The sequence below is a fragment of the Nuphar pumila genome, chromosome 10 (assembly GCF_984573655.1).
Source record: "Nuphar pumila chromosome 10, dmNupPumi1.hap1.1, whole genome shotgun sequence".
In the NCBI taxonomy this organism is placed as follows: Eukaryota; Viridiplantae; Streptophyta; class Magnoliopsida; order Nymphaeales; family Nymphaeaceae; genus Nuphar; species Nuphar pumila.
The window spans coordinates 1,929,376-2,001,464 of NC_143258.1; the positions used below are offsets into that span (position 1 = coordinate 1,929,376).

At 39.6% G+C, this 72,089-nt stretch overlaps 2 protein-coding genes and 1 pseudogene across 2 annotated transcripts; 2 read left to right on the forward strand and 1 right to left on the reverse strand.

Moving 5' to 3' along the window:
* Positions 1 to 11,993: 11,993 nt before the first annotated feature.
* On the reverse strand, positions 11,994 to 16,911 carry LOC149823211 (phosphatidylinositol:ceramide inositolphosphotransferase-like). Its single transcript, XM_090018716.1, has 12 exons — positions 16,396 to 16,911; positions 16,076 to 16,165; positions 15,238 to 15,324; positions 15,090 to 15,158; positions 14,317 to 14,397; positions 13,755 to 13,826; positions 13,388 to 13,448; positions 13,187 to 13,289; positions 12,820 to 12,915; positions 12,645 to 12,694; positions 12,432 to 12,559; positions 11,994 to 12,290 (listed from the first exon to the last, which is right to left on the reverse strand). Exons 1-12 carry the CDS (start codon positions 16,426 to 16,428, stop codon positions 12,210 to 12,212), a joined length of 951 nt encoding a protein of 316 aa, XP_089874842.1. The 5' UTR covers positions 16,429 to 16,911; the 3' UTR covers positions 11,994 to 12,209.
* Positions 16,912 to 42,746: 25,835 nt separating this feature from the next.
* Positions 42,747 to 47,201, forward strand: LOC149823212 (uncharacterized). Its single transcript, XM_090019987.1, has 3 exons — positions 42,747 to 43,019; positions 44,111 to 44,458; positions 46,547 to 47,201. The coding sequence occupies exons 1-3, from the start codon at positions 42,747 to 42,749 to the stop codon at positions 47,156 to 47,158; spliced, it is 1,233 nt and encodes a 410-aa protein (XP_089876113.1). The 3' UTR covers positions 47,159 to 47,201.
* Positions 47,202 to 55,254: 8,053 nt separating this feature from the next.
* Positions 55,255 to 55,806, forward strand: LOC149823213 (7-deoxyloganetic acid glucosyltransferase pseudogene; annotated as a pseudogene).
* Positions 55,807 to 72,089: the final 16,283 nt, after the last annotated feature.

Genomic DNA, 72,089 nt, shown 5'->3' on the forward strand with positions numbered 1-72,089 from the left:
ATCATTTCAGATTTTCTTCAAGTGTAATTTAGGCTTTGGGACGGATCTTTTGTTGGTTTCTTTGAAATGGAGGCGATACACAAACATTTGCAACTTATTGCTTCGGATTAAGGATGCAAACGGGTCAGATCTAGGATGGAGGTTTTGTATTTTGGCTGTTCTTGATCTGACTCTCCATATTTTTAACTGTTCCGGATCCAATCTGTTTGCACCCCTACTTGGGAGTTGGGATCACCTTTGCCGAGCTAAGATAGAAGGTGAGGTTGTATTGCAATGCCTTAGCGATGTAATTAAAGCTTAGTTTACCTGGGGTTGGAAACATGTATCAAGCCCACTCATGGCAGATCAGCAACAGAACCAAGTTCAGATTTTGGACAGACCATTGGCTTCCTAAGCCCATAGTGCAAGACCTTGATGCAATGCATTATTTGGCTGCCTCTAACTCATTACACAGTCATAGGGGATGTACACAGTTCTGATTCGAGTAGAATGTGGCCAATACCATATTCAACTAATCAGATGTTGGCTAACCAGATTTGAATTCAAATTCAGATTGGACCAGATCCACTCTTTTACATGTAAACAAATTCAGTGCGTGTGGCAATTTTCTGTATTATGTATTTTACACAAAAAAAATCACTGTACGCCTAGCAATTTTCTGTGTTTTACACAGACAATCAATACGTGCATTAGCAATTTTCTGTCACCTAAACGCACCTTCTTAATGCACCAGCATTCTGATCAGGGAAAAAAATCATAACCAAACAAATCATGTTTTGGAGAAATCATTGACAAACTAGATACCAGTTTCTAATCAAGGGTATGATTAGAGTTCAGACAATTCTACAAATTAGTCAGGGTACATGCATGAGTACGAGTGAAGCTCAACAACTTGATGCATGTAAGTAATTTTAGCACTGTTAAGGACCTATTTCTAAATAGCATGTCGAGAACTGGGCAACAACTTTAGTACAAAGAATAGTGAGGTGTAGATGCAATAACCATCTGGCACCAATATTGTGAGCGAGTTAGAACAGTTTGGTGACATCTCCATGGTGCATTGTAGTGTATGATGCCAACATTCTTCAAAAAGCACGCTATAAAGAGCAAATGAATGATTACTGATCATATTATCAGTACATTCTCTTTATCTGATGAAAACCCTCGCTTCCTTTTACCTGCAATTTGTTTTCAAACAACAGGTTAGTAAACAAAACTAAATTGCCTGAACATGCATGAGGATAAAAATGAACAGGGTTAAATGCATAAGTAATTAGTTTGAATTACCAGGACTGTTGGTTTTAATACATGTAGCTGTTGGCTTGAAAGATTTCCCATCATCATCACCTGCTTATCAGGTTCCACAGAAGGAAATAAAAACCAACATCAAAATTTTATGTGGCAAACATCAAGAAGACAAGAAAAGCACTGCATTTCAAGTTACTTGTCAGACTTCAACTTACGTTTGCAATTCATGTCTTTCTCAGAGAGGACCCCAACTCCGTTCGACAGTGGAAGATCTAAGAAGGCTTCATCAATTTCCAAACTCACATTTCTTTCATCACAGATGCTGCATATTACCCAGATGGAGAAAACAAAGAACCTTTAGGGAAAGATGGAACCAATAAGGATAGAAATAGAATGAATGTGAGACAAGAAAATGGAACCTTGAGACAAGATTTGTGGCTGGGTCCAATATTGATTGATCAGAGAGAGCTGGCACTGGAGAATCAATCTCAAAATCTAAATCAATTAGATATGATAGTGACACATCAGTGTCAAGAATATCAAAATTTAGAATATCATCTATATTGAAGTTTCCCCTTGTTTCATCCCCAGTAGCAGGAACAGAAGCTTCAGCTGTGCATCTGACAGAGTTCATAAGCATGCCAGAATCATCAAAATCCAATCTACCCCTTATGTGTTCTTTTTTCCCCGACTTTTTTGCACCAAATTTTAAAGGTGAGAAAGAAGATTGCTGGTGGTCTTGGTACATGCTATAACCTGAAGAATATGATATATTTTTGTTTGCACCGGATGAACGCACAGGATCATTTGATGGAGTTACTTCCAATGATGGATCAGTTGATTGAATCAAGGATGATGTCTCCAATGGAGAGGATGATGTCTCTATCAGAGAGCTAGATGAATCAGTTTGTAAGGAACACTGCTGGCGTGGAGTTTTTGGAGAGGGGGATTCTCTTTCCGGACTAGAAGACTGGCCAAACACACTGTTTGAAACAGGTATCTCCTGAATTGATGAACTATATACAGTGTGATCATGGGGAGTTGGCTGCATCCTAGAATACCCTGTAAAATGTTGAACTGTTGCAGGAGTATTGTCATGGCTGATTTCTTTTGCCAGTGGTTGAACTCCTGCGAGAAAGGCAACAGCTTTAAGAATAAATAGATTGCAGAAATGGTGCCAAAAAGCCTGACAAATAGAACTGCATACAGGGAGCATTTTCACCACTTGAAAGGCAAACTGGACCCCTTCCAAATTAAAAAATAAAGCACTTTTCAACTCCCCAGAACCAATTAAGATTCATGTAACCAAAACTGTGCATTTACCTGTTCCGTTAGGAGGATACGCAGCTGTTGATTGGATGAATGATTTCTTCATCGATGAGGGTGGTTGAGGGACAGATCCGGGGGTCTCCCTCTTATTATTAGACGGAACCGTAGGAACTAGACACTCAATATTGTTTGTTGATGTCGTATTAAGCAGCATACATGTCGAATTCAAGAGCACGGAATTGGCTACAAAACAAACAAGAGAACAGTAAGATAAAAGTACAGCAAAAGCGGAACACCACATTCCCTCTCTTTCATGTAAACTATCAGAAAAGAAGCAAAACAGACTATTTCGTCAATACCAAGCTCCTTCCTGACTAATACATGGGCGTTTTATCTTGGTTACTTCAAATCAATAAAACAAGAAAAAGCAATTTAGTAGCAGAAAATAACCTTCCTTTTGGCCTCTGAATATAGGCGTCCTCATATAGATCAATGCAGCCAATTTTACTGGAAAATTACTCTTCTGAATAAAAATAAGCCGTTTATCATCTTCTATCTCAAAAACTACTGTCAACTATACATGGATTAGAAGCTACATGCTACCGCCAATTTCTTTTCAGACAAATTGGTCCCAAGAAAATTTATCTATCTCTAATTGTTCCTCTGGTTCTAGCTAAAACACTGTGTTCAAATGCAACAAATCATAGATCCGGCTATTGAATCTGGCATAGTTCACACCAAGAATGGAGGTAAACAGATGCTGAATCTCAGATCCTTAAAAACGTGATCTGAGAAACATGTGTCAGTTGTAATTCGCGTATCTCGGGGAAGAATAGTTTGTTGGTTGGGCAAGAGATGCATGTAACTTTAATCTTTGAATCTTAGATTCAACTTGGAAAACAGAGCAATCAAACGCACTCTACAAATTCCACAGAAACGTCTCTTTCGTTCCTTCGGTGTTAGTTTTCTCAGTAATTCTGTAACGGAGTCCCGCGCACAACCACTAACATCTAACTCAAAATTACAAAATCTGAGAATAGAAGTCTGCAAGAATACCTTTGGGCACTGAGCGTACAAGCTCCGGCCGAGGAGAAATCGACGCATTTTCCAACGATTGGTACGCTTTCATCACCTCCTGCATGCCCATCAACAGCTTCTCCACCCTACATTTCTCTTGATCCAGGAATACCCTTTGCTCCTTCAAGCTTATATACTCGTTCAGTATATCCCCCAAGCTCAGCAAACTCTTGGGTGTCTATTTAGAACAGAGAAAAACCTCAAATTCTCGAGGAAAAATGAACACCAACATCACAAAATCCTCAAAAAATCTTGATAAACCGGACAGAAAAACGAACACCAACATCATGAAATCCTCAAAATCTCGAGAAAATGGATGGAAAAATGAACACCAACATCGCGAAATCCTCAAAATCTCGAGAAAATGGATGGAAAAATCAACATCAACCTCGTAAAATCGAAAACCCAGAAAATATTTCGAATGATTGGTACCTCTCGAATCTTTGATCTGGAGAGAAGAGCGGCAGCTTCGGACCTGAAGACGGAGAGGGTCTGGGCGTAGTTATTGTCGATGAGGTACCTATCGACGATGAAGGCCACCTGGATTGGAGTCACATGCCCATTCCCCAACTTCTCTGGCTTCTTGGCCTTTGAGATCTTGCCCATCTTGGTGGAAAAGGTGGCCAATAAGTTACAGAGAGAGAGAGAGAGAGAGAGAGAGAGAGAGAGAGAGAGAGAGAGAGAGATTTAATGGGCACAGGAAGACGACGGAGGGCGGGAATTTTTTGAGTTTTCAGAGAGAGAGAGAGAGAGAGAGAGAGGGAGAATTTGAGCGGTGAAAAGGATTCGTTTTCGAGAGGGTAAATCGTTTTTCTCTGGTTCAGATTTTTTGGTGGGATTTGGCGGGTCGAGTCGCGCCATTTCTCACGTTCGCGGGAAAGCGATGGGGATACTCCGTTTGAAAGAAAACTGACTTTCATGCGTCGGGTTTGAGTTCCACATCTGGTATTCTAAGCCGTTCATCGAGAAATACCAAGATGGAAGAATGGCATGCGAGTTGCTGCATGGCGGCCATGTAGCCATGCTGCATATTATATGTATTTTATATATTACATAATAGTTTATATCTTATATAGATTTCCCGTGCATCTTTCTCTCTTTATATTCATATTCTACTCATTCTTTTCTTTAAAGATTACACTAAAAATATATTACACATAAAATATATACATATTTTATCTATACAATCTCACTCGAGCTTAGGCATGCTGAATGACCCAAGTTCGAGCTTGACTCGTTTAAGTTGAACGAGCTGCTCGTGGCTCAGCTTACCAGTTACTACAAACCGATCACAAATGAGTTCGTGACAAGCTTGTTTTACTTCATATCTGAACATGTGCTTAATGCCATGTGGAAAACATGCATTAGGGATGACATTCAAACTCCCCTCATGAAAGCCAGTAGGCCTACGGTTTCTGTAGTCAAGGGCAAGGAACTTAGAACTTACAGCATGGCCTAGCACTAGGGCTGGGAAAGATGATGAGGTGCTCGTAGCTGAAGTTTGGCTTGTAAAGAGCTCATTCGAACTCGTGAATTAGGCTCGACAAGTTCGAGCATAAACAACCAATTTTCTTCTCTCCTTGCCAATTTTCTTCTCTCCTTGGCATGTATAGGCTCGTTTATTAACACTACAAGAAAAACGGTAATTAGCAATAGAAATTTGTGACAGATTTTTTTCGTCTCTAATTTACGACGGATTAACAAGAGAAAACCATATGTCGCTAAAATGCGAAATATTTATGAAATTAGCAACAAAAAAACATTTGCCGACGGCTAAGTCGTCTCTAAATAGCGTTGAGCTTAGCGACGGAAAAATTCCACCACATAGCGACAGATGGATTTTTTTTCTGTCGCAAATCTGTCGCTATTTAGCGACTGATTTGCGATGAAATAAATCCCTCGCGAATCAGTCACTATTTTTCGATAAAAAATGGCCCTAACTAGGGCGGGAAATTCTCCCTCCCCTCTCTTTCTCTCTCCGATTACCCCCAAATCGGCTTCGACTGCCCATTGACGACCACCCTCTGATTTCCCCGGAACTTCCACGCCAGCCTCTTCACCACCAGCATCGACTTGCCATCCACCCTCACTACCAGCTTGGATTCCTTCCCTTCCCCGCCGCTGCACTCGATCCCGATCTCGTGCTCGCGGCCAGTTCGACCGAAGTGGGCGGTGGTGGCTTAATTGCAACGGCCAAAGACGTGCTCCCGCCGCAAGACGAGCGCGGCCAGGGAGGCGTCTCCTCTGGGGAGCTCGGCTCCCTTGGCGTGGCAGAGCACCTCGTCGGGGAGGTCACCGAGAAGAAGTGCCACCCTGCCGGCGGCGACCACGTAGAGGTAGAAGTTCTTGGTGGGCTCGGGGCCGTGGTCGAAGTGGGCTCGAGCGAAGCTCCAGAAGAGCTTGGTGTGGCCCAGGGATCTGAAGCCGCGCTTGGGGCGGAAGAGGTAGAGAGGGGAAGGCAGGGAGATGTCGATGGTGCAGGCAGAGCCGTCGAGGTGGACGATGAGCGAGTGGCCATGGAGGGTCCTGGACCAGGTGAGGGAGAGGAGGGCAGGGTGGCCAGCCACTTCCTCCAGGTGGTAGATGTAGGTGATGAGGTTCTGAGACATGTTGCTGCTGCTCCCCTTACTAGATGTGGGCTGAGCAGAGTTTGTTGGTTGTGGGGTGAAACACGATGGAGAGAAGGATTGGACCATCTCTTTCTTTTTTTTTATCTTGCTCTTGTAGGTCACCCGGTGAGCTGGTATCCACTGTCCATGACTCTGCAGTTCTCTGTCAAGTGGGACAACAAGAGGAAAGGGCTACTACACACCTTTGCTTAATGTCTTGAGGTGTGTTGTTAATTTAAATGTTCTCTTTTGAATTTGTTTACAAATTTTGTTATGCTACAAACAGTGGCCAGTCATGCACCTCTGTTTCGTTATCTAAAATTGCTATCTTAATCCTATATATTTTGGATATTCCTTGATTTTTTTATCTAAACCTGTCATTAGGAGCATACATGTGTGTGTGTTGGTTAAGCTTGAGTGTACAATATTCTGTAGTAGAAACTCGCAGGTGCAAGCTTTATCTTGAACCAAAAAAATTTTAAAGTTCATTAACTATTATGAGACTTCTGATATATTTGCTTATAATTTGTGGATTCAATGTTTAATGGCATAAGTTTTTTTGTTGATTGCAGCAAGATATACTCCACATGACAGTCTAAAAGATTACCTACGCACTATGATATAATAGGATCGTCATTGATTTAGTACTGAATCATCTTTTGTCACTGATATGTTTCATGTGTTGCAAACATAGATGAGTGCAATGTAACAAAAAACAAGCCTTGTGCTCCTAATGCTCATTGCCAGAATACGGTCCCCTGATTTAAATGTTCTTGCCCTTTTGGAAGCACGGGAGATGGTACAAGTAACGGATCTGGTTGCAGGAAGACTGTTCCAGTAATAGAAGGTGTTGTAGGTAAGTTGAATCATCCCTAATAACGAAACATATTGTCCTCATGCTTTCCAGGTCTAGGGTCCAACTTGTTTTCTCGTGTTGTTGATTTTGCAGTTACGACTGTGAGTCTGCTATTTCTGTTTACATGTGGCATATGGGCTTATTGGTTTGTGAAGAAAAGGAGACTCATGGAGTATTTCAAGCAAAATAGAGGTCTTTTGCTATATCAACAAATGTCTGCTCCACATGGTCCCACACATTCACGAATTTTCTCAGCAAGCAAGGTACTCGGCAGAGGTGGATATGGTACAATATATAAAGGAGTTATGCAAGACGGCACTGTGGTTGACATTAAAAAGAAACTTTAAGATGTACTTTTTTTTAAAATAGAAGAGTAGTCTCTGGTGACCGTAACATATGATTCCTTGATATTTGAAAGAAAAATGCAAATTAGTGGTTTCATAAATCTCACGATATTTGTCATCATGCTATCAAAGAGAGATTGCTAGTTTACAATAACTTCCATTCTATTAATTTTGGTCTCATGTTCCCATTATAAATGTGTACACTTTCCATGTTTTAGTTTTGAAGATTTTAAGTGGATCTTTGTGAATGAATGGACACCTACAAATCCAGAAATTCTTTCATTTTGATTTGTTTTTTGTTCTTTACTTTTTTACAGTTTGGTTAGAAGAGGAACATTTTCTTGCTTTCTGGAAGTGCTAATGGGGCTAATTGTTGTGTGGGCAGTATTTCTTAAAGACATGTGGGTAATTGCTTAGATCTTTTCTCAAACATGTTGAATTTTGAGTTTGTTTTTCACATTTAGATATTGTCATAGTACTTGAATGCATGATTTAAAAGAAAACAATATGATTGACAAGTTGCACCTGTTTCAGTCCAACTTTGCTGCTCACTGTTAGGATATTTGCCATAATCAAGTATTGAAAATTTACTTGAAAATTGTAGACACTCTTGTTTTTAGTGTGTCTAGAATGGGTACTTTTTAAAATTCAGTGGTAATCTTTGTTAGTCAAAACCTTTTTGTCAAAGCAAATACAGATGTAAAAGTGAAATAGGAAATGAGAACAAAGGTAATGTCTTAAGACCCTTGAAAGAATTGTATAACCAAAAATGTATTTCAAAAAAAAAAAATTAAATTAGCGACAGATTCGCGACGGATATAATTCGTCGCTAAGCCGTCACCAATTTCAATCAGGCGATGGTTTGCGACGGACTTTAATCCGTCGCTAACTTGTCGATCAAAAGTTAGCAACGGATTATATCCATATATATTTTGTCGCTACGCCGTCGTTAATTAGCGACAGATTGATGACAGACAATGTCCGTCGCAATTTAGGGACTAGGATTATGCGGCGGACGCTATCCGTCGCTAAACACGTTAGTGACAGAGTTAGCGATGGATAACATCTGTCTCTAACTAGCGTTTTTCTTGTAGTGTAATAATAAAATATATTTTATACTATATAATAAAGATGGTTGAAGTGTTTGGCCTATAAACAACAAATTCACAGTTCAAATCTTATTGCTTACAAGTTTGAAACAATTATTTATTTTGTGAATTAGCTAGTTTGAGCTTGGCTTATTAGGGTTAGGGTCAAAATTTTATTTTTTTAACTTTTAATATATATATATATATATATATATATATATTAAATGGGCTTGCTTGTGCTTGGCTCATTTATTTCGGCCTTTTCATGAGCTCAAGCTCAGCTCGGCTCAACACAAGAAACAAGCCAAGCTTGAACGCCCTCTCTTTGGTTCATTTGGCTCGTTTATCAGCCCTACCTAGCACAGTCTAACCTTTCCTATCCTAGCAAGTCAATTTGACAAGTTCTATAGTTGGCCCTCATCTTCTAGTTTTTCTTTGGGTCCAAGAGGGTTCAAATCAATCTGAGCTCAATCTAAGTTAGAACCCTTTCATGACTTAGAAACTTCAAGGACTCAATGAAGTCAATAAGGGCATCCAACCTTAAAACTCAACTTTTTCGTATGAAGCATTTTGAGAAAAGGAACGAACATAGAGCATGTCTGCTTTGGCCTTAAATGGGAATTATTCTCTAAAGGAAGGTACAAACTGTCTAAACCACTTTTAAAAGTTATATTTAAAGGGATTTTTTGGCAAATCCAACCATACAATGTGATCCTCACGATAAAAAAAAACTAAGAACAGACTCTTATTGTAAACTTTTTTTATGCTTATTTTGGATTTTATGATTTAAAAAACTTTAAAATTTTCAAACCATTGATTTTTAGTACATTATAAAATCCTATGTATGCATCAAAAAAATTGCTGCAAGAGCCTGTTCTTAGGTTTTGACCATGGAGATCACACTCTTACAATCATGTTTGCCAAAAAATACTTTTAAAATCGATTTTTGAAAGTAGTTTAGACAGTTTGTACCTTTGGTTGGACGGTTTCCCTTCTTCTTCTTCTCTCTCTCTCTCTCTCTCTCTCTCTCTCTCTCTCTCTATATATATATATATATATATATATATATATATATCCACATATATATATATATATCCACACACACACATACATATATATATATATATATATATATATATATATATATATATATATATATATATATATATATATATATATGTGGATAAGTAGTAGTTGCCTACCACTTTTTTAGCCTACTACCAGAAATAGATGCTTTCGTGTTGTTTTTTGCAAATTTGACCCGACAGATGTGTTCAACATGGTTGAATTGCTGAGAATTGACACTTGGATCATGTTTTTTCAATAAAAATTAACATGATTTTTAAGCATTGAATATTTATGCAAAATGCAGACTATCGAATTTTAAATCTTACAAAGACCTACCTGCATGTCTAAATAAGACGATCCAAGAGTCCAATCCTATAAAGCAAGCATGTAGATCATATCTATATAGTCAGATTTAAAACAAAAAATAGAAAAACTCTTCAAAACCCCGGTAGGCAGCTACCACCTGCTCATATAGTTGCCCATCACTTTTCTAGCCTATCGCCAGCCTAACAGGATTTTGAAAGGATTTTTCATGCTTTTCGTAAATCATACCATATAGATGTTCTACATGCTTGATTTTATAGTAATCAACTCTTGGATTGTCCAATTCTTACATGCAATTAGGTTCTCATAAGGTTTAAAAAGCAATGGTCTAAGATTTTTATAAATATTCAATACTTAAAAACTATATTCTTTTTATTGATAAAAACATGATCCAAGTGTAGTTTTCTAGCAAATCGTCCATGCCAAACACATCTGCACGGTCAGATTGAGGTGGGCTGGCAGTAAACTAAAAAATGGTTTTCATTAGGTTATGTTTTATTCTTGTTTTTTTTTTATCTCACAAAAAAAAAGCAATATATTTATTCTGAGCGATATATTGAAAATATTGTGCTTTTCGTTTATGCCTCAACTATTGAATTTATCATGTTTTTTTTTTTTGCGAAAAATTCCAAATGTTGCCAAGATTTGTTACCATGACTGAGACTTTGAAATTTGGCATAATTTTACTCACTTCTCATGTAATTCCAAATTACAGTGTTTACCCCAGAGGGAAGTCCCCCCCCCCCAGCCGGAGAAAACTTTCCCAAGGCAGCAAATGCACCGTTAGTGAAGGTAAACGAGCTGAACGAACCGAGCTTCAAGTGTTGAAGCTTGGCTCATTCTTGTGGTGAGCCAAGCTGAGTTCGAGTTACTAATGAACCCTAGTTAAACAAGCTCAGTTTCAGCTAGCTTATTTATAGAAAAATACATTGTTTTAGAACTGGGAAAATATGACTTCTAAAAAACGTACATGTAAACCATGTGTAAAGTATATGTAAAATATATTTCTTACCACTGAACGAGCTTCTATGAGTCAAGCCAAGCCAAATACCTATTTTTTCATATTCAGCTTGCCAAGCCTATTTTAGGAGTTTGAACGAGCTCTTATGCTTCTTTGGTGTCCGCCGCTGCTCTGTGTGGCTCACAGAACAGTAATCGATGGACAAGAACGGACGAAAAAAGAAAAAAAAGAAAAAACAAATTAGTGGGGATTGGACAGGGCAGGATAGTGCCTTCTGTCCTGTCCACGGAAGTGACCGAAACCAGGATTCAAATTCAAACGCTCCCTCAGGAACTCTTTGGTTTTGGGTACTAAAGTAGTCAAAGCCATGTGATCCGAATAAGCCCCATTCGTACCGCATCATGAGTAGGGATGGCAGTGGACCGGGGGAAAGAGGGGCCCCGCCTCACCCCGTTTGGACCCGGGATGAAGGGTATGAAACGGGGATGGAGGCAGGGGTGGAGGATAAAATCCATCCCCGCCGCGGAGGCGGGGTGGGGGTGGACATGCACTTTTCCCCGCCCCGTCCCCGCCACGATCCCCACCACAACCCCGCCCCGACCACTTTTCCCCGCAATATCCCCGCCCCGCCTCATCCCCGTTTGGACCGGGGATGAAGGGTATGAAACGGGGATGGAGGCGGGGGTGGAGGATAAAATTTTGAGGAGGGGCGGGGGTGGAAACCTTGTCCCCCGCCCCGCCCCGCCCCACTGCCATCCCTAATCATGAGGCGGTCCAAAAGCTAGGTAGCCAACTCTACACGTTGAATGTAAAGTCGCTTTTCACACTTGGCCTTGTGAAACGCTACAGCATCTCCTGAATATAGCTGCACTTGTCACGCCACATCCATCGCCATGAGACGACGGCAGGGAATAATCACTAATGGTTATGGAGTGTGTGGTGTTTTCTTGTGAACGGCAGATGCATCGTCGACCAACCAATCGACGGCAGAGAAATAGGGCAACGATGAATGGACCTCTCAATCAGAACCGTACATAAGATGCCGTGTTTCGTTCAAGTGGTTTTCTATTTTTTTTTAGTGTGCACAAAGCACAACATCACGAGCGCGTCTCCTTGGACCAAGTGGGTCAACAAAATCCAATACTAAAATGGTGAAGAAAAAAATCATTCTATTGACTTGAGACTCTATTACTTCCATGATACAGAGAAGTTGGGGAGAAATAATCGAAATTGTAAACCCAACTTAAAAATTTTGTGCCCAAGTTAGACCACAGCTTGGGTTACCGTTGCTTCTCGAAGAGTCAGTTATGCAGAAATCAGGCAAGGGTCGCAACGGCGTGAAATAGAAACATTGAGCTGCCCATCTCATGCACCATTCATCCCAAAGTCCACATGAACTTGGTTGACATCCTCCAAGACCTTCCCGTTAATTTGTGTTCTTGGCCTCTGTGACAGGAAAAATTGCAACTTTTAAGTACCAAAAATGCAATCTACATCTGCTGGGTAGCAATTTCAGCAGAAAAAATGAATCTAGATTCACAACCTTCAGTAAAAAAAAAACAGAGGAATGTGTCACTTAGACCATACCCGATCGGTGTTATCTCCAGAATTCCCATTCATCAGCTTGTGGAGCTCCTCTTTGGATCTGGCATCTTTGTCCTTGCCATTTATGGGTAGCAACGGCAACGGGTTTCCACCATTGCGTTCCATTAGATCTGCAAAAGAAACAGCAACACGACAATTCAGCACCAATCTACACCGACGATAGCAAAGATGAACTCCTGGTTCAACTACACAGACCTTCAGGCAGTTGCTTATCCACAAAGTACACCACCAAATTTACAGTGTACCTGTTTCTCCAAAACAAGATTGCAGATCAGAATTCATTCGCCAAAAACTAGAAATTAGATTTTTTCAATTGTCCAAGATAACAAGAAAACTAGAAAGTTCAGGATCAAACTTAACAAGACTTTACCATGCAACCACAACGTCAACCGTATAGTGTTTACGAGAAGCTATTATCAGCAGACTTTGAACAACAGCAATCAGCCAAGCAAGCTGCTTAATCAACCTGCAAAGATATCCTAGATCATGTTCACATTAAAAGAACTTTAAAGGAAGCAAAATAGCAAACCTACATTAATTTCAGGACCGGAAGACAAGAAAAAGTGGCAGAACACGATGTCCCAGCAATTAAAGCAACATTTAACGAACCAATCACACCAACGTTTAGGACCTTCGGCTATATCACAAGGACATGATTTTTTTTAACTTTTGATCATTAAAAAGCTGTTTTTGATATTTTAATATACAAAATATATAAACAAAAGAGAGAGAGAGACCTTCGTGTGCCATATTTCTGGTATGTCCGAACAAATACAAGAGTGAAGATCATGTGAGATGAAAATATGAGGTCGCCACAACCAAATAATATACCTCGAGGGACTGTACACGGAATATGCAGAAAAAAGGACAACAAACATCTTATATATTAGTAAGACGTGCATTGAAACACATAAAATTTACATCAGGAGCAGACATACAGTTGATTAAGAGCACTTCCGATATACTTTCTGGAGGTGGCAATCGAGCAAGTTTTGATCCCTAAATAGAAAATAAACAAATTAAATAGATATCAGCCAGAATGCATCAATTCACTATGGGTTGATTTAACATTAAAGCCTTTGACCCTAAAAAGTAACTACACATTTCTACCCATTGAATGCAGCTGACGTAAGTATAAAAAGCTGTGTTGTTAGATTAACCCCATTCAGAAACCCAAAAAACAAAAAAGTCTAACAAAAGAACTTCAACTACAAAAAGACTTTACTGAACTAACATTTCCACAAATTCATACACGATCTAGATAATTCCTTTTAAAAATAAGTGAGATTTTCACTTAGAACGCACCTCACGACAGTGATAGTTAGGGCCTGGAAGGTGAGTTGACATGAAAGTAAGGATTCTCAAAACTTGTGAAACCTGAAAAAAAAAAACAAAAAAGCAAATGAGAAATATAAGTAGTGAAGCACAATGATGGTACAGAAGTAGAAAGACTCCATTTCAGCTAAAATAAGCGAACATATTGGGGAAAAAATGCAAAGATGTACCATAACTGCATTTTTTTTAAGAGTAACACCTAAATTGTCTGCAGGTGCAATGAAGAAAACACTACACAGGACACATCATGCCCATCACGGACAACACACCAAGAACTGATGCACTATCAAGTGAATATGTTTCTGGAAATCATTTTGCTGGTAGATCTTAAGGCACCGTCAAATGTAAACTGAACATCATCAATGCATTAGAAATGAATAACTCAACAGCAGATTAAGAACAAGAGCAGATGTGCTTCACAATTTCTAGACAGTAAATAGCTGCAATTGATTGCATATGTAATTCAAACAGAATCGTGCAAATGCCACAAAATGATATAAAAGAAGAGGAAAGGTAAAAATTCTGCACTCACAACTAGAAATGCTAAGACCCTACACCATAGCAGTACAGTGTAGAATCTCTTGCTGTGGAAGACGAAAGGATTAAAAGACCACTGCAACGGCAAGGACAAATGATTAGGATAATCAACAAATGAAAAATAAACAAAAGAAAAGTGGACCAGGGGACCAGGGACTTGATACAACTTTACATGGTAAGTTACAAGATGTCAAGCACACAGAGACGCATGCACTTGTATACACACAAAAGCTGGGAAAGAAAGGAGGGTAAAAAGGCATTTCTTCCTACCCAACAATCAATACATGAATAACCATTCACTAAACAGAAAAAAAAGAAGAAAAACAGATTTAAAAAAAAAAAACATATGCATACACAGGTATACCTTTACAAACAGCAAAGTGTGCAAAGAGAACCCATAGGAGCAATGTTTTCTTCAATGAGCAAATTATTTTTAAGGAAGAATTTCATTTTAGAACCAGAAAAAGTTGTCTCCACTAAGTAGGTCATACACACAACACTTAAAACACGTTACATGAAAAAATTAACATTCATAACCCCCATACAGTGATCAGCAGTCTGTCCAGGGTTGATGGCCTTAAAAAGTTGAAACACAACCCAATGAACAACACGAAAAATTCTAATCAGACAAAAAACTAAAACAAAGCTGTGAAACTGAAATATTTTCTGGGTTACACATGACAAAAGGAAATATCTAAACTTTGACGCTGACATGGGCCATTAGAACAAGAATCATGTATTGAACAAGGATGCCATGTAGAAGCTTACCAAGAGGAAGGAGAAGAAAATGAAGGTAAAAACAGTCTCGCTGATGTAACCCTTATCTGGCCCAAGCTCCTGATAACATGCCAAATTAACTCATTCATCATCCAAGTATACTAACTATCAATCTAACATGAAGGGACAGTGCACATACCGGAAGAACCATAAACCCAACATCTTGAAGTATTGGACCAGGACGATGCAAATAGTGAACTCCCCGAGCAGCCAATCCATGAAGATACTGCATATGGAAAACAAATCGTAAGCAGAAATTCTCAAACAACAAACAACAAAATAAACATGCAAAACACCACCAGCCTACCTAAAGCGCGAACAACACAATATATATATGGTCAAATGCAAGAACTTGCAAGCAAGATGGTGACTGGGAACCACAACAACGCGACCAAACAAGAAGACCTTCATTTTTCCTATGTTTTGTCCTTTTTCTTTAATTCTTTTGATTTCGCAGTGGTTCTCAAAGAGGCTGGGAATAAGAAAACAGGCTACAGCAACAATGACAGGTATACCAGAAGAAAAATCCAACAAAAACCGAACCATGCAATCATCTACAATCAGACGCACGCACAAGACAGCGACTTTTTCTTCTCATTTACCGAAGAAAGTAACTGAATTCTGATAGCACGCGCTCAGGAGACCAACATTCATGAATTTGTTTACACTACCACTAAAACAGAACGTCGGATAGATAGAGAAAACACCAACAGTCAAGAGAAGAAGATATATTTCCAAACAGGGGGAAATTAATTCATCAGCCTAATCAACAACATCGCTATTTCCATCTCATGATTTCTTTCGCACATGAAAGATTTTTCCGAAGTCGAAAGCAAGAGAAATTCGAACCCGCAAAGAGATGGAACTGTGACAAGAAACACCATCCTAAACTTGTTCCGCCATTGACAGGGCCAAAATTGAAAAAAAGACTCCGCTTTCAAGACAAATGCAAGCAAAAAATTCGAGAGAGAGAGGACCTGAAAAATGACCCCTAGCAAAAGAAACTTCCACTTCTCGGCCAATAGAAGCAACTCTATCGATATCTCCAAAGTGGTCCTCCTCCATAGCTGTCAACAATTCATACTAAAATCTAAGTCAATCGAGACAAGAAAAAGGAAAAAGAAACATAAAAACTCAAATTTCGGCGGATTCCCAATTTTTCAAATCAAAATCTCGGCGCAGAGAAAAAAAGAAAAGAAAACGAAAGGAAACACAAAAAAGAAAGAAAGAAAAACAACACGAAGATGAAGAACAGGAAGAAGAAGGAAAAAAAAAGATACAGAAGGCAAAAGCGTGCCTTGGAAGCTTCGCGAGCAATGTAAAGCGTCATCCCTCGATTCGTCACTCACTGCCATATTACTTCACATTCCTCCGACGAAAGTCGGCATCCTTTTCCCCCCCAAACCAACTCGCAAAAAAAAAAAAGAAAGAACAAGAAAAAGTAAAACCGAATCCTCTCCCTAAATTTCTCCAACACGCTACCCTCCCGATCAAACACCGGATCGCGCCACTCGCACTAACCGCACCTCCTCCAGCAAATCTGACGCCGATCCCTCCGGAAACCACTTCTCCACCGCTACACGGCCAGGAAAACCCCAGATCTCTCCGGAAATCTAGAATCCTACCGCCATCTGCTACTCAAATTGCTCGGATATCCGATCCAGGCCGTTTTTTCCCGTCGAAGAGCAAGATTTCACGATACAGAAGCAACGGATCTCGAACGACGTCTGCCTGACGATGTAACTCAACGATTTCGCGATCCTTCCTCTTCTTCTTCTCCTCTCTTCCTCTGCCTTTCCACGGTACGCGGATCGGAAGGCAGAGAGAGAGAGAGAGAGAGTGAGTGATGAAAGCGAGCGAGCGAGAGAGAGAGAGAGAGGAGGGCAAATATTCCCGTAAAAAGAAAAAACTTTTTAAAAACGCACGGCTCTTCTTGTGTCGCGGTCAAATTGGGGATCGAACTCGGGCGCGTTTTTAACGCCACAAAAACACGGAGAGACCCGCCCGAGATAGGGATGGCAGTGGACCGGGGGAAAACGGGGCCCCGCCCCGCCTCGCTCCATTTATACCGGGGATGAAGGTTAAAATCTATCCCCGTGCGGGGATGGAGGCAGGGATGAACTTAAGTTTTTTCCTGCCCCCATCCCGTCCCCATCTCAATCCCCGCCCCGCCCCGCCCGATCCCCAATCCTTTAAATAATGACTATAGACCTAGGGAAAACAGGGCCCCGCCCCGCCTCGTCCTCGTTTGAACAGGGGATGGAGGACATGAAATGGGGATGGAAGCAGGGGTGGAGGTTAAAATCCATCCTTGTGCGGGGATGGAGGCGGGGGTGGAGACCTTGTCCCCCGCCCCAGTCCACTGCCATCCCTAGCCCGAGACCTCCACTGTTCTGTACTATACGCGTTTGGGTCGGGCCCGCTTCCGTGCCCTCCTCTTCATTTTCGGATCCATCATTTTTAACGTTATTTTGCACTGTTTCTTCTGGACCTGGCTAATGGGGGTTATGTAGGTTTTTGTATTTTTAAAACTGTGACCATACAAATGTGATCTATGTACTTGATTTTATAGAGATCAGCTGGAATTCTAACATATAATTGGACTTTTATAAGGTTTGAAAAATCAATGGTTTAAAATCTTCATAAATTTTAAAGCTTTTAATATATTTTTTTAATAAAAAATACATGATCGGAGCGTGCATTCTTAGTAAATCGGCCATGCTAAAAAGATACCGAAAAACCCATTTAACATATTTTATTTAACTGATTCTCTTGGTTTGAAACGTGGCTGGATGATGACAAGGCTTGTTTTTCGCATTGATCTAATGTCAAGCGATTCGGTCACATCCAAAAATCTCATTCTAAAGAAAATCTTGAGAGCAAAATCTCGCAAAATTTTCGACCAAGGTGGTCCTGTGTCAAGCTGAAGGCCCAGGATCGAATCTCTCTGCCACATGGGGGTGGCTAACCCCAGCTTGCCTTTGAAAAATAAGAATTCTCTTGAAATTTAAAAAAAAAAAAAAAATTTATCGAGAAAAAATGTGTATGTACAAGATTTAAAAAACATAAAATTACCTGTAAAACTATAAAGAAAACATAATATTCATATCATAGATCGTTTTTATCAAGTAAACATTGCGATTAAAATGCAGTTTTTTCATTTCAAAATAGACAATGATTGAAGATACGGAATTTTATTTTTAAAGAACATATCGGCCTTTGAAATTTGCTATTTTGAAAATATCTTTATCAAAACGCCATATTTGTAACAGTTGTTCAGGGATGGACATACGCGTTGAATTTGTCATTTGTGTAAATGACTTCAGTGTCCCTTCTAAAGAAATTTACTGTTTTATCCTTGGGGTATTTTCCCTCAATTTTACGTGGTGCCTCTCCAAATAAAGAAAGCTTTTCAGAACGGATCCTTCAGGAGTTTATGAGCACATGCTGTGGGACCTTCTGAGACGCTTGGTGGGGGGTATGGGTCTGCTGGAGATGTGGACCCCAGTGGGTATCCGGAACGTCGATTTTCAAATCCGGTTGCACCCCTTCGGCGGTGGCGATGTAAACGTGTCGAACTCGAGCTGGATCTAGGCATTATTGAATCTGACATTATCGGATCAAGCCTAATCGCATTTGGAGTCGGATGAGAAAAGGTAAACAGAATCCAAATATGACATGTTAATTGAGTCGGATAATTCATTGCATTTGGATTTGGTTCATACTTGGATTCAGATTCAGGTGCAAATTTGTGTACTGGATCCGATTAATCATATTCAAATTTTGTTGTGTTGAGATGGGCCTTGAATTTCATGTTACAACTTAACATGTCACCTAAAGAAAATCATATTGCGGAATTTTTTCAAAAGTTTGTGGTGATAATAGAGAGACCAAGCAATTTTGTAACAAAGTCCTGTAAATACTCTTTTAAGGTTTCTTTTACTGTGGAAACCTTGTTGTGAGTTTGAGTATTCTGTGTGGCTTTAGGTTCGTCATTTACCTGCCTAACCGGTTTAATAAATGGGTCGGGTCGACATAACATGATTACACGGTCGGGTCGACACAACACGATTACACGACATAGTGACCCATTTATTAAATGGGTCAACCCAATAACATAGACACGATTGCCGGTTGACGGTTTGGTGGTTAGATAAGTTGATATATATAGAGTTAGGGTTAGATAAGTTAATATATATAAACAGGTTCGTGGGTTGGCCCGCCCGCCTAACCCATTTATTAAATGGATCAAACGGGTTGGCAGGTCGGCATACCCCTAGCACGAACGACCCATTTAATAAATGGGTTAGGCAGGTAAACCCGTTTACGACACGAACCCGTTTAAGCTAAACCCTAATCCGGCTAAGAAGCGGGTTGGCGGGGCGGGTCAGATTTTGCCACCCTTAATCAAAAGGTGGAAATTGGGTGAAGGAAGATGCTGTATTTCTGGTTATTCCAAATCCGGGATAATCCCATTTAGACAGATCGACGAATGGCCAACCGTGGCTTTAAAAAAGCAACTTGTTTGAATAAGGAAAACATTCAATGCCCATGAATTTTGTCCGGAATTGGGAAAATCATCAATGCCAAATTCCAAAGAAAGAACTCCCCTTCCATCAATATAACAAGTACTTTCCATTTGGAACTCTTCCTCTTTACAGGGTTCTTTCACCAAACGGTGAACTGTCCCCAACCGTACTAAAAGCAAACGAGTAAAAGCAGGACAGGTAACCAACAAGGAGAAAACTTCATAGTTAGGTGGGCCCACAAGCACCCTAGACTCCATGAGACTAATGGAACTCAAAATTTCATAGTTAGGTGGGCCCACAAGCACCCTACTCCATGAGACTAATGGAACTCAAAATTGCATAGTTAGGTGGGCCCACAAGCACCATAGAACTCAAAATTTCATAGTTAGGTGGGCCCACAAACACTTCCCATCCCCTGTTTTGGCACTCAAAATGGAAGATATAAACTCTTTTATGTAATAAGGTATAACAAGTAGGGATGGCAGTGGGGCGGGGGACAAGGTCTCCACCCCGGCCCCGCCTCAAAATTTTATCCTCCACCCCGGCCCCGCCTCAAAATTTTATCCTCCACCCCCACCCCGCCTCCGCGGCGGGGATGGATTTTATCCTCCACCCCCGCCTTCATCCCCGTTTCATGTCCTCCATCCCCGGTTCAAACGGGGATGAGGCGGGGCGGGGCGGGGATATTGCGGGGAAAAGTGGTCGGGGCGGGGTTGCGGCGGGGATGAGGCGGGGATCGTGGCGGGGCGGGGAAAAGTGCACGTCCACCCAAGCCTCCACCCCCGGACGGGGATGGATTTTAACCTTGTTCCCCGCCTCCATCCCCGTTTCATCCCCGGTCCAAACGGGGCGTCCACTGCCATCCCTAATAACAAGGTGCAGTGCCCAACTTGACCCATTAATTTGGATGAGTGGGTGCAATATCCCATTTGTCTCTCTAATTCATTATAGTTCACCCACATGCAATATCCTAGTTGTCCTTCTTAACTCTTTATGGGTGTGCTCATCTACAAGTTGATGAGATGGTGCTTTTATAACCAACTTAGGAAGTAGGCATTAAGGTGGCCTTTATTCATGCCCCTATCCGAGAGAGAGTTGTAGCTGCCTACTTTGGGATGTAAACGGTTCGGGTGCAACCCGAATAGAATTCAAGTCCATTAAGCGAGTTTTTAAGTCAAATCTGAATCCCATTAATAATCAGATATGAGTTTGGTATTATTTTTTGCATTATAAATATTCAAACTTAAAAAATCATGTTTTTTTTTATCAAAAAAGATTAACCAAATGTGGTTTCCCAACAAATCAAATCAGCTATGTCAAATACATCTGCAGGATCATATTTTTGCAAAAAACAACCCAAAAACATTGACTTTCTCTTGTGGTAGGCCAAAAAAATGGTATATATATATATATATATATATATATAAAATGGGTTTATGTTTGCTACAATCATTTGCATGTGCAAACAACCTAATAAATGAAGCTGAACCTCTTTGTTTTTGGTTTTTTTCTTACATATAATACGATAGATGTGATCTACTAGTTTTTTTAGTGGGATCCGGGTTTTAGATAGATGAAATCCAATCTGTATATAGGTTTTCTTGACAATAAAAAAAATTAACAACTATAAAGATATCCATTTTTTTTACTCATAAAGGCATGTTTTTAAAAAAAAAACATGATCCAAAGAGACGTTTCCTACTAAATTGAGCATGCTTGACACATCCCAATTATTTGTACCAAACAAAAACCATATATATATATATATATATATATATATATATATATATATATATATATATAAAAGCTGGCCTGTGTGGGTTGGAACAGCAGCCCAGTTTAGGCCAAGCCTGGGTCTAGTTTATTGTCCTAAACTCGGCCTATGGCAGGCCGGACCGTGGGCTGCCCTGCCCATTGTCCACCTCTAACAAACACCTCCTAAAACTATTTGGTTAGGCCAATGGCAGTCCAGTTTAGGCCTTCGGTTGGAACAGCAGCCCAGTTTAGGCCTTCGGTTGGAACAGCAGCCCAGTTTAGGCGAAGCCTGAATCTAGTTTTTTGTCCTAAACTCGTTCAATGGCAGGCCGGACCGAGGGCTGCCCGTCCCATTGTCCACCTCTAACAAACACCTCCTAAGCCTATTTGGTTAGGTCAAGGGATGGGCATGCCCTTTCTCATGAAAGGGCACAAAGTTTCCAATTCTCGAGAGTTGAGGCCCACACTACTGCTGCATGGATGGGCGATGAGAAATATTTTTCATAAGGTTTTGTGTGGCTTGACTAGGGACAGATTTGAAAGCGAGAAAAACTCTCATAGGAAAAAAAAGTTTTGTCTATGAGAGTTTTTTATATAAAAAGTTTTTCAAAAAAAAAAAAACTTTTTTGCTTGTTTGTGTAGCATGAGAAAAACTCTCACAGAAAAATGTGAAAAAAATGAGAGAGGAGGGTGGTGGTGGAGGGGCTTCTCCACTACCTCTTTTGTTTTGTTTTCTTCACTGTCTTCTCATCCACAAACTCACCACCACAGCCATCATCACAAGAGATGCAAGCCATGAGGGAGAGAGAAGTGCGAGTTAAGAAAGAAGTTGAAAACAAGGGGAAGAGAGAGGTCGAGAATGGGACCGTATTTGAATGCTTGTGGGAGGTGAGATGGGTGGTGGCGGGTGGTGGGTAATGGTGATGGTGAGCATAGTGACAAACGTTTTTATCGGCAATTTCTCATTTTTCAAAAACTCGTGAGAAATTGGAAAAAATCCATAAATTTCATGTTTTTCAGCAAAATCTCGGCAATAAAAAATAAATTAAAAAATCTAAAAATGATTTTTTATAAAAAAAATATTAGTAAAAATTATTAATATCGCGTATAAATCACAATAAATAGCCATTTAAAACGTAAATATAATGTTTAAATCACCGTATTTACATTTTTTCATAAATCTTGAGATATTTTGAAAATCTCACAAGAAATTGCCGTTTTAAACTTTCAGACAATTTCTCACGATATTATCACGAGATTTTCATAAATTTTGCGATATTTGTCACTATGATGGTGAGAGGGTGGGTGGTGATTGCAGGTGGGGTGGTGGGCAGTGTAAAAAAAAAATTCTCTTGGTAGGACATGGAAGAATGTTTCTTATTAAAAAGTGTACTTTTTAGAAAAGCTGGTCAACATAAGGTAAGGATTTGTGTTGTTTGACTGATGCCTCTGATAAGGATAGGAGAAGACGGCTTTTGTGGAAATCCAAAACGGAAAAGTTGAAGCTAAGCCACCCGTTTGTTAGATAAAGCGTTCTTGAATTTTGGGGTTCATCGCTCAATTCGCAAACACGCTTTTCAGGTTTTTGGGATTCTGAAATCTTTGGAGCAAAATTTTCTATTTTGGACTTCATTGCACTAAAATGTGGCTTTCACGTTTGTATTCTTGCAAGTCATTTCAGGGAATGTAAACTGTTTGGATTCGGATCCAAAAGTGGCCAATACCATATTTAATAATCCGATGTTGGATAAACAGATTCTAATTTGGATTAGTATTGGGGTGGTGAAAACCTCATAGCAGTTCTGCTTTTTTACATGTAAACTGGTTTGGATATGGGCCAAATTTAATTGAGATATTTTGTCAGCTTCGATAGCAAAAAATAAAAACCATATCCACATCCGATTATAATGGGATATGTTTTAGCTGACCTAATGCAACTAAACAGAACCTAATTCGGTTCAATAATGGTTAAAAATCCAATTCATTGGCATTCCGTTGGCGGAAGGAAGGACATGATGGTGTTTTAGTTAATTCTTAAGATGAATTTTGTCCTTTTGGATGCATGTGCAAACGGTTCCGAATCCAGCTTTCGCTTTACCGTTGCCCCGTTTGGCCGGATAGTGGGTCCCACATGCCGGACGAGAGGCTATGCCGGTGTGGTAAAAGACAAGATTGCACCTACTTGACAACCCTCGTGCACTTCTTCATCATTCGAAGGTAGGGATGGCAATGGATGGGGGCGGGGGGCAGGGGACAAAGTCTCAACCCTCACCCCGTCTCAAAATCCGAACCTCCATCCCCGCCTTCATACGATGGATTTTAACCTCGACCCCACCTCCATCCTCATTTCATGTCCTTCATCCCCGGTCCAAATAAGGGTGAGGCGGTGCGGGGGCCCATTTCCTCTCGGTCCATTGTCATCCCTTAGAAGGATTGAAGATGGAGCGGGGCAGAGGCAAAGTGCAGATCGAGACGAGAATGGGACGGGTCAGGTCAGGGAAAAGCGTAAGTTCATCCCCGCACGAGAATGAATTTTAACCTTCATCCCCGCCTCTATTCCCGTTTCATGCCCTTCATCCTCAGTCCAAATGGAGCTAGGTGGGGCGGGGCTTCACTTACACACACACCGCCATCCCTATTTGAAAGTGATTTTTTTGGACAAACTGTTTTTCCGGACTCGAGGAGCTGGATGTCATTTTATATAAAGTTGGAACTGTTCCCGTAATTTCAGTTTGCTTCCTAGATGCGCTCCCCCGAGATCGGTTTGCACTAGTGGAATGCCACGTGGTCACTACTGTTATGACGAGATGCTAACCTGGCATAACGACTTCGAGAACAAAACTGAAAAAGCAAAAGAAAAAGAAAAAAAAAACATATTACCGGCATAAAGAAATCGCTGGAGCTTCCCGGTTGGATCCGGACTGGATCCCAACCCGGATCCAATATTTCATTCCCAACTCGTGTATCCACCAAAGACGTAAATGGATGAGACAACGCAGCAGATTTTGAGTCAGATAGATAAAGTAGTTACTGAATTCGGATCCAATTAACTATATACCAAAGTTGTTAAATTTTATATGTAATCCAATTCAGAGTCAGAGCTAGTAAGATCCACTATTCAATTTGGATTTGGATGTAAAATCACAAAACGGAATCTGACCCGACTAACTAATCAAAACCAACTACACATTTGGATCGCATTAGAACTAGTATTGTTTACATCATGCTTCAGCTTGCACAAGGAGTGACATAATCCTTTTAAGTATTAAATTCAATTACCTGCAATAAATGGTAAAATAATTGGATCGCAATTTTTTTTGGTCGGGATTCATCCCATTTTTAGTAGAATATCAAAATTCGCAATTTTTAAAGAAAATGGATCCAGGTCGTATTAGAGATCCATTTATAGACATAATCCAAGCTTAAAGCGTCTGCCATCAAAGCCAGGCTGTGCCAACTAAGGCCTAGTGATATGTATAAGTTTGAATCTATTAGAAACTTTTAGATTGCTCTTGCACGTGCTCTCACGTGCACGAGTAGTGTGTGGGGTTCCATGAATAGGATAATGGATCCGGGATGGGTCTACCCTGACCTGTCCCATTTTAAAAAGGAGTATGATCCAGACTCCAGAGTCTAGACTGACAGGTCTCAATAGGATATGGACCTAGAAATTTTTAAATGGCATATTCGAACCCGCAGTCAGTTAGGGATTGCAGTGGACCGGGGGAAGACAAGGCTCCGCCCTGCTAGGGGTGGCAAAATCTGACCCGACCCACCAACCCGCTTCTTAGCCGGGTTCGGGTTTGACTTAAATGGGTTTGTATCGTAAATGGGTCAACCCGCCTAACCCGTTTATTAAATGGGTCGGGTTCGTGTTAGGGGTATGCCAACCCACCAACCCGACTGACCCGTTTAATAAACAGGTTGGCGGGCGGGTCAACCCGTTTACCCAAACCCAACCCACCTGCCAACCCGTTTACCCGACCCGACCCGTTTATTAAACGGGTTAACCGTGTCGTGTCGGGTTACCCGTTTAATAAATGGGTCGGGTTCATGTTTGCCACAGCCGACCCGTTTAATAAACGGGTCGGGTTCGTGTTGAGGTATGCTGACCCGCCAACCTGCCGACCCGACCCGATTGCCACACCTACGCCCTGCCTCACCCCATTTCAACCAGGGATAGAGGATTATGAAACTGTGATGGAGGTGGGGATGAAGGTTAAAATCAAAACCTTTAGCGATGGATGGACTTATGCTTTCTCCCGCCCTGCCCCATCCCCAATCCTTCTTTAGCGATGGCAATGGACCAAAAGAGAAACGGGGGCCCGCCTTGTCTCGCCCCGTTTTGATTGGGGATGGAGGACATGAAACGGGGATCGAGGCAGGAATGAAGGTTAAAATTCAAACCCGTGCAGGGATGGATCCCGTATGGAGGTCTGGATTTTGAGATGGGACGGGGTGAAGACCGTGTCCCCTGCCCAGGTCCACTGCCATCCCTACAGTCAGTAGCATCTTATCTTCATCTGACAGGGGTGAACATCTAATTAACTTGGGGATATTGCACATTATCTTGCTCTTTTGAAAAAGAAATCATAAAAAAAAACCAATAGGAGAACTGGCCCACTTGACTATACTTACCTAGGGCGGTCAACGGGTCGGGTACTCAACCCATTAGGGTGTACCTGAACCACCCAAATAATTAACAATTTGTTGGACCAAGTTTTTTTTTTAAATAATAACGTTTAAGAATGTTTCAAAATAAACTTATATCCAAATATTTTGATAAGAGAACATTTTATTATAAAGATCATAAGAACCCAAAAGATTGCCTAGAAAATATACAAGGTACATGCAGAAAAAGCAATAAGAAATAAAAAAATACATGATTTTTTTCATGATAAATAGCCGTTTAAAACATAAATATCGCGTTTAAATCGCGGTATTTATGTTTTTTCATAAATCTCACGATATTTTGTAAATCTCACAAGAAATTGCCGTTTTAAACTTTAAGGCAATTTCTCACGATATTATCGCGAGATTTTTCATAAATCTCGCTATATTTGTCACACTGGCCCCAGCTTGCTTTTAAAAAAAAAAAGCTATAAAACTGAGCAAACATAACTACTTTCCAAATTATCATATCCTTTCCAAGCAATAACAAACAATTATTCTTTCTACTCATTTATTCATTATAAATAACTTTACCACGTACGGCAGTAGCAAAAGATGATATCGAACGTAGATTGGTACAATTAAAAAAACAGTTGCCAAAGTTCATAGATTCTACTACTTACGATCCAAGCTCAACATCCAGCCCTACCCATTGCGCTTGCTGGGAGATGTCAAGACACATGATCCAGATCCAGATTCAGATTCAGATTCAGATCCAAGGTTTGTGGTTCAGCCTTGTCAGAGTCCTACGACTAATTTATTTATTTTTTTGTTTTTTTTAACTGGGCCAGGAGGCAGGACTGAGCTACAGCCCAGTTCTGCACCCACCCCCCTGCTGAGCTACAGCCCAGTTCTGCCCCCCCCCCCCCCCCCCCCCCCGAAGCTCCGCCTATGTCTATGTGTGACACACGCATAACAAGCAATTTCCCATTGGATATACCCCTCAAAATGTGTCATCTGAGCAAACCTAGTTGGGGTCACCTGTAGTAGCTAGGCAAATTCTTTCCAATAAAAGAGCTGCTCAAGAAAAACATAACGCGCACACGTAAAATCAAGCATAGAATAAATAATAAAACAAACCATCACATACAACCTCATATATCACTCTGAGGTTACAAACAAAATATTTATATGGAACCATGATTGTAAGAAAGATATCAAAAATTACTTACGTCACAAATTAAATATTTCTCTCTCTCTCTACTCCTTTTCTCCTTTTTCACGCTTTCTCTCTTCCCCTTTTTTCTTTCTCACTCCGTTTTCCACCCCCTCTTCCATGTTGAAGGTGCGGCAGAGGACGAACATGGTGGAGGAGCATAGCGGCAGAGCCCTTAAGCCTGAGATCATCTCTCTCATTCTTTTCAGTTGAGAGGAAGACTCTCTCTCTTGTTCTTTCGAATTGAACGAGTGCTTGATTTGGTAGGTCTGGAATGTTGGGTTTCTCTCATTTGTGGGATCCATTGGTTCGATGCACATTAAGTATCGCTGCAAAATTCTAAGCATGACGCCTGATCTTCTTGTGGACAATTTTCGTATTCGTTGGATAGCGATTTGTAGAAGTTCTCTCAGCTGAATGACAATTCAGCTGTTCAGAGTTTGAGGATCAGCGATTTATCGATAACGATTTGGTGATGAGTGCTTTAACCTGAATAGTGATTTGTGGTATCGCTGCATAGTGATTTGTAGTAGTCGCTAGATAGCGATTTGTAGTAGTTGCTGGATAGCGATTTGTGGCTTCAGGTGGATAGCGATTTGTGCTAATGCGCTTCAGGCGCATTGTAAGTTGTGCAAGACGTTTAGTCTTTCACATTAAATGCGAGTCTCGTCCTCTATTTAAAGAATGGATGAGAGAGCAAAAGAAGAAGCAGAAGAGAGCGAAAAGGTGTGAGAAACTCTTTTAAGGCACCGAAAGGGTGTGGAGTGAACAAAAGCAAGAAGTGTTGGTACACTTCTTTCAGGACAGCTTCGTCAAGCTGGTTCTTCAGATCATTCGTTCTTTATTTCTCAGTGAGGTATATCCTCTTGTTCATTTCGTTACACCTTATGTGTTTGTAAGGCTTATGTCTTTTTTGGCCACTCTGTAATCTTTGTTTGAAGAAAGTGAAAGTTGCTTACCTATTGGTCATCGTGGACGTACTTCAGTTGAGAAAAAACCACTTAAATTGTTGTGTGCTATTTTGTTTCCGTTGTTGATTTGTTTTAGTTTTATTTCTTCCACTGACATTGCTTTATTGTTTCCATCGATTTACACTTGTGGGGAGACCCGATACGTCCGTTTTAACCCCCAACATAGAAGACATGAAAATCACAAAAGAGATTGAAGATCTCGCGGGGTCTGATGTCTCCAGAGAGGCCGACGATGAAAAGGGTTCTTAGTTTGTCAGGGTGGCCTTGTAGAGGAGGGAGAGAGGGTGGGTAGACGATGGCTGGTGGTGGTTGTTGCTGCTGGGGAAGGTGCAGGTAGTGAGGGTTCTGAAGGTTAACACTTGTCCTACCTCTGTAAGTAGCAGCCATGGACACTCTCTCTCTCTCTCTCTCTCTCTCTCTCTCTCTCTCGGACTGAGCCTGGGCTAGCTCGGTCCGTTGTGCTTAGAAGTGCAAAACACGAATCCGGGATGAGCACAAGCCAAGCCTGTACACATATTTGCTAGGCCGAGCCAAGCTTGTACATCCCAAGTGCATCCCTATCTATGGGACCACTGCTTTGTTACCAAACTCAGGGCCAATCGGATTTGGTACAGGTTGGGATCTGGTCATATCTAACCTGTTGGATACATATGCCATGGATGTTCTTCTACTAGTCACTATTCATTCACCAATTCAATAATTCATACAGCAATCTTGCCTTGCTTTCACAGAAAATTTACCTTTTGTTTCTATTTTTGATACTACACAATGAGCACCAATAACTAAGGAGTCATACATGATGACAATTTTTAGGGCTTCGTATCAAACACAGTACACTTTCAAGGACAGATGAGCCAGGCTTATTTGCAATGCAAACAGTGATGGCACTGTGTTTCAACTATTGTGGTGAGAAACTTCGATCACATTATAGCCTTTCATCTTCCTTAAAGTTTAACAAATTTACCTGTAGCCACCTCAGTTTTCAAATATTTTAAAAAAAGTCGCCTGTTTGCTCTATCCCAAAAGAAAATTGTTCTCCAAAAAATATGAGAAAATGATTCTCATTCGCCCTGTTTCCGTTATCCAAACAGAGAAGGCCGTGAGATTGGAAATCACAATACCAGCCATTTCCCTCAAATTTTCATGTGATTTTGAAATCACATTATCCACAGTGTAATTTGGAATCACATGAGATGTAAACAAGTATGCCTTACTTTTTAAAGAAATTGCACAGATGACCACTTAATTAAATCAACTTTTTTATTACCTAAATCTAGTTAACTCTTTAAAACGACATTTGTAATTTTTTTGTTTAAATAGCTGAACGTCACTTTTATTTATAGATCCTTATATTTGGAGTATTGATCCAGTCCTTTGACATAGGATGGGATTCAATCCTAGCCATCCAATCAATGACTAGGATTGGTGCACATTTTCATGTGGATATGAAAAAATCCTAGCCGTCCAGCTATGTCCTTATATTTGTAGTAAGGACAAGTAAGTAATGTTATTAGATAAAAGTAACTGAGGCGGTTATTTGAGTAATTTCTTAAAAAGTTAGGTATATATCACAAATTTGACATGCATTAAGCCTCTATACGTAAATTGCCCTTGTTGTTGCTGTTAGGTTAGAATCTTTGTAAAAATCTTTATCTCTCATCCTTATATTCTTTATTGGATCTCAGATTTTTCTACAAACTACATCCAGGTACCGTTGCCCTAGATATTGAATTTTGGATATTTTAGATACTAGGCAAAGATCCAAATCCTAATAGGTTTAAATCTTGCAAAATTAAATTTTCCGGTTTTTAAATTTCTAACAAACCTTTAGTTATATTAGCTTTTCAATAAATAAATTAAAATTTTGAATTTACACTGGTTTATTTACCTAGATTTTTCTTAAAAATTTGTGGGTCTTACATCCTTTCCTCCTAAAAAGAATTTTACCCGCGAATAATGCTTTTGATGTTCATTAACCCCCAAGGGGTTTGGCACAGTGGAGGGGGGCTTGGCCACTAGGCGGGTAGGGTCCAATTACCATGAGTGTTGACCCCTTAAATTAACGACGGCAAGGGGTAAGCCCTTGATCAGCCGAAGCTTGGTGACTCCATGAGGGCAAGGGGTGCGCCATGATGAGTTTACACAGTTAGGACAGTGACCATAAGTATGGCAGGCTTAGCCAATGTGACTAAGTTTTGATTCCAAGGATGGTTCTGTATCTTTCATAGAAAAAAATGGTATGGATGTCTATTACCAGTATTTGGTTCAAACTTAAAACCGACCTGAATCTGAACTCCAAAATGCTCCATATGCTATTAGGATATTTTTTTATTTTACATGAAAATATATATCGGATAAACAGAGGGCGCCAATTGATCTTCTAATTCTTTTATTTATTGGTCTGCAGCTCAAAACACAAACTTTGCTTGAACCAAACAGATGGCTTCTAAGTTTATACATGTACTTAGAATAAAATATATCTAAAAAACTTTGATTTTAATCAAAGGATCAATTATGAGCAGATGGCTCTCTTCCTCATGAGTTTATTTTATCCCTTTTCAACTTGACTTATTGAAAAATAATTAATAAATTTGCAGGAAGAACAAAAGGAGGACAGAAAACATGGGGAGAAAAATTAAAAAATATCAAACAATGTCTTGAGCTGCAAAGTTGCTTGTTATTAAAATTTGCCAACAAGCAACCCAAGGTGTTTGGGGGCAAGTAGTGGGATGGCCGGGCCTAGACTCTTTTTCTAACAAAAAGCCTATGTCAAGACTGCTAGACCTACAGTCTAGGTTCAAATCTCATGGGCGTTACCCCCTGCGTAAGCCGAAGCTTGGCGACTCTCAGGGGTCGAGGGGTGAGCCCTCAAAGTTTTACGTCGACATGAACATAGACCGTAGTACAGCAGGCTGAGACGCTGGGTGAGATTGCTAATCTCACTCAGCATTTTACAGGATTCGCTTTCGGCTGAGCCAGCGCGGCTAGATCTCTCTGCCTGGGGTGGTTTCTTGGAGTAAAACTAAAAAAAAAAGTTTTAGTATAGTTGTTATTTATTGTATGTTGTATGTCACTTTTGTAAAGTACCCATTAGTGGATCTCTTGTTAATAAAGCTAATGTGTGTTAACCCCACATAAGCTATAATTTAAGGCTTTGTGTGACTTATCTTTTAAGGTATTCCAAGCTCTTCCTCCTCTCTCTTCACGTTATTAGCCTAAGCCATGCGTGACCCATGTGCTGCCTCCCTTCTTGAAAGGGTGGGCATGTGTTGACCAGGCTGGGCCTCTCAAAACAATGTTTTAAAACCCGGTAACTCGCGACTCGGCTGGGCATGGGTTGCCAAGTCAATTCGGTGACTCGGCCGAGTTATGACAAGTTTATATTTTCTATAAAATATGTAAAATGTATGTATAATATGTTTATATATATTATATTTGTAAATGTTACATATAATATCATAATATACATGTTTGTTATAATTATGTATACAAAGTATACATATTATATTATATATTTATGCAAATATATCATTTATATACTATACATAATATGGAATTATGGATTATATATATATATATACATAAAAAACATCTTGTATGTATTACTTGACCGAGTTTTGTTGATTCCCAGGTCATTCAATAATTTGACCCAGTCAATGGTCGGGTCGAGTCGAGCCGAGTCACCTTAGTCACTGAGGTGAGTTTTTAAACGCTTCTTGAAACCAGCCCAAGCCCTGCCCAAAGGCATCGGGGTGTACGGCGGGCAGCCTGGTTCAGTGACCAATCCTTGGTATAGATAAAACTTTCTTATTGCTTGTGTTGGTTTTGCTCTTTGGCCCTTAAGTTAAGGGTATAAGAGAAACCATACCAGGACTCGATAAGAACTACATGAACCAGACCCGGATCATACCCAGTAAAATAATATTTTTTTTTATTATTTTTACATTGAAAATTGGGTCTTAATTAGAACTCGGGTCGGGCCCGGGTCTGGTATAAAATTTCATAATCCGGGTCCATGTATTAATTGAACCTTCAGGTCCGGTCTCAGATCTTAATCCGGTCTTCTTATTTGTCCACCATACCTGAACCCTATAGGGTTTGGCCCCGATCGTTTCTGGGTAAAACCTACCCGTTGACACCCGTAATAATATCTGTTCATCTTCTTTTGAGGTCAGATGAGCATAATTTCTTTTTTGTGATTTGAAATCATCACCGTTCATCGCCTTTCACTCACCATACAAACAGTTGGGCCCACCAGAAAAGCTGATGTCATTATTACAAACGTTGGTGATGATTTCAAAACGCAAAAAAAAATTGTGTTTTGACATATCACCTGATCTGGTTTCTTCTTTTGGCGAGGAAGCTTAGAAGAGTGTTGTCAGTACGTATCATATTGCCAGAAAATCGATACCATACTGGCTGAATCGGCTACTTTTTAATAAATATAAAAAATAGTTTAAAAATAATTTTGTAATATTATTTTAATGGCTTTAACATGTGTCATGTTCTGATTGACGCATAATATTTTTTACTTATTTTTTTTGTCGATTCAAAATGATTCACTTGAGAATCGATACCGCGGCCAAACGATACAGGTCCGATTCCGATACTGACAACATTGGCTTAGATATCTAACTTTTGTAGAACACTCAAATTGGAATGTTGACTGAGTGGTTTGATCTTTTTGAGATAGCTACCTTAAAAATGTGATAACCATTATTTTCTTCACAAGATAACCGTGCTGCTCTTTCTAATTTGCTTTGTATATGCAGCCTACCATAAAAAGTTAGGTTGTGAGAAAGTGAATCTCATTTGCCTTAGCAAAAAGTCCATAAGATACAGACCTGAATCGGCTATTTTTTAATAAATATAAAAAGCAGCTTAAAATTAAAATTTTAATATTATTTTAATGGTTTTAACATGTGTCACGTTCTGATTAACACGTCGATTCACTTGAGAATCGGTATCGGCCCGATTCACCCGAATCGTTGGCCAAACGATACAAAGTCCGATTCCAATAACAACATTGATCTCAATGAACTCATTTGTTTGCAACATAGTCACAAAAGTTAAAAACGACAAAATCTCAGCAAGCAAAAAACTCAGGAGATTTTGAATTTTTTCATAAATCTTGCATTTTTTGGCAAAAATCTTGGAAATAAAAAATAAATTAAAAATATAAAAACTTTTAATTTTTATAATAAAATATAAATAAAACAATTTAAAAATAAAAATCTTGATGGTTTTCACAATAAATATCTTTTAAAAATATAAATATCATGATATTTGTCACGGCTTGAAAATCTCGCGACAAATTGTAGTTTTAAACTTTCAGGCAATTTCTTGCTATATATCGGCAATTTTTTTATAAATCTCGCTATATTTGTCATAGAGGTTTGCAACAATAGCCTCATGTGGGTCTAGGTGTTTGGGCTAGGGAAAAACTATCTTTGGTGCATAGAAACATGAGAAGCCACAATCTAAAGTTGAATATTGGTCGGTCACCCTCTTGAACTCTACAAATATTATGCAGTTAAATTTTGAGATCTGCACAAAGTTTGAAGTATAATTGCCCATAGCGGAATTATTTATGGTCACATAAAACATGTTTGTGGTTTGGAATATTGGTGATCTGTTATTAGCATGTATTCTTGTGCATACATCACGTGAAATATTGTAACCAAGTTCATGAACTTGGTCCTTGGAATTCGTGAATATGGTCAAGTTTTCCCAAGGTGCCAAGCACACCCTTGAGGAAGAAACTGATCTTAGAAGTTTCTATGATTGGGTTGTGCACCATCTATACTATAATAAATTAATTTCCCGTTAACAATTAAAACAACAAGAGATTAACAAGTGAAAGTGACAATAGATGCGTTAAAATAACCAGTGTATACAAATTATTAAGTATGAAAATTTTGGAGTGAACTCCAAGGTGACTTGCTAGGCATGAAGTTCATTTCTTAATTAAACTTGTTATACATTCCCTCAAATAAACAAAGAGTAAGTGCCCCAAGGGGGGTTGGCCTAGTGGGGTGGGGCCTTGGCTACTAGACGGGCAGTCAAGTTTCGATTCTCGTCGCCTCTATGTACAAGCCAACGCGTAGCATAGGCCCCGAGGGCAGGAGTCCTAGCTTTCAAAGTTTTATGTTGCTAGCATGACTGTAGATATGGCAGGCTGAGCCAGCGTGAATAAGCCTTTCTACTGGAGAGGGTGATGTATGTTCCCCGTGGAACACGGGGCCGCGTGTTCGGGGGTCCGAATGAGTGCCACGTTGGCACTCATTCTTGGGTGTGTAGGAAGGAATATTGCGGATCCCAAGATATTCCTCTGTACATAACTCCCGAATGAGTGCCAACGTGGCACTCATTCGGACCCCCGAACATGCCGGCCCCGTGTTCGCGGGGGGAACATACAACCTGCTCGCTTTCTACTGAGTGTGATTTCTTTGGGTTATAAAAAAAAAAAAGAGTAAGAAAAAACCCTTTAAAATCCAAGATGCTACCCTAATCAGCACGCCCTACTCCAACCTAGCTTGTAGAGCTAGCCACATTTATCAATCACGGGTAGATAATTGCCATCACATGCATCGCACGTTCCCCATCATATTGTAATGTATATTTCCCCTTGAAAGAAACGGCATCTTAGGAGCAATCTCATTTTGAGGTGTAAATGGATCGGATTTGCTCAGATCCTGATCCAAATTGGGCACAATATACCCGGATATGGATGTTGAAAAAAGATCCAAGTGCATATCGGGTCAGATTCGGTCTTACATGATTGAATTTCTTGGATTCAGATTTGAATTTAGATCTATACTTTATAGGAATGTCAATGAACAGGATTTTATCCGATATCTGAGTAAATTTGTTTCTGTTTAGTTGCATTTTGTAAGCCAAAACCATATCAGATTATAATTGAATTCATATACGGTTTTTATTTTTTGCTACAGAATTCGTTTACAAGTAAAAAAAGTGGATATTGTATGAGCTTTTCAGTTTTCAACCATCTTGAATCCGAATCCAAATTTGAATCCATTTAGCCAACATATCAGATATTGTATTGTCTACATCATATCTGAATCCGAACTGTTTACATTCCTAATACTTTCTGTCAGATCTACATTTGGATCTGGATCAAATCTACCTGTTTTCAAGCTTTTTCCTTATCAGATCCAGTATTAATTAACATAAAAAATTTATATCTAGATTCAGTTGTGCCATCAGATTCCGACTTGCTCTACAATATGCAAGTCTACCAAGTACCAGATCAACTTACCTAGGGCTTGACTCCAACACCTAAGTCTGAGTTGAGTTCCTAGCATCAGTAGAAATTGGCAAACCACGAAATTATCAAAATATAAAAAGTCACCCATTCCCAATATATTGCAGTGTTTTTTATCTTGGTTTTATTATATTTTTATTTTAGTAGTTTTTAAATTTTGAACATGCTCATGTTTTTATGGCTATTTTTATTTTTAATTTATTGTAGGGATTTCCATTTTAGGAAATCCTAATATTTAGAAAGATTTCAGATTATCGTCCCCATCCTCCAAAGACCAACTTAGATGTGAGTTATCAAATATGTCTAAAATGGATTATATAATAAGTGTCTGATTAGTTTGGATTAGAGTTGTCAGAAGCAGGAGCAGGATGCGAGGTACTTTCAAAATTTTAAGAAGCGAGAAGCACGGGATGACTTAAAAGCGAACTAATAATCATCTCCAAAGTGAACCGGAAACGACATAAGAAGCAAGGGAGAAGCAAGAGGAAATTGAAAAAAGTAAGAAAAACAAAAAATACAAAAAATAAAAAATAAGTGGAAGCGAGCTTCTCCAAAATGGGAAGCGTGCTCTCTATTTTTTTTTGCGCTTCTCCGCACATTTCGGAAGCATCAAGTTTCGCGCTTCCAAAATGCATTTCGAGAAATCACACTTCCCTATATTGTACGGCGCTTTGGGTAACCCTAGTTTGAATTGAAGAATGCTTTAGATAGGAATTGAATCTAACCCCTTTACATCCCTAACATAATTTACTACAGTTTAGTCAAATAAAGCACATAAATGATTTACAAATTAATTTGTTTCAAAAAACATGAGCATGACTAATTCATCAATGAAACGCCAAAAGTTTCATTCTTTGTGCCGAGTGTTTGAAGTGCCACCCACAAGAGAAGCCAAACGGTTGAATGCAATAGCAAATTATTGAGTGAAAAGATCAGGTGCAATATGATTGCACAAATATTTGTGCATTAAAATCTTGGGGACAGGGCCTGTCAGGTGTGGGACCCAAGACTTGATGAGGGTGCTTAATGCACAAAATTTTGTGCAATCATATTGCACCCGATCCTGGCTCAATTATTGACATGACAATCTACAGTGATAAAAGTATAAAACGGCAAAATATTGGCAGCCAAATTCTTGATTAAAATTGGACTTTTTTTTCTTGCATTTTTATCAGAAAACATCAACAATAATAAATAAATTGGAAAACAAATAATGCAAGGAAAAACAAGATATATAAAAAATAAGATTAACCTTTCTGTTTAAGCAATAGTATCGTAACATTTTGAAGATATTGCGATATTTTGCATATTTAAAACGGTGACTAAACACTGTATTTTTTGTTCAAATATGGCTAATATTTGTACAACTCTCATTGGCCTCTATAGCTCATGGGCTTGGAGCTCACAGGAGACTCGATCCATTTGCTGGTGAGGATTTGCGTGAGATGCTCGAGTCCACTACTCTAATGGGACCTACCTGACTCGAAAGCCTTGGCCTAAAGTTTGGTGGGTTAGCATTCTTTCGTTGGACTTGTCCGACTCTAGGCTTCAGGCGGCATTTGAATGAACGGGACGTGGTGTTCCCGGAATGCCCATCATGTGAGGGCACGCAAACATGAGATGCGCAGACGGGCGGGATAATGCATCTCAATCGTCCCTTTGGAACGCATTTTGCTGTCTCAAAGTGTTATTCCCTCTCACCTGGAAAAGAAAAAGACACGACACCTTTCCAAAAAAAAAACGCTTCTTTGTACAGATCTGTCCACGGACAGAACATGATAAGACTGGAGTCTCCTTGTCCTCCCCTGTCGGCGAATCAAACGCCCCCTCATGGCTCTCACACGCGACTGCTTTGATGGAGACAGCAAGGGACCAACCCTATAAACAGTAGGACCATATTTGTGTGGGACCCAATTCGTGACAAGTGGATCCCACCTCAGGTGCTGCATTCCTGGCCCCACCTTTCGTGGGCCCAACCGCGAATCTCGGCTAACCTTTCGGTGACAAGCTCCAATTGTCATGTCAAGTACAGGACACTGCGTCGTGGAGCTGTTTGTACAAGGTTAGGGTTACGATAAAAACCAGTAAAAAGCATAGATAAATAAAAAGAGAACCAGAAGAAGACAGGACACGGTGTGAGATAGAGAGAGAGTAAAGAACATGGAGTACGTGAGGACGCAGGCAGAAACAAAAATTTAATTATTTACCAAAGACATGTTGCCGTGGATTCCAAGAACGGGACAATGATGCCTGTAGGGACAAAATGCTAAACGCAGCGTTGAAGACAAAACCCTAACCCTAGAGAATTTAGGGAGGCCAGATGCTGTCATGTGTGAGTCCTCTTCAGTAACATGTCTTTGGCTTAAATGCTTAAAGCCTTAAAGAATTTCATAGAACAGGACTATTATATGCATCCCAGATCCAGAGGTGAGAGTGTCCAAGTGCCACAGCCAATCACATGACAATATTTTATGTGTAATTGGAGTTCGAATCACATGGCATATTTTTTGTGTGCATCTGATGGTCCTCCATCAGGTCATGGACCACACACATGACAGGCCCTATCCTCAAGGTGATCAAGTGAGTAAGGCACAAAAAATGATGCCATGTGATAGCACTTGACTTGGACTCCTTGTGTGAGGCTTGCACTCTATAGCTGTGGGCGGCATGCAATGTTGTCATGTGATTATAAATTGTTGTGGGGCTCACTTTCATTTATTAGATACCGAAAACACTATAAATCGTTGATGGGTTTGTTGGAGACTCGAAAACACTACAAAACGTTGTAGGAAGGATCGACAATACTACAAATCACTGTTGGAAGATCGGACAACACTATAAATTTTTGTGGGGCTCGTTGGAGACCCGACAACACTAAAAATCACTTTAGGGGAGTCATTGAAAAAATCGTGGGAAAGAATCAGAAAAAGAAAAATCGTGGGAAGGGGTGTTACGAAAACCTCGAGTAAGAAACAACTGAAGGAAACATGAGCCCCACGATTAAACAAAAAACTTTATTGCTCTTTTATGATAGTTAAAAGAGGAAAAGAAAATAAAAAATTATACAAGGCCCCAAAAAAATTGATCCGGGGGGTGCTGCCCCCGAGCCCCCCACCCGCTGACTGCGCAGCGGAACCCGCGTCGAGGGAGAGCCCCCAAACCCCCCTCTTGTAAGGGTAAAAACTCTGCATCAGGCTCCACAACTCATCAAGTTGAACGATGCTACCCACGCTGGAAGGAGCCCTCAAACCCTCCTCCTATAAGGGTAAAAACCCTACATCAGGCTCCACAACTCATCAAGTTGAACGATGCTACCCACGCTGGGAGGAGCCCCCAAACCCTCCTCCTGTAAGAGTAAAAATTCTGCATCAAGCTCCACAACAATCAATGTGCAGGTTAGTCGGTGCTTGATGGAGCAATGTAGGATCTTCTGCTGGATGTGCACATAAGCAGAAAGAGAAGGAAGAGAGTGAGTGAGAGGGTTGATGTTCATGGTCTCCTCCATAAGAGATTTCTTTCTCGAATAATCCTACAGTGCAGAGACTAGGTCTTAAATAATCATCTTTGGGGCACTTAAGTCTTTACAACCACTCCTTTTATAGAATCGTCATTTTTTTTGGCACCAATGGAGAAGAGGGTACTTAAGTATTTGCAATCACATCAAACTCCAATGTCAAATAATGCTGACAAACATGAGGATACGAGACACACATGCTTAAATATGTGATGTTCATTGGGACCCCCCGAACACAAGATGTAGCTAACTGCCCTCTTCGGGGGAGAACATATAACCTGCTCCGGCTAGTGTTACATAGTCATGGCACTTAGCGGCTCCTTTGATCCCAACTCTATTATGAAAGGGAGATCATGGGTTAGCACTTGAGGAATAAGTGGCTTTGTATCTTCATTTGCTTTCTTGCACAATTCACAGAGACTCGAACATTGTTGTTCCTTACTAAAAAGTTGTTCAATCCGCTATAGCCTGTCTGAGAGTTATAGCAGCCCTTGGGAAGGCTTTTTTAACCAATATAAACTTGTAAAATTTGGTTTTTTCTGGTTGTGGTTTCTAATTGCTTCCCAAACAGATTTAACAGAGAATTCTTTGGGTGGCCACCACACCAATTTATATGGGCTCTTAAGATCGCAGGTCTGGTTGTCCACTCTCCTCTCAGGATCTGGTTGTTTTCTAGTTGATCACAGACCTTTATGACCACCATGCTGTGGTACATGATCTGCCTGGTGTTCTGAGGAAGTAGGTTAATGAGAGGCCTTTGAGGGCACCATGGATCAAATCAGAATTTCACATGGTTCCCTCTTCCTACTTCCCATTTGGCCTGTTCTAGAATAGCAGCAACACTATACTTTATACCCTTGCAGTCTTATGAGTCACAACATCCTCTCTTTGAGATGGATTCTATGCATGTGTATTTGCTGTGGATCAAACACACTCATGGTGATTCCTTATTCTAATCTGCCTTGAGAGAAATTTTAGAAAAAGAAAAAGAATTCAATTGACACACTAACTTTCATAAAAGATTAAATTATTTTTTAAATGCATATATTGCTTATAGAATACTCTTGACCACACTTATTACCTTTGCTTATGCCAAAAAAAAGTTTTTCAAAATTAAAATTGATTAACTATTATTTAAGAACAACTATTTCATAAAAAAGATTAAGTCTATCTATTGAAAGAGATATAATGACAAAGGTTGATAATAAATATTTAATCAATACATTGGAATCATTAAAAGCAAGAAATATGGATTGTAGATAATATTTTTTAAATTATTTTATGTTTTTTTGGTGTAATATGATGAATATATATATATATATATATATATATATATATATATATATAAACCCAATTAGTAAATATAAAAGATATTAAGAATTTAAGAAAAAAAGGTGTAACCCCTTTAATAAATAATAGAATTTTTATGTATAATAAAAAAAAGATTAGGGCTTCATTTGGATGCTTCACCTAAGGCCTCAACTTCTCTTGAGCCGCCCCTGGGCTTGCATATCCCCTGAGGGGCATCCGCTACTTTGATCCTCCCCACCCCAAGGTTGATATCAGTCGCTCCCTCCTCCATCCACTCTAAAAAAATGTCATTTTGCCAGCACCTTGTTAACATGATCATTTTAAAGGAGTTCAATGTGGCAAACTATTGAAACAAACGATCAAGCCATAATATCATCATTTCTCATGCACTAAAAGCTAGTCTATGTCAAAGAGGGGCACGCCATTTTGGCAATGTGTCCCTAGTGATACGAGCGGACACGGGTAAGACACCCACAGTGAATATTTTAATATTATTTACTGTTTTTATTTTAATATTAAAATATAAAAAATAGTTTTTTATTGATTAAAAATTTTAAAAGTTCTGCATCGATCTCGTGTCGTATGTATAAAAAAACTTTCAAGCTTTTGAGTTGGATCCTCGTCGTGCATCCTCGTGTCCACGTGTCTTTGTGACATAGAAGCTAGTGAAGGGAGCACATTTACTAGCGTAGGTTTCACCCACATTGGTCCAGGCTAGGTTGGTGGACAAATTTCATCCCCTACATATTCTATCTCGTCCTTTCATATCCAATGTTGGAGTGTTTTATCTTTACCAAAGTGTATAAATAGGTAGTTTGCTTTGATTACTAAATTATGAATGACATACACACCATAAATTTGTTCATAAATGCACTATCGGTTTGCTCTACCCAACTTGTATATGGAATGGCATGGCCCATAAAGTTTGATAACGCTTTATTGTATGTTTTATAGATCAAACTTACAAATGTAATTGCTTTAGTTCATCTAGTAAAAAATTATTTATTGGGCTAAAAATTTCTCTCATTCACGCACGCGCACACACACAAACACACACACACACACACATATATATATATATATATATATATATATATGAGTCACCAGAATATGAGAAGTGAAAATATGGGCCTTTCAACACTTTTTTGCAAATCCAACCATGTGGATGTGCTTGGCATGGTGAGTTTGCTAAGAATCAGCCATTGGATAGTGGATTTTTGATGAAAAAATGTGATTTTTAAATGTGTGAATATTTATGAAGATTATGAGCTATTAATTTTGAAGCCTTAAAAAAATATTATTTATGCATCAAAATCAGATGATACAAGAGCTGGTTCTTATAAAACCAAGCATGTAAATCACATCCGCATGGTTAGATTCAAAAGAAAAAGAACAAAAAATCTATGAAAATCACTGTTTACACATTAGTTTTCATATTCTAGTGGCTCTCTCTAGCTAATACATCCATGCTAATTTTAATATGCTAAATGGATTTTTCATGCTTTTTGTTTTATTTTTAAATTCTAACCCTACAGATGTGATCTATGTACTTGATTATATAAGGATCATCTCTTGAAACATTTGATTTTGACACATGGGTGGGTTTTCTAAAGTTAAAAAAATCAACGGTCTAAAATCTTTGTAAAATTTTGAAGTTCCAAATATCACTCTTTTCATGGAAAACATATAATCCATATGTGGATTCCTAGTAAATCGACCATGCCCAACACATTTATGGGCAAAAATATTAAAAAATCTGAAAAACCATATATATATATAGCCACTAGAATATGAAAACTACAAAAATGAGAATTAGGGTGTGAACCATGAATTTTATGGTTTTTCTTTACCTAAATCTGTCCATATACAGTAGGTGATTTACATGATTTTTTTTTTATGGGGACAACCTTTTGGATCGGCCGACTATGACACATGATCTTTTAAGGCTTGACGATTTAGAATTCTTGTAAATAATTCAGCATCCAAAAAGTGCTTTTTTTTTTGTCAAAACTAAATGATGTGACAGTTGATGCCTAGCAAACGGACTGTACCTAACGCATATGCAGGGTCAGATTCAGGAAAAAGCGCCGTAAATGCTTAGTTCACACTTAAGTAAAAAAAAAAAAAAATATATATATATATATATATATATATATATATATATATATATATATATATATATATATAGAGAGAGAGAGAGAGAGAGAGAGAGAGAGAGAGAGAGAGAGAAATCTTCGGCACGGCCCGAAGAGCGTGCAGGTCACGAAGTCGACATAGGAGCGAAAGGCAGCCCCATGTCGTGTGTGGGCCACCCGCAAAAGAGTTCTCCCCATATCCACATGAAGCTTGCTTTCTTTGAAACCGTTTCTTCCCACCCGCTTTATACACATATGTTGCAGAAGGGAGATTAAGGGTGGGTCTTTTGCTTCCCCTCCTCCGGATTTTAGGCTCCTCCCATGAGGAAACTGTGCCCCAACTTGGACAGAGAACGCGGCCTTGATACGGTCCTCGAGGTCCCCATCCCGGAGGAGATGATCGCCGCGAGGCCCAACTCTTGGCTCGCCATGAAGGCTTGGATGAGGCCTCGCAGAGGCAGGTCCTCGCCCCCCATCTTCGGAGGCCACAACACTGAGCTTCAGCTCCTTCTCGGTGTGGTTGGTGCTCCCCTCATCCCCCTTCCCCTCCATGATGATGATGTAGCCAATCGCCCCATCAAAGACCATCCCCTCGTAAGATCTCTAAATCCTAATGTTGGTCATCTAAAATTTGCCCCCATGGTGCTAAAACAGAGAGTTTTTTGGGTCTATAATGCTTTTATATCAATGTAGACAGAGTTTTTTCTAATCTATAATGCTTTTATATCAATCAACAATTTTCCTCGATCATGGTGGTCGAGTTTATTATTGCATCTTACATGATTCATCTCCTTAAGCCTAAATATATCATAGCTGTAACTTAGCCTATGAACATACTAAATAACAGTCTGACGTTTTTCAATCTGCAGTTTTTTGTTGATCGTTTGTTGTTCACGTTTTGGGGAACTTTGAAAACTTTTGTTTGTCATATACGTTTAGCATGAAGATTTGAAGGCAATGAGATGAAAAACAGTACTCTTTTTTTATTTTTTTTACTTTTACTTTCCAGAATGAACTGTGAGTTTTAAGCAGATGTGTCTTATAATTCATGGAAAGCCATGCCCAGTTTTTCCAAACGAACTGTAAGTTTTTAGACAGATCTGGCTTGAGAAGACAAAAACCACAAATTCTACTGCTTTACAAATTGGATTTTCAATATGGATGTTTAAGAACCCACAAGGGCTCCACACACCTGGGTAGGCGGATTGTCTTCGGGCATTCAAGTTGAAGGATGTCACGAGTTCGATACCTGGTGTGTGCGTCCCTTTTCACAATGTCAAAGCCAATGAGAAACTATCTCCATTGGGCAGGGGGGGGGGGTGGCAATATTTGGACCAAATGATATTGAAAACCACCGTTCAATTGTTTTTTCAGCTGATGCCGAATCCCCCAAAATTCTTTTGAATGGAGGATTTAGCATCGGGCCGTCAATCCGCCAGGATGGACGGTAGATGGCCATCAATGGTGGTTTTCAATATCCTCCGATCCTCTGAGGTTTTACACTGCAGATACTGAAATAGGGCCATGGTCAATGCGACACGTCTCGGCTTTTAAAAGGACCGGACGTCTGAATCATAACTGTAGTTTTTCCTCGTATAAAGAAAAGGAGTTCAAGAACCAAGAGAAAGAAAGACAAAAGAAGCTGTTTTCTAACTCCTAGAAAAATCTCTGTTTGTGCTGTACAGGAGGCAGGGATGGCCAAGTATATAGTTGAGCAATACGTTGCTGCGGTTGGAGGGCACATGGCTTTGGACTCTGTGAAGAGCATGTATGCAGTGGGGAAGGTGAGGATGATGACATCCGAGCTCCATGAGGGCGGTAAGGTAGTAAAGGCAAGGAGCACTGCCGTAGGAGGGGAGGTTGGAGGGTTCGTGCTGTGGCAGAAGAACCCTAATCTGTGGTGCATAGAGTTGGTGGTGTCAGGGTGCAAGGTTAGTGCCGGGAGTGATGGGAAGGTGGCGTGGAGGCAGAGCCCCTGGCACCCTTCCCACGCCTCGAAGGGACTCCCACGTCCCCTACGCCGTTCATTGCAGGTATATGTGGTTTGAAGCCCTTCACACTTTCACAGTATCTATCTGCTCATTATACGTATGTCTCCCTGAATCAAATGTGCAAAGCTTGTTGGTGATCTTAACATGGCAAATCTCTCCTTGAATCAATGGATATGCACTAGGTTTAGTTTGTGTGTCAGATATCGCCGATATTTTGACCAAGTTGGCAAGTTTGGAACTCAACCTAGCAATCTAGGCTTGCTCACGATCAAGTCAGTCAACTTCAACAACCGGGCTTGATCAACTCAATCACCTATACATTTTTTATTAACCTAGTGGGCATGCCCAATTTCAAAGCCTAACTTGCATACATAGATTTCCAGGTAGAATTAAGAATGAAGCAAGGATGTGTCAATCATCCCCTAAAGAAAAGTAAACGGACCATGAATTTCTCCTTTCAAGTATTCTTCATTGCAAGGAACATGGGCTCACATGCATAGACGTGCTAAGTACTTGTTGTATTCAAATTCATTCTTTATGCATAACTAACAAAGTTCCTTTTTCTAGACCTTTGAAGTTTGAAGGGTATTTTTATCACTACCATATTAAATGGCAATTTTTTTTTTTAAAATTTTCATTTCTTCCCTTGTTTTGGTGAGATTAGAAAAAAGCCACAGGATCTATTTTCATTTTTCTTTCTTTCTTTTATAGGTAAAAATGGCGGCCCCATCTTACTGCCAAAGTTGATAATATAATAGATTCAAAAACAAAATTTATTTGTTTTCTTTTAATAAAAATAAATTCACAAAAATAGATTGTTATTGGTTGTTTTTAGGGATGGCAGTGGACTCGGGCGGGGGTGGGGGACAAGGTCTCCACTAGGGATGGCAGTGGGGCGGGGCGGGGGACAAGGGCTCCACCCCCACCCTGCCTCAAGATTAGAACCTCCATCCCCGACAGGGATGGATTTGAACCTTCACCCTGCCTTCATCCCCGTTTCACGTCCTCCATCCCCGATTCAAACGGGTATGAGGCGGGGCGGGGATCGCGGCGGGGATGGGGTGGGGTGGGGTGGGGCGGGGCCGAGAAAAGTGTACGTCGATCCCCGCCTCCATCCCCGAACGGTCCACTGCCATCCCTAGTCTCCACCCCCGTCCGTCTCAAAATTTCGCCTTCCATCCCTGCACGGATTTTGATTTTGATTTTAACTTGCATCCCTATCTCATGTCCAATGCCATCCTTAAAAGCATTTTAGTTTTTTTTACTAACGTGGATCGCGGACGGGGGGAGAGTGTAAGTCCATCCCCACCTTCATCCCTGCATGGGTTTTGATTTTAACGTCCATCCCCGTTTCATATCCTTCATCCCTGGTCCAAACAGGGCGAGGTGGGGCAGGGTCCCATTTTCCCCAGGTCCACCGCCATCCCTAGTTGTTTTCTTTGGATCCTACGAGCCAAACAAAAGCATGCGGCTAGAACCATTCAAGAAGAACTATGGTAGAATTAATTATTTGAAAACTGCTTTGCCACTAAGTATTGCATGAAATATAGTACATTTTGAAAAAACATAACTTCTAATTGTTATTTCTTTAATCTAGGTATGCCTTTGTTTTTCGTTAATTAAGCTAAAAAAAAAAGTGGCACGATTTGTGTTATTTATATTCTGCTATAATTAATTTTCTAGTACAAATTTATGCATGGACGTGTGCACCAATAAATGTTAACTTGACAAAAGCACAAAAGAAAAGAAAAAGAAAAATAAATAAAAGTACCATCTTAATATTTAATGTTCTATTCGAACCAAATTTTAGAGACATGGCTTGCATGTAAAACTTTCAAATGCATATAAAAATGCCTTTGATTGCACTCAAGCGACTAGTCCAAAGCCTTGTGTGCCATTTTTCTTTCATTAGTTGCGGCCTTATTAATCTATTGTAATTATCATTTTAATCATCGTAATTACAACATTTTTTGTGTGGTTTTTACTCGGAGAAACCACCCCAGGCGCAGAGACCTAGCTGCGTTGGCTCAGCCTGCCATACTACGGTCTCTGTCCGTGTTGCGGTGTTGGCATAAAACTCTGAGGGCTTACCCCTTGACCATTTGATCTAAATTAGTATCTTGATTTCAGGGTTTGGACCCAAGATCCATTGCAAGTTTATTCATCAATTCTGTCTGCATCGGCGAGAAGACGATCAATGGTGAGGATTGCTTTATCCTCAAGCTTGAGGCAGAGACAACAACTCTACAGGCTAGAAGCAGCAAAAAAGTGGAGATCATACGGCACACTGTATGGGGCTACTTCAGCCAACGGACCGGGTTGCTGGTCCAATTGGAAGACTCACATTTGCTTCGAATCAAGGCCAAGGGAGATGAGATCACATATTGGGAGACCACAATGTTGTCACTGATCCAAAATTACAGGCATGTTGATGGGATCCTCATAGCTCATGAGGGCCGGACCGAGGTCTCGTTGTTCCGGTTCGGCGAGTCATCGACAAACCACACGAGAACCCGGATGGAAGAGACATGGACCATTGAAGAGATAGATTTTAACATATGGGGCTTGTCCATGGACTGCTTCTTGCCTCCTTCAGACCTGAAAAGGGAGCAAGATGTCTGTGACCCGGTTCTCCAAGGGCCGATCCATGGATCTGGGTCCAAATTCGATTCACCAAGAGATGTTTTTGCTGTTACCAATGAGGAAACGGATTCAACAGAAGAAGATGAAGGAGAAAACTAACCAGAGAGAAAAATATGTAAATAGTTGTAAGACTCCGTGACATTATAGATCCTAATTGCATTTGGAAGGTTTCTGTAAGGGATAATGTTTGCTACCCTTGTGGGTCCAACCAATGCTGTCATTATCGGATACAGGCCGCTCCGTATCGTATCGCCAGAAAATCGATACACATCACCCATGAATTGGCCTTTTTAATAAATGTAAAAAATATTTTAAAAACTTGTTTTTTTTAATTTTTTTAATATTAATTTAATGAGTTTAACACATGTCACGTTCTGATTGACATGTAATGTTTTTTTTGGCCAACAAAGAACAATTTACTTGAGTATAGGTATCGGCCGATGCAGCTGAATCGTTGACCAAACCATTCAGGGCCATACAGACATCATTCGATCCAACCCCCCTTAGTGAAAAGCTCTAATCTTTTATTTTTCAATTTTTTTTTAACATTTTACCCTTCAGATGTGATCTCTATATTTGGTATTTTTACACTTAGTTAAATTTAAGATTTTCAAAAATTTGGCTAAGTCTGAAAGAAAAATCTTTTGAACCACGATTTTAGATCGATGTTTTCGAGTCTGGGTTTGACCAAGGTCTCATCAACTAGGTTCAAACAAGCCAATCGAAACGTGAGAAAAAGTTTTATTTTTGACATTTAAATTCAAACAAAATTTAGGTTATTTTCAGGTGAAATTCAAAATTTGATATTCGTGTAATATGTCGTAGGATACATCACAGAATTCTGAGCGCAATGCTATTTTACTTTTCTAAATTCAGGCTATGGTTGGCCCGAAAATCATAATTTTTCAAAAAAGAAGCAGTTTGTCGAAATGGATCCAGAGTTGGATCAGACTGGATCCAAGGCTTAGGATTCGAATCTTTATGGATTTGGGTTCTATTTAGGTCCAACACTAATCTGGATTTAATCCAGATCTTAGTCCATTTTCGTTTTGGGTATTCCATTCTTTAAATTCAATACAAAACCTTTAATTTGGGGCTTATTTATGTTAAGAAGCCTCCCCTATTAATTTGGTAATTTTTGGAAATTTTTAGGAATTTATTTATAATTTAATATTAAATAAATAAATAAATAATTTAATTTAATTCTGAAATTCTATTTTTGATAGTTGATTAGGAATCTTTATAGATCCATGTCTAGGCTTAGTGGTTTAAAGAAAGACTTCTAAAAACATAAAACTTGGAAAAGTCAATATTTGGAAGAGTTAAAAAAAAATAGGAAACAAAGGGAGAGAGAGAGAGAGTTCCAACTTTTGAAAACTCTCCTAGAGAGGGCTGGAGAAAAAGGGAGGGGCGACCTTCCCTATGGAGCCTATAAAAAGACCCCAAAAAAGATAGAGAAAAGAGAAAGAGAAGGAAAAAAAGGAGGAGAAGAGATAAAGTGAGGAAAAAGGAGGAAGAAGAGTTTGGACCATCTCCAACTATTTACCCACATTTTTTAACTTTCACCATCGTTTTTCTTAAAGTTTTCATTCATGGTATGGGCTTTTTCTCTTGAATTAAGTGAGAAATTGATATAGATTGGATGCTCATGCAATATTTTGATGGAAATCCATGAAAAAAGTGTTTTTATGCATGTTTTCTCAAAGATACATGGAGGATGATCCATGGATCTTCCTCCATGTGTGTATTCTTGATTCTTTTCATCTTTACAATGAAATAAAGTTTTGTACATGTTAAAACATAATTTTTATTGGTGGTAAAAGTTTTGTACATGTGTATTCTTGATCCATGGATCTTGCAGTATGCTAATTTCTGACTGGTACGACCGCTAATTTTTTTTGGTCCCCAAGAATTCATTTAAAAGAGAGTAAATTAATTAAAGGTGAGTGTAAATGTTATTAGGCTCAACAAACTTTGGTCAACCGAATAGAATGTACTTTAGTATATTCAATAGGGTGGTAAACCATTTACAAAGAACCACTCTTACAGTTTTGCCAAAGAAAGCATGAGCTCTAAACCGGCAGGCCAACCTCAAAACTTGATATTATCACAATATGCTCTTAAAAAAAAACAAAATATGTATATTCTTATAATTTTCATATAATTTGTGTATATTTCTAAAATATAAATATACCAATATTTGTGGAGAAAAACTAAATTTTTTAAATGTATCACTACAAGAAATCTGTGGATTAGCGATGACCTAAATCCGTCGCTAATCCATCGCTAAACAGTTTAGCGACGGATTAGCGTCAGATTAGCGACGGATAGCTTTCATCGCAATTTTTTGACGCTAATTAGCAACGGAATATATCTGTCACCAGTTTCGTCGCTAACTTGCGATGGATTAACGAATGCCAAAATCTGTCTCCCAATCCGTCGTTACTCTACGGAGGTTTGGTTTTGCGACGAATTTCTCATTGTTATTAATCCGTCGCTAAATTCAACGCTTATAGTAATTAGTGACAGATATATCCGTCGCAAAAAAGAAAAAAAATTAAAAAAATATTTGAAAATTAAATATCAAGAAAAAAAATTCTCGTGATACAATTTATATTTTCTGTACAATTTATATTTGCTGTGAATAAAAAACAAAGTACACATCAAAATACATATAAAAGAAAACTCAAACAATTAATCGATCCACCATAAAATTCGCAAGTTTTAATTATTTACAATTCAACATTTACATTTTTGAAACAAAAAGAAGGTAGAACAAATTCAACACATAAATCTAATCATCGCCAAGATTTTATGCGTACTCTTGTTCAGTGTCTCAATCTGTCCCTTTAACTCCACTACGTTGATTATCGCCACCAACCTACACGAGAAAAGAAATGTCAGTATTGATAAACAAAATATACTGAAATAAATTATACTCTATATGTGATTCTATAATGCTCATATGTGTTCTAAGGCAGTAAAAAAACTTTATACATGATTCTATCATGCTCATATGTGCTATAAAGCAGTAAAAAAAACTTTATATGATATTCTATCGTGCTTATATGTGTTTAAATGCAATAAAAAAATTGTATATGTGATTCTATCATGCTCATATGTGCTCTAAGGCAGTCAAAAAGTTGTATATGTGATTCTACCATGCTCATATGTGTTCTAAGGCAACAAAAAAACTTTATATGTGATTCTATTATGCTCATATGTGTCTTAAGGCAGTAAAAAAACTGTATATGTGATTCTACCATGCTCATATGTGCTCTAAGGCAGTCAAAAAGTTGTATATGTGATTATACCATGCTCATATGTGTTCTAAGGCAGACAAAAAACTGTATATGTGATTTTATCATGCTCATATGTGCTCTAAGGCAGTAAAAAAACTGTATATGTGATTCTACTATGCTCATATGTGCTCTAAGGCAGTAAAAAAATTGTATATGTGATTCTATCATGCTTATATGTGTTATAAGGCAGTAAAAAAACTTTATATGTGATTCTATCATACTCATATGTGTTCTAAGACAGTAAAAAAACTTTATACGTGATTTTATCATGCTTATATGTGTTATAAAGTAATAAAAAAACTTCATACATGGTTCTATCATGCTCATATGTGTTCTAAGGCAGAAAAAAACTTTGTATGTGATTCTATCATGCTCATATGTGTTCTATGGCAGTAAAAAAACTTCATACGTGATTCTATCATGCTCATATGTGTTCTAAGGCAGTAAAAAAACTTTATATGTGATTTTATCAAGCTAATATGTGTTCTAAGGCAGTAAAGTAACTTTATACATGATTCTATCATGCTCATATGTGTTATAAAGCAGAAAAAAAACTTCATATGTGATTCTATCATGCTTATATGTGTACTAAGGCAATAAAAAAACTTTATACCTGACGGGCACCAGAGCTCATACTGAATGCAGACGAAGTTCCTCTGTCCTGAAAAAAGTTGCACAACTCATTACGGACAATGTTGAGAATGACTTCATTTAAAAAGTACTGCATTTTGTTCTCAAGACGCTGACAGACAGCATCCCAAGACATAGCAGGGTCATTAGGACGTTGAGAGCTGATGCTAGCGGGAGAACTCTGTTAGCCTCGGCTGCAAGAGGCTACGACTGGTGTGGTGTTCATGTTACTCTCAAACCCGAATATACGACCCTTTTTGGGTTCACCGGTTGCAGTCACCCATGCTGCATGATCAAAATGCGGATACTGAGTGGAGTCATCGCCATATCGTTGTATCATTTGCTGCTCGTATGACTTCTACAATGTAATGATTTGAATATGAATTAATAATTAAAAATTATAATGTTTATGATAACGTAATTCATAGTAATTTGTCTATTATAATGTTTATTAATAAAATAAATATATACCATTGTCACTCTCGCCTTCTCTGATACGAACTCTCTCGCGGTCTTACGTTTATGAGTTTCAACAAACACATCCTTGTATGGCACAATGCCTCCTTTTTCTGATTCCTGCGAAGTGAAATGATAAAAGATTTAGTTAACACGTTTGCAACAATACTTATAAAATTGAATATATATATATATATATATATATATATATATATATATATATATATATATTGATGAGTTACCATTTTCTTTTGGTGGCTCCCAAAAGTCCTAGATGCACCTCTGTGTAGATGGGCTTCAGGCATTTTCACTCGATTTTGTGCAGCCTTCGCTGAGCGGTTTCAAAATACATCCCTAGCCCACTTGTCGCACATTGCATCCCAAACATCTGACCTGATAGTAGGAGGTCCATGGCCCTTCTACTGTTGTGGATCATCTGTCCCGCCAGATGTTTTTCTTGATACAGTCTTCATGTGAAATGTATCATAACCACTTAAAACAGAGTCATCAGAATGCTATGATGAAGAAAATATCAAATTTATCATGCAATATATGATGTCATACAATCACAAAAATTATGATGTATGCATTGATAACTTAATATTTTCATGTGCAAACTATTCATAACACGATACATTAATTTGAAACATACTTTCATTATATAATTTCACATGCAAGTCATAATTAAATTGAAAGTAACTACATGCAAGCATGGATACAATCACATCAAACATTGTAATACATGGAAATCATTCATATCAAAAAAATATCAAACACGCACTTGCAGCAAACACACTTCAATATCTCGCTAACTACTACTATGCCTAGCATGAAATCCGTACTCAAAAAATAAGAACATTTTTATTCTCATACATTAAAATCATGATCAACATGAGCTCCAAACTCCAACAAAGCAGTCCTACATATCAACAACTAAGTGAGTGTGTGAACAATAAAGTGTTGCATCCAATAAATTAAATAACATGTGATGCACCTGCATCACTTACTCACCACGGGTATTTACCCGATTTGCATTGTTTTTGTCACTTACTTAATACGGGTGGCGGGGCACAAGCGGGTTCCGTTGAGAAATCTTCAAGAGACACTGTGTTAAAATGAAGTCACTCCCTGCCGAAAAAAAAACTCGAGACAAGGTCTCCCCTTTGCCGGAAAAGCAAAGGGGCTACCCCCTGCCCGAATAAAAAAATGACAGGGGGGCGACCTTCTGCCCGAATAAAAAAATGACAAGGGGGCGACCCCCTTCTTGAATAAAAAAATGACAGGGGGCGACCCCCTACCCGAATAAAAAAATGAGGCATGGGGGCGACCCCTACCGGAAAAAACAAACGAGGCAGGGGTCGCCCCCCCTGCCAAAAAAAGTGAGGCAAGGGGCGACCCCCTGCCCTAAAAAAAATGAGGCACGGGGGCGACCCTCTCCTGGAAAAAAAAACTATGCAGGGGTCGCCCCCCCCCCCCCTGCCGAAAAAAAGGTGGCAACGAGGCAGGGGTGTCGACCCCCTACCAGAAAAAAAAAAAGTGACAAAAAGGTGACCCCCTATCCGAATAAAACAACGAGGCAGGGGGGTCGACCCCCTGCCCGAATAATTAAACAACGAGGCAGAGGGGTCTACCCTTTGCCGGAAAAAACAAAACGCGGCAGGAGGTCACCCACCCCCTACCGAAAAAAACAAATGAGGCAGTGGGCGACCCCCTGCCCGAATAAAAAAATGAGCCACGGGGGCGACCCCCTATCGAAAAAAAAACCCATGCAGGTGTGGCCCCCCTGCCGGAAAAAAAAAGTGGCAACAAGGCAAGGGGTCGACCCCCTATCGAAAAAAAAAAGAGTGGCAGGAGGGTGACCCCCTGCCCGAATAAAACAATGAGGCAGGGGGGTCGACCCCCTACCCGAATAATTAAATGATGAGGCAGGGGGGTTGACCCCCTACCGAAAAAATAAAACGTTGCAGGGGGTCGCCCCCCTTGCCGAAAAAACAAATGAGGCAGGGGGTCGACCCCCTGCCGAAAAAAACAAAATGCGGCAGGGGGTCAACCCCCCTTGTCGGAAAAAACAAACTAGGCAGGGGGGTTGACCCCCTGTTGGAAAAAACAAAATGCAGGGCAGGCGCCCCCTCTGACACATGTAAAAAAAACTGGGATTTACCTGCGGTGGGCGGGGGGCAACGGGTGGCGGACTGGGGAGCGACTGGCGGTGACCAGTGGGCGGCAGAACGGGGGAAGACAGGCCGGGTGGAACGAGGGGCGATGAGCGGCGGACCGGGGAGCGACGAGCGGCGGTTGGCGGGCCATGGAGTGCGTCGGGTCGCGAAGGATGGCATTGGGCGGCGGAGGGTTGCATCGGCCGGGCAGGAGAGACAAAACAAGAAAGAGGAAAAGGGGTTCTGATTAGGGATTTACGCAAAAATTAGTGATGGATTTGGCGATGGCTTAATTCCGTCGTAACTCCATCGTAAATTTATATGACCCCTTAGCGACGGAATATTTCCGATGCTAACGTCGTCGCTAAGTAGCGACGAAAAACCATTCGTCACCTAATCCGTCGCTAATCGTTGTGTGTGTTGCGACAAAAATGGGTCGTCGCTAATCTGCCGCTACGTAGTGACAGATGTAGCGACGAAAGTTTTTTCGTCGCTATATCCGTCAATATTACAAATCTTAGCGGCAAATAAGTTTCCATCGCTATATCCATCGCAAAGTTGCGACGAAAAAAATCTGTCGCTAATATCTGTCGCTAATTGGCATTTTTCTTGTGGCGTATCGTGATATCCTTTGTCGAGAAAATCCTGACAACAAGATTGATGACTATGGTTCGTACCACCAAAGTTGTGTTTGAGATCTGGTGAAACGTAAACAAGTTTACAAATTAATTGAAAATTTTCTACAGTTTAATATCATATCCTTAAAATCAAAATGACTTTTGGCCAGAGAACTTGGACTAGATGGGGCAATTCGTTCACTTAGAAAACAAGTGGCACTATTTGAAATTCGACCAAGTTCATGTTTTCGAAATTACTGTCTTCCTGACATTGTTGATTTTCTATTTTGAAATTTCATATTAAAAAATTTTAATTTTTTCTCTCTTTTGTTTTGGGAAATGTGACCAAGTTCATGATCTGGGATGTTTGCATACTTCAGCATTTTGTATCATGGTTTAGACTAGGGCTGGCAAAATCTGACCTGACCCGCCAACCCGCTTCTCATCCGGTTTTGGGTTTGGCCTAAACGAGTTTGTGTCGTAAACGGGTCGACCCACCTAACCCGTTTATTAAACGGGTCGTGTTCATGTTAGGAGTATGCCAACCCGCCAACCCGTTTGACCCGTTTAATAAATGGGTTAGGTGGGCGGGTCAACCCGTTTACACAAACTCGCAACCCGCAACCCGTTTACACAAACCCGTCAACCCGCAACCTGCAACCCATGTAACTGTGTTATCGTGTCTATGTTATTTGGTTGACCTATTTAATAAACGGGTCGCCGTGTCGTATCGACCTGACCCGTTTATTAAACGGGTTAACCGTGTTGGGTCAAGTTATCCGTTTAATAAATGGGTCGTGTTCGTGTTTGCCACATCCGACCCGTTTAATAAACGGGTCGTGTTCGTGTTGAGGTATTCTGACCCGCCAACCCGACCCAATTGCCATCCCTAGTTTAGACAAGGTAAGTTTAACAAAACAAGGTATGTTTGGCGTGTGATTCAAACATAACCAAGTCCATGATTTACTGGCTTCTTTTGAATTCAGCCTTCTACTAAAGATCGAATTCTTGTTTGGCTGACAGAGACAACAACCATGGATCATGTCACCAGCTACATTCCAAGAATGGAGGGCATAGTTCGGTTAAGAGACCTACCAGGATTTTGCCGGATCAATGACCTCAACGACCGCGACTTTCAACTTGTGCTTACAGAGACTCACCTCTCAACCAAGGCATCAAGAATCATCCTCAACACATTCTATGATCTCGAGGGCCCAGTCCTCCACCAGACAGCCTCTCAATTCCCGAACGTCTACACGATCGGCCCCCTCCATGCCCTCCTAAGAGAACAAAACCATGGAAGGTCGGCGATGTCGGGCTCGAGCAACTTGTTATAGGAAGACAAGAGCTGCATGGAGTGACTTGCAAGGTGGGACAAGAGGTTTGTGCTCTATGTAAGTTTTGGCAGCTACACCCAAATTAGCAGTGAGCAGCTGCTGGAGTTCCTGCATGGCCTGGTCAATGCCGGGTTCCCTTTCCAGTGGGTGATAAGGCCTGACCTAGTCAAAGGTAAACAGGGTTCGGTTCCTGAGAGTCTGTTGAAAGCAGCAGAAGAGAGAGGGTACCTGGTGAAGTGGGCCTCATAGGAGGAGGTGTTGGCCCACCCAAAGGTGGGTGGCTTCTTGACACATAGTGGGTGGTGTAGAGAAATTAAGATAACAAAAAATATGCGAAGCAATATAGGATCTAACAAAGGCACAATCAAATCACAACACAAGGGTTTACGTGGTTCAGTCAACACGACCTACATCCACAGGGCACGGAGAGAATAATCCACTATAATGAAAGTAGAGATTACAACGTCCAATAGCTTGCCCAAAGCTAAAGATAATAACAACAAAGAAATCACAGGAATAAATAGATACAAGATTACCTCTCGGGTGCACAACCCGAGTCAAAGCCAACACCACAACCAACACCTCTCTCTGAGGATCAATGCGTGGTGACGAACATTCTTCCTTCATTTTCTTCTTTCTACTCTCTCTATCTTACTTCTTCTCTCTTTCTACACTGCACACAACCACTCTACCCTCCTCCCTCCAGCACACAGCCTCTGCACCCCTATTTATAGATGACATAGTGTCTTCTAGATATGAATCTTCTAGAAGTGAGCCATCTAGACTCATTCCAGAAACCGAAGGGGTTTTAACCCTTCAACTTCCTGTATTAATGGGAGTTAGGTGGTTATTTCACTTCCCTACATCATTAATGAGGGGATAGGGCTGACCCTTCAACTTCTTATGCATTAATAAGAAGTGGGTGGTTATTCCACTTCCCCACACCATTAATGAGGGATAGGGCTGGACCCAACAATCTCCCCCTCCAGCCAAAGGGGATACTCCAATTCAACTAATCAACTGAAGTTCATGTCGGCCAGTTGCCGACATGTATTTTGTTTCTCCATCAGTAAGGCCTTTGTCAGCATATCTGCACCATTATCATTTGTGGAGATCTTTGCAAGATGAAATAATTTTTTCTCAAACACATCTCAGATCCAATGGTACCTGATATCTATATGCTTTGACTTGGAGTGAAAACTCGGATTCTTGGCGAGATGAATGACACTCTGACTGTCACAGTACACCAAGTACTTGTCTTGCTCAAATCCCAACTTCATCAAGAATCTTTTCATCCACAACATCTCTTTGAAAGTTTTTGTAAGAGCAATGCACTCTGCCTCAGTAGTAGACAAAGCAATACACCTTTGCAATTTTGACTGCCATGACACAACTCCCCCTGCAAAAGTGAGTACAAAACCAGATGTGGACTTTCTCGTATCAATATCTCCAGCCATATTTGCATCTGTGTAACCTGTCAAGACAGGTGATCCACCACCAAAGCTTAAACAAACTTTAGATCTATCTCTGAGATATCTAAAGATCCACTTTATTGTTGCCAAATGTTCTTTTCCTGGATTTGCAAGGAATCTACTAGCAACACCTGTTGTATATGCGATGTCTGGTCTCGTACATACCATCACGTACATCAAGCTTCCGACTGCTGAAGCATAAGGAACTTTCTTCATTTTCTCCTTCTCCTCGTCACTTGATGGACTCTGCTCCGAGTTTAGCTTAAAGTGGCCTGCAAAAGGAGAACCAACTGGCTTTGCATTGTTCATACTGAACCTGTCCAACACCTTTTCGATGTATTTCTCTTATGATAACTGATCATGCATAATACTTGCATTTTATTAATAATTATTTATGCATGATCCGTGTTAAAATCGATCTAAAAACCCATTTTTATTGTTAGTTCTGAGAAATTGCATTGAATTGAATTTTATCAGAAATTCGTATTTTTCAAAGCTTTCCCTGCATATATTTTCTTTAGTGTTTCTATTATAGTTAGAATGTTTTAATCATAGTTTAGTTTGCTTAGGTTTTTTAATTTTTAGGAAGTTTGTTTGTTTGTTTTTAGACAATAAAAGTTGTTTTACTAAAATGGGTCTTTTGAAAAATATGGAAAATTGTGGACTTGTTTTGAAAATTTTCTTTTACCCTAATTTAGTATTATAAGTAATCTTCTACAGCCAAAAAAAAAAGACGTCTCTCTCTTTGGGATTGACGCCTCTCTCTCTCTCTCTCTCTCTACCTTCAGCCGGTTTTTCTTCTTCTTCTTCTTCTTCTTCTTCTTCTTCTTCTTCTTCTTCTTTCTAGCCAGCGGGTTCCTCTTCTTCCTTCAGCAAAAGGGAGGCAACGTGAAAATCTGATATAGGGAGAGACCGTTCTTCCCTCAACCAGTCCAGCCGATCCACTCGGTAACTTCTTCTCCCCTCTTTTTTTTAGGTGTTCAGAATAGTTTCTTATTTTTTTTGCTGAAAAGAATAAAAAAAAATCATATCCTAAATTCTGCGTAAATTGTTTCCTTCTTTTGTCTTTAGGGTTAATGTGTGTGGTGTGTACCGTATAGTTAGATCTACATGGTATACAGTTTCTTTGTTTTTTGTCTGTCAAAATTTAAAAAAAGAGAAAAAAAAGGGTAGCAACATGTTTGATCTTTTATTTTGATTCCTTCTCAACGGTCGGCTCAGTCTGTGCATATAGTGTTAGGTTCAGCAATATTTTTTGGGCCGGTAGTTTATTTTGCTTCATTGTGTTTGTTTTATTCATTCTTGTTCAACGTTTTTGTTTCTGTAGGTTCAACATCTTTGTTTTACAGTGTGATTCAGTTTAACATCAGCATTTTCTTAAGTCAATAACATAGTTTAGTCGATACATGCTTAAGTTCCTTAGCTTTTAATTTCATTAGTTATATGTTTCAGCCATTTATTCCTTAACCAACGTTTTAAGCAATTGCAGTTAACAGATTTTTATGTAGGTAAGGTTATTTGATTTTTACATAGGTTAGTGAATCATACTTTAGGCAGATTCAAGTAACGTTTTAGCCTTCTTTTTGTTGCTTCCTATCAACGGGTTTTGTTTTGTCAACTAGTGCATTGCCTGTAGCGATAGCTTAGGGTAGTTTTATTTAGTTAGTTTATATTACATTGAACTCACGTGATTTGTTGTAGGGTTATTGAGCATGCATATGTAGTCAAAAACAGGATAGCTGATTGCTATGTTATCATTGCATTGACATATGTTTTATCATAGTTGGGTCAAACATATATTTGTGTTTTATTTCCAGATTCTATTAGTTTATATTCATCTTCCTTACAACATAGAATTTAGACTGAATTAGTTTATTTTGTCATTCATTAGTTAGTTAATAATTTTTGTTATCTTGCACATAGTTAATAAGTAGTTTTAATCAATTCGGGATTAGCCAATTAGGGTAATTTACCTTCAGCCAATTTTTAGTTCTCATTCATGTCATTACTTGTTAATATTAGTTAATAGGTTCAGCTGATTACCTTCTTGATTTTTTTTAATTCACTTTAGTTAATCTATTGCTTCTTGAATTAGTTAAGTTTAGCTACTACAATTGTTTTCTTGATTTTTTTTAGTTAGTTAGGTAGTTTTGCTACTCTGGCTTTTAGTGTAGGTTGTTACATGTTCGTTCATAGTTCAGTTCATGTTTAGTTTAGTTTAGTTAAGTCAAATCCTGTTTGTGTTAAATTTTTTTGTCATTTGTTAGGAAATTCCTAGTTAGTCTTCCTCGTACTGCTTTTTGTTTTGTTTTTGTGTTTTGCAGGAAAGCGTTTGGACGTGCGAGAGAAGTGATCTCGAGCTTCTAAAGAGCCCTCTGAGGTCCCCTCAAGTGACCCTTAGACCCTCAGAAAGGTCCTCAGAGAGCCCTTAGAAAAGCAAAAGTTCAAGAAAACATACATTACCTCAAGAAGGGACAAGAAGACTCGAAGCACTGAAGCCTTTCTTTTCTTTTTAGATTAGGGTTTTATTTTATTTTATTAATTGGGTCTGTAATAAAACCATTTATTTATTTTGTTTAAGCCCTCTGTGTAGGGCCGTACTCTCGCAGTTAATTATTTAATTAATTCTTTTTATTTTGGCAATAAAGAGTAGTTAGATTGTGTGTTTGAATACGAAGTATTTTCCGTTCCCTGAGATCGACCCGGACTCCACCACTTGTGCGAGCCGGTTTTTATATTTTTGGTGTCTGGCTTTCACCGGATTTTCATTAAAAATATTGTTTTAAAAAGGGTTTTTATAAAACTCACACCAATAACCATATCTTCTTGTTTTTTCTATCACGAGAGATCTGCATGCCTAATATTTCCTTTGCTGGCCCCATGTCCTTCATTGCAAAGGTCTTACTCAATTCCTTCTTAAACCTGTCAATTATAGACATATCTTTTCCAAGGATGAGCATATCATCAACATATAACAAGAGAATAATAAAATTCTCACCGAACCATTTTATGTAGACACAATGATCTGCAGCCGATCTATTGTATTCATTTTCAGCCATAAATGAATCAAATTTTTTGTACCACTGTCTTGGAGCTTGCTTCGTCCCATACAAGCTCTTTTTCAACCTGCATACAAGATTTTCTTTACCTTTGACTTTAAAGCCTTCTGGTTGCTCCATGTATATCTCCTCCTCCAAATCACCATAAAAGAAAGCAGTCTTCACATCTAGCTGCTCAATCTCCAAGTCCAGGCTAGCAACAATGCCTAGAGCAACACAAATAAAAGATATTTTAACAACAGGAGAGAAAATCTCTTCAAAGTCAATACCTTGCTTTTGACCAAAGCCTTTCACAACCAATCTAGCTTTGTACTTTGGTTGAGAACATTGTTCTTGAGTCTTCAACCTGAAAACCCACTTGTTCTTCAAGGCCTTTTTGCCTTCTGGTAGTTCCACCAAATCATAAGTGTGGTTCTTCTGTAATGCATCCATCTCATCGTGCATAACTATTAGCCATTGCTCTTTCTGCTCACACTCTTGTGCTTCCTGGTAACTCTTTGGTTCACCTGCATCACTAAGCATCACATACTCATGTGGAGAATATCTTCTAGAAGGTTGTGACTCTCTGGAAGATCTTCTCAGTTGGGGTTCTGGAAGAGGTTGTTCTCTAACTTCTTCCTGCTCAACATGGCTTGCGGGTAAATCAACATCCGCCTCAGCATCATCTTCCTGCACTGTTCTTCCTTCAACTTGTGCCACTAGAGGAGTAATTGGATCTAAGTGGATAGATCCACCCGCAGAAGTCTGAATTGACACCTCTTTCTTGATATCTTCAAGTGTCTGGTCTTCAAAGAATATCACGTCTTTGGATGTAAATACCTTCTGCTTCTCTGGATCCCATAGCCAGTACCCGAATTTGGCATCACCATATCCCAGAAAAATGCATTGCCTCGTCTTATCATCAAGCTTGGACCTCTCCTCCTTGTGGATATGTACAAATGCTCTGCATTCAAATACTCTCAGGTGCTTGTAAGACACATCCTTTCCTGACCATACCCTATCTGTAACATCATTTGCTAAGGCATGAGCAGGAGACAAGTTGATCACATCAATTGTTGTCCTTAAGGCCTCGCCCCAGAATTTCTTTGGCAGCTTAGACTGTGCAAGCATACACCTGATTCTTTCTGCAATTGTACGATTCATCCTTTCTGCAATTGCATTGTGTTGTGGGGTACCTGAAACTATCAACTCATGGCGAATTCCATGAATTTTATAATATTCATGGAATGGATCTGTGTACTCGCCACCATTATCTGACCTGATGCATTTCAGTTGTTTTCCTGTTTCTCTCTCAACCATAGCATGGAATTGCTTGAATACATCAAGAACCTGATCCTTGGTTTTCGGAGGGTATGCCCAAACCTTCCTGGAGAAGTCATCTATAAAAGTAACAAAATAAAGTGCACCACTAAAAGTTTTCACATCAGTAAAACCATTAACAATTTTTGTTCTCAGAAGACCACAAACATCAGTATAAACTTGCTCCAGAATGTGAGATTTTCTATGAAAGACATTTCTAACAAAGGATACTCTATGTTGCTTACCAGTTAAGTAATGAACACATGGGTTTAGACGTGTACCTTTTAACTCTGGGAGTTGCTCCCTCTTAGCAAGAATATGCAAGCCCTTCTCACTCATGTAGCCTAATCGACTGTGCCACAAATTAATAGAAGAGTCCTCAGTTGTATTCAATTGTCCCTTGCATACCTTGTCTTGCATCTTGTAAAGAGTACATCTCTTTTCTCTAGCCTGAACCAATGACCCGCTGCTGAGTTTCCACTGTCCTTGGCTAAAAATACTGCTTCTGCCCTCTTCATCAAGCTTTCCTACTGAAAGCAAATTCAACCTCAAGTCTGGAACATGTCTGACATCCTTGAGCACCAACACGTACCCAAGACTGGTCTGGAGATGAATATCTCAAATACCTACAATTTCTGACGTTCATCTGTTTCCCATTCGGACAACACCAAAATTACTGGTCCTGTAGTACTGGAATATTCTCTCTGTGGTGTGACATGGTACGAGGCTCCTATGTCTATGACCCAATATGTATCCCGACATACACAGATACACGGATCATTAGTAGTAGACAAAATCGCAAGCTAACCTTCAACTATGGTTATGGTATCTTATTTGGTTTCTGATGATTCTGTCTCTTTACCATTTTTCTGATTTTTCTTTGGCTCTTTGCACTAATTCTGGAAGTGCCCTTTCTTTCTACAATTGTAGCAAGTGATGTTCTTCCTTGACCTGGACTTGCTCTTATATCTGCAGTCATTTTTCTTGTCCTTTGACCGACCCCTGCCTTTGGATGAACTCACCATCAATCCTTCATCAGAATCCTCATTCGATGATGGACTTCTCCTAATTTTATTGGAAATGAGTGTACATGTGACCTCTTCCATATCCAATGTTTCTTTTCCATAAATTATGGTTGTCACAAGATGCTCATAAGATGGTGACAATGAGGTTAGTAACAAGAAAACTTTATCCCCATCTTCAAGTTTAACATCCAGACTAAACAGACCAACAATAATCTTATTAAACACACTAAAATGGTCAAGAATGGGAGTATATTCCTTCATACGAAGACTATAAAGTTGTTTCTTGAGGTGTAACTTGTTGGATAAGTTCTTGGTCATATAGAGACTCTCTAGCCGCAACCACAATCCCGCTGCTGTCCTCTCTTCCATCACGTTACACATGACTTCATCTGATAGACACAACTCAATCACACCAGCAGCCCTCAAGTCAAGATCATCTCATTCATCATCGGTCATGCTTTCTGACTTATTCGCCTTTTCGACAAGAGCCTTGTGCAACCCTTGCTGTGCAAGTAGAGCTTTCACCCTTCTTTGTCATAAGAAAAAGTTTCTTTTGCCATCAAACCTCTCTACCTCAAACTTAGAGCTAACTGACTTAGAAAACATGATTTTCCACGAACCTGCTCTGATACCACTTATAGAGAAATTAAGATAACAAAAAATATGTGGAAGCAATATAGGATCTAACAAAGGCACAATCAAATCACAACACAAGGGTTTACGTGGTTCGGTCAACACGACCTACATCCACGAGGCACAAAGAGAATAATCTACTATAATGAAAGTAGAGAGTACAATGTTCAATAGTTTTCCCAAAGCTAAAGATAATAACAACAAAGAAATCACAGGAAGAAATGGATACAAGATTACCTCTCGGGTGCACAACCCGAGTCAAAGCCCACACCACAACCAACACCTCTCTCTGAGGATCAATGCGTGGTGACGAACATTCTTCCTTCATTTTCTTTTTTCTACTCTCTCTCTCTTACTTCTTCTCTCTTTCTACACTGCGCACAACCACTCTACCCTCCTCCCTCCAGCACACAGCCTCTGCACCCCTATTTATAGATGACATAGTGTCTTCTAGATATGAATCTTCTAGAAGTGAGTCATCTAGACTCATTCCAGAAACCGAAGGGGTTTTAACCCTTCAACTTCCTGCATTAATGGGAGTTAGGTGGTTATTTCATTTCCCTACATCATTAATGAGGGGATAGGGCTGACCCTTCAACTTCTCCTGCATTAATAAGAAGTGGGTGGCTATTCCACTTCTCCACACCATTAATGGGGGATAGGGTTGGACCCAACATGTGGAACTCAACACTTGAGAGTGTCTTCACTGGGGTTCTAATGTTGTGCTGGCCTTTCTTTGTTGACCAGCAGATCAACAACAGGTTTGTGAGCCATGTTTGGAAGGTCGGAATTGACATGAAGGACACCTGTTCGAGGGATACCATCAAGAGTTTGTTGCAGGAGTTGAGGAGCAAGAGAAGTAAGAAATTGTGGGGGAATGCTAGGAGGATGAAGGAGAGTGCATGGAGGAGCATTGAGGTTCTTCCTTGAAGAATTTGGAGAAGTTATTGGAACATATTAGGTCATTGAGCCTGAAGACTTCATCAAGAAGCCTGAGTTAATTGGTTGCCCAAGAAATGACTATTTACAAGAAACTCATTGCTTGAATTTGGATTCTAGGTGTAGCATCGGTTAGTTGGTTCCCCAACTCTCTCTCTCTCTCTCTCTCTTATAATGCTTTATTTGGCAATGAGATATTTTTCCCCCCACCAATGTTGAATTATTTTTCTAGAATATGCTACTTATTTGAATTTGGATTCTGGGTGTAGCATCGGTTAGTTGGTTCCCCAACTCTCTCTCTCTCTCTCTTATGATGCTTTATTTGGCAATGAGATATTTTCTTCCCCACCAATGTTGAATTATTTTTCTAGAATATGCTACTTATTTGAATTTGGATTCTAGGTGTAGCAGTGTTATCATCTCCAAGGATTCCAGTTTTCTCCTAGGAAAGTACGTAATTGTAAGGACCCCAACTCATCCCCTTTGAAAATGCGGGATTTTTTTTTAAGAGTTGCGGAAACCTTCCCAGAGATCTGGGGTCCTCACAGTTCAACTTTCCATTGGATAACCCAACCACTACAAACGAAGTTGCAATCATCATCCATAACCAACCAACTAAAACTCTTTTATTAATGAACCAATAAGAGTCTCATACACAACTCAAAAGTGAAGTAATCAATTGCAGAAAGTAAAAAGAACTAGAAGACAAAAGAAAGAGCCACTATGTCCTCTGCTGAAGCTGACAAGCCCAAGTATGACTCTCATCCATCCCCAGATGCATGTCCAACTTCACTGTTCACCATTTCCTGTGAAAAACCAACAAAGTACGGTGTCAGAACCGAAATTCTGAGCACAGCTACTTCTAAAGAAACCAGGTGAGAGAAAGAACATGGATAAGATTTCATGTAATGATTTGAGTGAGTGCAGATATAAAATTTGCAACATTCAAATATCCATAGCTACAAATAATTGCATATACTCATCAGTCAAGAACAGTAAAGCAGTGTTATATATCAAGAACTAAATAATCAAACCTTGCAACATGATTTCACAACGTAAATCATATGCTACCACCAAATTATGTCATAATATCAAGAATGATTCAAACATGCATGATCTAATGCATAACAGAAAAATGCATGATTATGTGCAATGCATGATTTCTTCTGTTATCTTTCATTTAAGTTCCATCTTTCCATATGCATGCCCTATTAGATGCACACAACCTTAAGTTCCTCTTTTTAATTACCGTTGCCCGCGGATACACCAAACGGGTTCAAACTCCGAGGTCAAGTAGGTTCCCAGGGTAACTTAACACACAATTTGTATTTTATTACTGGGTTCCAACTTAGCCCCCGACCGATATCAGGAAACAACACAATCCATCGGAACATTAGACCTCTACATCTAATGTCGGGGACACAAGGGACACCCCACGCCCACAAGTGCCATTTCCTTGGTACCATAACAACAGTTGTGTCAAACACACCACCCCCGGGTAAAGTGGCGGACTCTCCATAAAACCGTGGCCAGAAGAAAGAACCTCAATATCGGGTTCAGGGGCAACAACGCACACAGAGTTTTTGTATCCCCACAGTCTCCCCAAGACCGGATATCCAAGATTCTCATACTCCAGATGAAATATCCCAGAATGTATATTACACTGTTCTTATTCATTATATTAAAGTTAATTCTTTAAGTTTGTCACACCATATGCAAAAGTAAAGTGAAAAACTCTGTATCTTCCCTTGTAGGGACCCATTCGGGACTCCAGCCCGTATAAACCACTAGAACAATGTAGTAATGTGCCAAACCATCTTAGGTGGTTCAAGTGATGCAGTTAAAAACATATGTGAAAGAAAACCAAACCCACGGCTCTTCAGGCCGATAATGATCCATTTAGGCCATCAATGCACCACATAATGAAACCAAATTAGTGTTTCATTTATCACACTAGGCCAAAGTGCCAAAAGCATGTGCACTTATGAAATCATAACCCAAACATATGCATTTTTAATATGTGTGTGTTACCTACATCACGTATGGGCATTAACTAAATCCATGTCTTCTTTTAAGTGTGTGAGTGTACATGTACCATTTCACACAATAATCAACCGTGCATATTCAAGAAGAATTACTAATGATTGAATCATGCTCACACTCATGTGTACCATAATCATAACAGTCAAGTGAAAGCATAAACCTCCACGGCAAGTGTTTCCATACAATCCAATACACAAGCTTTTAAATAACACATGGACTTTAGACAAAAGTATAATGTTCAGCTAGAGACAACAAAGCAAGATACATTACATATAAAATTTCAGTTTTATGTGTCCATCCTCCCTAAACAATGTAACATGAGCAATATTATACACAACTGAAAATTTTTAGTTTATGTTTCAATGATCCCACGCTACATCTTACAAACTTTGAGCTTAACCACACTCAAGCACCATCTTATGTCAATAGACAGCCTACAACACCACATTAGGTAATGCATGCAAGATTCCGTCAGACTTTAACAGTTCATGAACCTAGCAGCAGTGTATTACACTATTCATGCTTTAATCTGAAAATAAAATTTCACGAAAATATACAATACATAGTTCTGATATGCAATTTCATTTACACTTACTGGAAAATTTTCTGTTTTCCATGTACAAGTTCCATACTGAGCCACAATTTTGTGTTATTAAACCAAATTTGGTTGTCTTATACTTACAGAAAAGTCTCCATATCCGTGAGTATATAGCAACAATTGATTTTATTTAATACCCCAAAAATTCCAACATTATCAATGGACTTAAAACTATAAACAAAAGTTAATGTGCAGTATGTAATTACTTTGAACATCTTTATGCTTAACACTGAAAATCAATGTATTCTGAAACATAGAGCAGAATTCCATTAACTGTCATTGAACTCGTTCTTCATTAGGTTGTGTACAACCCATACATCTGACAGTCGATGTTGTGATGCAACAATGAAAAAAAAATCCAAAATTGGTACTAATGCCATTTCCTCAGAACAAGAGAATGTAAGTATTACATGTTATCGACATAAACAAGTATATCTAGATGTGCTAATATACTGAAATTTACACTCATTACACTGTGTATTCTTATAACAAAGAATGGCTGGCATCTCAGATATATTAAACAAGTATATATTAGACAAATTTTTTTTATCATAAGCATATACCTCGATTCCTAATAAAAAAAACCCAAATCGGCTGAATTGGGGTTTTCGTCAATCATCCCCAAATCCCTCTTTTGTGACAACCGAAACCCCAAATCAAAGATTTTGGGGTTTCCATTGTGGGATTTACGAAAACTTTTTCCCCCTTAAAAATCAAAAACCGAGAACCCCACATTAGGAACCCTTAAGGAAAAATTTTAGACCTAAAATCGTTCAATAGGTTTACTAGATGAGGTCTACAACGAAAACCCCCAAATTCCCCAATCATTGTTAGCAAACCCCTTTTTCCTACATCGGAACCCCCCCTTTTTTTATCGATTTAGGGCCTCACTGAAACCCCATCACTGCTTGAATACAGCAAAAGAAAAGAAACTGAACTCCCTACCGAAAACCCCAAATCAAACTACGGAATTGAAACCATGTTCGATTCCTCACCCAGTTTCAAAGAAGAACCATACCTTTTTTTGCTGGTTTTCCGACGATCAGAGGCTGGAGGCGCGTAGGCACGGTCAGCTGGTGTCGCTCCACCCTGCTGCCGTGAAGAGTGGTGCTCGCTGGAGCTGCGGTGGCTGTGGGTTGCCACAACTTTTTCCGGCGTGCCCTATTCCTCCGATGCGCACGCAGACAGAGAGAGAGACGAGGGAGAGAGATGGGGGACTGAGTGGAGAGAGAGGCGAGGGAGAGAGAACCCCTAACTCCCCTCCTCCTTTTATCGGCCCCCTCCATGCCGAGATGGGGGGGGGGGAGGGAGGTTACGCCCTGCGTAATCCCCCCCCCCCCCCCCCTTTCCCCCTTTCCTTTTCTGTTACGCACTATCGGACAACCCTTATCGGGTTGCCCCTTATCTTTAAAAGGGCTGTTGCATGGGGCGTGGCTCGGGTCCGAACCCGAGACTCGTAACCCGGCCCCAATCTATATGGATCCACAAGTTGGATCCGAATGAATCCAACTGTGGATCCTCGGATAAGTTTTAAAAACTTAAAATTTTATTTATTTATTGTTTTTATTATTATTAAATCGAGATTTAAATCAATTAATCCTAATTACCCCCTTTATGGGTCCTAGATCCGAAATGTGGATCTAGGCCCAATTTGCATAATTTGAAATATTTTATAATAAGAAAATTTCGGGTTTTACAGTAATCCTGAAGTGGATCTTTTTGTGCAATGGGGGCATTCAGCCCAGTATGCATCAGAGAAGCCATATAGAGTCAAGGATCGACTCAAGCCGAGAGCTTGAGAATGGCTTGGCTAGACTCGAGCTGAATACCTTTAGCTTAAAAAGGTTTTCAAAATTTTTGAAAAAAATGCTTTTTGAAAGAGAGGAAACAGTGATATTTAAATCCATACCACTTTCAAAGATGACCAATGACGTATCCATTAAGGTAAGACATCTCTTTGTGATTATATTATGAACAAAATACATACATATATAAAATCTAAAATTTTTATATAACTATATGAGTCGAGCTTAATCAGGCTTACCGAGCTGGACAGCCTATTCAAGCTCAGCTTGTTTACATGTACCGAGCCTGAATTCTTGTTCGCCTCATTTATTTTTTCGAACGAGTTTGAGCTGGGCTTGCATAAAGAGTCTTTCTAGGGCTGCCATTCTGATCGTTATTGCTGCAATGGGAACATGACCTTTCATCCAGATAGATAGATCTCTGTAATAGCTAGTCATGAACCCTTTCTCTCTACTGGCTTCTTGATATGGGAAATTTTTTTTGAGATAAAATAAAAAATGGCTATAATTATTAATAAAAATCTATTTCATATGGACAAATCAAACTATCTGCTGCAATCTTTTTCAATCTCAACATAAAGTTCTTAAACATTATCTAATGGCAATATATAACACTGGTGCGATAATTTGAAGTTCATAACAATGCATACATTTTATTTATGACAAAATAAATCAAAATAAGAAAGTACCAACATGTCCAACTATTGATTACAGATTGGTAATGCACATCCAGATGATATATGTGGAGTATAAGAACCTATTAGACATTGCCACCAAAAACAAATATTCAACAAAATTTCTAAGTGCATCAATTGCAAAAGTGATATAATAATCAATGCAGTTCTAAAGATAGAAGAAAAAAGAGGCACTTATAAGCATAACAATGACATCCTGATTGACTCACTAAAGCATCCAGAAGCTTGAAACGAGTTAACAAGAGCAATCTCCTGAAATTGGGCTACATGTTTTAACTTTTCCAAGTGAATAACCAGAAGAACGAATTAATTTTGGATCAACACTGCCATGAAAAGCATCAAATTATGTGGTGGTAGCAAAAACCATCATGTACTGATTCTTCAGTCAAGATTCACCAAGACACTATATCTTGAATATAACCACCCAAAAAAAAGATAAAAATGTTAAAGAAACTAAACTTGTTAAGAGTGAACATTTTAGTGCTCTTTGTTCAAGGCTAGATCCGGATCACAGAATTCACTGGTCCAGCCATCAAAATGCAAAAGTAGTTCAAATGAACTAGATCACAGGTCCCTAGCGACCCAGTTCACCATAATCAGTGAATCCATTTTCTTGTTGCTGATGCAAAAGAATGAATCTACATTCAACGTCTGAGATCACTAGGTACTTAGTGAGTGGCAACCAAATCCAAATAAGATACTGGGCAAATCGAAACAAAGACCCAATTGTTCTTTTCAATTTGTTCATCTATTTCATATGACCCACATTAAAAGAACCTATTTTCCAAGATTACTTTTTGTTAAATGAATTGATGAAGACAGATTTTCGTTTTCAACTAATGAAGAAAGACAATGAGAATCCACCTAGAGAGAGAGAGAGTTCGATTCGAAGATCACTGACTGAGGCTTGCTTAGGAACTCTGCAACTCACCGGAAGCCGACACTGAAGCCAACACCGAAAGGGAACAAAAGAAGCACTAGCGGCGGCGACCGTATCTGGATTCCGTCGGCGTCGTCGGTTGTTGCAAGCAGGGAGAGAGAGATGGGGGAGAAAGAGAATATAATACGTAACAGGGGCCCTGTTTTAAAACCCTACCGGGTTTCGGATCCGGGTCAGGTCCGACCCAGCTTCTGAGGCAGGACTGGGCTACAGCCCAATCCTGCTCCCCCCCCAGCTCCGCCCCTGCATGCATATCTCCTTTGATTCAAGAAAAGCCCTTACCAAGGGGACTCTGCATGCTTGCTAGGAGCTGTCAGTGCAGGCCTTCTTATGGTGGGACTTTGTAGTTCAAACTAAATAATAACCGGTGGGGTCTGCCTAACGCCAACTTGGCTTTTGAAAAAAAAAAAAAACCTCTCAACTTCGATTTCAAGATAGTAGCGAAGAGGTCCCAAATCTTTCATGATCCGCGTGGTTGGTAGGAGCTTGTGAGTGTATGCCTTCTTTTGGTAGGAGGTAGGGATGGTAATGGAGTGGGGGTGGGGGGACAAGGTCTCCACCCCCGCCCCGTCTCAAAATTTGAACTTCCATTCCTGCATGAGGATGGATTTTAACCTCCACCCTGCCTCCATCTCTGTTTCATGTCCTCCATCCCCGGTCCAAAAGGGGGTGAGGCGGGACGGGGCTCCATTTTCCGTTGGTTTACTGTAATCACTTAGAAGGATTGGGGATGGGGCGGGGCAGGGTAAGGTGGGGATCAAGACCGGGATGGGGCGGGGTGAGAGAAAACATAAGTCCATTCCTGCACGGAGATGAATTTAACCTTCATCTCTGCCTCCATCTCCGTTTCATGCTCTTCATCCCCGATCCAAATGGGGTGAGGCGGGGCAGTGCTCCACTTTCCCCGGGTCTACTGCCATCCCTAGTGGGAGGTTGCAGGTTCAAACTCCACTGGTAAGTTGAATAATAACTGGTGGGGTTAACGCCAGCTTGCCTTTAAAAAAAAAAAGGACTTCCGAACTTGAATTCCAATATAGTATTATTAAGAGGTCCCAAATCTTTCATGGGCAGTTATTGACTCACTGATTTAAATGTTTAAAATGATAGTTTTAAATGTTCCCTTTAAATTATTGACTGCCACTTTTACAGCTCCTCATTTTAGTAGCAACCAAACCCCACCCGCCAATTAAGACCTGATCGTGCTGACAGCTTAAAACTCCGAGCCTAGCACTGCTTATATTGCTCGGTTGTGGCCCATGAAGTTAATTTAACACTGTTTGTTTTGTCGTGATTCAATGATTGGGGCCCAATACTTAAACTGACTTAGATTGATAAAGTGTCCGGCACCAACCAAATAGCTCCACGTAGTGGTGGGTCAGATGGGGCCCAAGCCCCTCTCACCTCTCATTTTTATTCAAAAGAGCCGAAGATGTAGGGATGCAAATGATTTGGATTTGGATTGGATCTGGTCAATATTATATTTGACTAATATAATTTGACATTAGTTATACATATTAGAATTTAGATTTGGATTTGGATTCAGAATGAAACACGCTCTTAGTAGATCTATTTGTTTTCTATATCTAATATGCATCAAATTCAGATTTTTATCTTGCAAAATATCAAAACCATATCTATCTATCTATATATATATATATATATATATATATATATATATATATATATATATATATATATATATATATATATATATATATATATATATATATATATATATATATCCGATGGACTCTTTTTTTTTTGGGTGGGACCCACTTCACGGATGAGGCTCTACAGTTCGACAGGTGGCCAAATAAATCTCTCCAGTAGCTCCTGTCTTGGGGTGTTCTGTCCTGAGCTGTCCCAACTAACATGTCATGACCAAAGTGGCGAGTGGCTTTGGGCCAGTCCACCGCCAGAAACTTTCGCTTAAAGTACCATTTTTTTCTCCGGTATACCAAAAAAGGTATCAGTTATTCCTAAAAGACATTTAAGACCCAGCTTTTCAACTAATACTGTCGAAC

What these genes read in the sequence shown, in the direction of transcription:
- LOC149823211 (XM_090018716.1), bottom strand. Translation starts at nt 16,428, where the DNA reads ATGACGCTTTACATTGCTCGCGAAGCTTCCAAG. An exon ending in GGGTCTTAGCATTTCTAGTT is followed by an intron (nt 13,827 to 14,316) that starts GTGAGTGCAGAA and finishes TTTTTTTTTCAG; the next exon opens with GTTTCACAAGTTTTGAGAAT. An exon ending in CAGAAATATGGCACACGAAG is followed by an intron (nt 12,916 to 13,186) that starts GTCTCTCTCTCT and finishes ATATCTTTGCAG; the next exon opens with GTTGATTAAGCAGCTTGCTT.
- LOC149823212 (XM_090019987.1), top strand. Translation starts at nt 42,747, where the DNA reads ATGAGGAAACTGTGCCCCAACTTGGACAGAGAACGCGGCCTTGATACG. An exon ending in CCATCAAAGACCATCCCCTC is followed by an intron (nt 43,020 to 44,110) that starts GTAAGATCTCTA and finishes TGTGCTGTACAG; the next exon opens with GAGGCAGGGATGGCCAAGTA. An exon ending in CCCTACGCCGTTCATTGCAG is followed by an intron (nt 44,459 to 46,546) that starts GTATATGTGGTT and finishes TCTTGATTTCAG; the next exon opens with GGTTTGGACCCAAGATCCAT.